The sequence below is a fragment of the Lactuca serriola genome, chromosome 1, assembly GCF_051521515.1.
Source record: "Lactuca serriola cultivar US96UC23 chromosome 1, Lser_US96UC23_V15, whole genome shotgun sequence".
Classification (NCBI taxonomy): Eukaryota; Viridiplantae; Streptophyta; class Magnoliopsida; order Asterales; family Asteraceae; genus Lactuca; species Lactuca serriola.
Window position 1 is genome coordinate 78268370 of NC_136408.1, and position 72089 is coordinate 78340458.

Genomic DNA, 72089 nt, shown 5'->3' on the forward strand with positions numbered 1-72089 from the left:
ATATATATATATATATATATATATATAATGATCCATACAACTAGAATCTGAAAATATGGTCCTCACAACCAAATAGAATGACTCCAAAACAAACGAAAGATGATAGTGAGATAATGTTGTTTACTAGATCAGAAAAATGACCAATGTAAGGTCACACCTTATAATCTGATGAGTCAAACACTCTACACACTATCTGTCAGCGTCATCGTCTACAACATTGTCTGTGCCAACGTATCAAGTTCAAGTCTATCAGCATCAGCGAGTAGTATAGATATTCTATGTAATATTTTGTATATTAGGTACTGATATAGATAAGTATAGAATAGATAACAGATCCAATATCCTTGTGATGATGATCGGTTCTTAGTATATATTAGATGCAATCCTTTCAATCAAGGGAAATACTTGTATTGATTAGTATATAATCAACATTAGGGTAAACCCTAATGTTTATTTCGTCTTGGTGACCATCTTTGTGACAAACCATCTTCTTGGTGAAGACAAAACCCTTTCTTGGTGAATGACAATTTAGAGAACTTACTGTGTTATTTACTTTTTGTTCTTTCTTTTCTTATATTAGTTTACTTTCATTCTTTTCTACTTGAAGTGTATCCAATCGATATAAACCTTTAATTGGTATCAGATCGGTTTTTTGATACACTTAATTTATCATGTCGAATTCCAATAATCCCAAATCCTGTGGTCTTAACAAAATTCCTCCCTTCGTTGAACACAACATCGCCATGTGGAAAACTAAGTCCATAGTTGTTCTTGAAACCATGGACTATGCGATGCATAAAATTGTTGAGAAAGAGTGCTCCAGTTGGTCCTCTGAACTAAAAACCAAAGACCAACTATGAAGACAATGATAAGAGTAGGAAACTCTCTCCCTTATCATGTGTATCATTTTTTACAGAATTGTGACTCAGCCCAAGAGATGATGGAAAATCTGACAGTGGCTTATGAAGGCACTGTGGAAGTTCAGGATCCAACCATCAACAACCTCAATCGAAGATATGATCATTTATTTGTTCAACAAGGTGAGTCCTTAACCCAAATCTTTAGTAGGTTTAACTGTTTGGTTAAAGCTATGCGCAGGCCGAGAATCATCAAGCACTCCTCTCAGTTGGTTCTAAAGTTCTTGGATTCTTGTGGGAAAAGCTGGGAACATCATGATGATGTCCTTAAGAATGGTGAAAAAATCAATGACATGGATCTGAACTCCTTGTATGGTAATATACGAAATTACGAAGAGACCAAAGCTCTTCATAAAGAAATCATAAAGGGATCCAGCAAGGAAAATTATGTTTCTCTGGTGTCTCGAAAGGAAGCAATGAAGCACATCAATGACTTAGATATCTCAGATCAGGGTGAAGAGAGTGATGAAGATCTCACTTATGAACTTGTTGCCAGCGCTACTCTTATTGTCATATTTTATGAAGATAGCAGATCAAACGGGGTTCGAAGAGCTCAATTTAAAGGAAGCATTTCAGCAATGAGATCCACTTCAGAGAAGAGAAACTTAGGTAATTGCTTTAATTGAGGAAGCACTGACTTTTTTTTCTAGGGACTGCAAGGAGAAGACAGAAGCCCAAAGTCCAGAGAACTATGAAGTTTGTACAAGAAGTTGGTGACCCACATGAAGAAAGAAAACATCTCTCCGCCGAAAGCTTTCATTGAAAAACAATAGGATCGTAAAGTATGGGTGGAAGAAGAGGAGACATCTAAAGAAGAAGGGCTGATGGCTCTTATCAATGATTCTCCTAATGACATGTGTGATGCTAATACTTTTCATGCTGTCTAAGAATCAAGTATGAATCTAGAACATACTTGGTACTTAGACAGTGGGGTTTCTGTAACAGCCCGAAGTTCAGGTAAGCTTTATGACCCTTCTATTTTCAGAATTGGCAAGATGAGTCCCTTAAAGTTGTATGTTGGATTTGTGAGTACGCTGGGCGTAATGAAGCACTCACGCGCTTATTTTGGACGCGGACTCGCCCGGGTACGCTGGGCGTACCCAGGGTTACGCTGGGCGTAGGGTGCCCAGATGCAAACCCTAAATTCTGGCTTGTGCACTATAAAAGGAACGTTAAGTCCTTTACCCCAGCCACCATACCTCAGTGAGTGAACCCTAAGAGAGCAGAAAACCCGTTTTGAGCTTGTGTGTGTGTTCTTAAGCTTGAAGGAGCCTTTTTAAGGTGAAGAAGGACAAGAGGAAGCCATTGTTGGAGCTAGAAGTTGGAGAGCAAGAGTAGATCCGAGTTCTCTAGAGGTTGGAGCTCCTTTTTGAGGTAAAAAGCTCAAAAATTTCCTTGCATTTCATGAGTTTTGCTTTATGGACCCATTTTAGGGTTTTTGGTTCAAAGGTGGAGACTTTGTGTGTAAAGAGTCTCCATGAGCTTAGATCTGGCCTTTCCCAGTGTAATATGTGTTGAGGATTCATAAAAATCCAATCTTGGTCGTGGATATTAAGTCATGCATGAGTTAGGGTCTTAATGTGGAAAGAGGAAAGGTGTTTTGAGTGATAGATGATCTTTTCAGCCATGTAAGGCTTAAAGGTTTCGACTTTATGGAGTAAGGACCCTTAGGAAAGTCAGATCTGGAATATGAGTTCTTGTCTTAACCGTTTAAGACCAAAATACTCAATAGGGCTGAACTGGGATTTACGCTCGGCGTAATCCCAGTACGCGCAGCGTAGGGGTGGCGCACCCCGATTCTGTGAAGGCACCGGGTACGCCCGTCGTATATGTTTGGTACGCGCAGCGTAACCCGGAGGGTTGACTTTTGTTGACTTTTAGGGTTTGGTCAACTTTAGGGAATTTGAGCCATGAGATGGGTAAAATGGTCTTTTACCCTTCTAAGAATGATAGGAAAGGAAAGAGTCTAGCCTTAGGAAAATGTATTAATGAGAAGTGTTTGTTATGATTAGGCGGAGGCTAGATCCTATCTTGCAGAGTCCGAGATTTCCGAGTTACCGAGTTACCCGAGGTGATTCTTCTCACTATACTGTACCCGGAAAGGTACCTATGTGTGATCGGAAGGTCTTGTATGCTATGAGATGCATGTATTGTATGCTATGCGTTGCATGTTCTGTATGCGTTATGTATGTGATATGTATGCTATGTATGATATGGGTCGGAAGGCATTATGACATGGACCGGAAGGTCGATATGAGTAGGACCGGAAGGTCCACTGGGACTGGGACGGAATTCCCCTGAGACACATGGACCGGAAGGTCGTGTAGAGTATGGCCTGGAAAGGTGTATGTGTGTAAGTGGTATTTGGGGAACTCACTAAGCATTTATGCTTATAGTTGTTGTGTTATGTGTTTCAGGTACTAGCGAGGACCGTGGTAAGGCGCCGGCGTGACCCGTACACACAGAGAGAAGATTTGAATTGTGATTTTGGGATATGTTTTGAATTGATAACTATTGTGGAATACTTTTGAGAATGTTTTATATATGAAAATTTTGGTTGTTGAAAAATGAAAAATTTGTTTTGAAAATTTCATTGTTACAGGTTCTCTAGACACATGAATGGTCTTAAGTCCCTCTTAACAAATTTTGTGAAGAAAGAAGGTCCCAAGGTGGTTGTTGGAGACAACAATGAAGAAGTTGTCACATGAGTTGGAACCATTGAGTGCAAGGTATTCAACCTGAAGGAGGTGTTTTATGTCAAAGGCTAAAAAACAATCTGATCTCCATCATTCAAATTTGTGACACTGGTTATAAAGTTCTTTCTGATTGCCATGAGGGAAAGGTTTTCTATTCCGAAAATAAAATTGTGCATATTGCACTCAGAGACAACAACGTTTATATGGTTTGATTTTGCTTGTTTAGACATTGCTACTATAGTTTTACTTTATGCTTCGCTACTTTTAAACTGATGAACATAAGCTGCAATTTTTTTTATATTATTTGCTATAACTTTCCGCTTCAAAAGTTGTTTTTAACTTTTATTTTACCAAAGGAGTATACATTGTACATATACATCTTGCTACTAACATTGCTAATGTTCGTTCTTCTCTTTCCCTCTGTATGTGCAAGGACCTTCTGTATCCATCTCGACATTGATCTTAATTGTTTAAGATCAGCGTGTCACTCCTTAAATGCATCACCTTCCTTGTAAGAATAGTTAATGCTAACTCTACATCTTTTCTTCAGCACCAACTTCCCTCTGATGCTGATTGACATGCTACTTCATGTTGACGTCACCAGATAGTAAAGAACTGTGCCAAAAGGATGTTCTTCTGAACACATATCTATTTTGTCTTAAACAACCTATTTCTATTGCAATGGGATGAAGTGAAGTTAGGTGACATAACACATCTAATTTCCATTGACGCTGTCATGAATACACCATCCCCTCAGAGATCCAAAGGAGTCTTCAACAAGACAGTGGTCCCACCTTCTATTTCTTCATGGTTCACAATGAATGGAACCTTCGATTTTTTTCTTGGTGACTCTTATAACCCAAAGGTTACAAAGATTAGAACCTTCTAACTCGTTGGTTACATAGACTAGTTCATTTTCTTCTTTCATTCTTGGTGAACATGAAGCTTGGAATCAATCTGCAGAATCTCAAAGATTAAAGGAATTCCCTCTCTTTATTTACTATTAATTGTGTTTCTTGTTTGATATATTTGATCTTGTTTGCCTTCTTTTATAGACAGTGTTTTGAAGAGTAGAGATTTGATGGACCGAGTCTTTATCAGGCTTTTGAAAAAGCTGAATAAATATCGATGTTTAGAATATTTCCTTATTTGACTAACTCTTTTGTTGTATTCTTATATTATTAATTATTGTTTTTTGTACCATATTAAATGAATTGATGGTGAACTTTATAATTCTGGAGTTCAACTTAACTCTAAGATACATAAGTTTAAACCACTTCTTGTTGATTAGTTAACACTATTTATGATTCACGCTGATTCCACCTCAACGTAACTGAAACAATCCATTATTTCCTTCATTTATCCTCAATAAAACTTGACGATTCACTGTGATATATTGGACACTGATAAAAGTTTGATACTCCGTGTCGATGGTTAGTCTATGTACTGTAGGCTATCATACGCACCAATCCCTTCCTGCCCTTATATTCTTCTTTAAAGCTTTATGATTCAGCGTAATGTACCATACACTGATGAGAGCTTGACAAATCCATGCCGATGGTTAAGCTATGTACTGTAGGCTATCATACGCACCAATCCCTTCCTGCCCTTATATTCTTCTTTAAAGCTTTATGATTCAGCGTAATGTACCATACACTGATGAGAGCTTGACAAATCCATGCCGATGGTTAAGCTAAAACACCACAACTTATCACACACATCAAACCATTCTTTCCAAAATATCTTTTTTAGAATTTAATGATTCAACATATGATACCATATGCTGATGAGAATTCGAAAAATTTGTGTCGATGGGTATATCATTGTCCGTGATATATTACACACACCTACCCACTATTTCCTAACAATTTTCCTATTAAGAAGTTGATGATTCATTGTATTAGCCATACACTGATAAAACTTCGACAATCTTTGTCGATGGGTACATTTCATACCAGAATGTATTACACGTATAATACCATTCTTGCCATTTTCTTCTAATAAAAGTGATTAATGAGTCAGTGTATGAAACCACATGCCAATGAAATCTCACAATACTATGTCAGTAAATGGTAGTGTAAGCCCACACTATTAGGAGGCATCACAAACTTACTGGGTGACAATAATCAATTCACTCGCTGATCAATTCGCTGATTTTTATTAATGCTGATGATATGTCTCATTGATGTTACTTTCTTATCTTAACAGTAACTTTTTGGATACCGATTAAACGGTCCATCATTATCTTGGTATATGAGATTTTTACCGTGCATATCTCTTCAATCATGATTACATAAAATGGAATAAGTTTTTGGTATAAATTGGAAATTCTCTGTTTGAGGTCACTTTTACAAGCTATTCAAGCAATTGGCTCTCTCTCTCTCTCTCTCTCTCTCAAAATAGACTCTCTCAACCATCATCTTCCTCAACGCTTTCACCATATCAAAGCCTATGTATGATTTTGTTCCCAAAGCTAATGTTATCAAAGGTCCTCATGCCTCTGACTCTCAAATCATCATTCAATCGACAAATGTGGCGTTCTCTGATGAAATCTCAAAAGTAGTTCGTAAACTTAGGAATCGAAGAGTTCGTCAACTATGTCAAGACCTTTCATCTTTGATTTGCTTTCTATGATTTCCCAAACCCATTCTACCATAAACAAGTATGTGAGTTCTATTATTCATGATGTATTGATTCTGATGCTCGAACCATTACTGGAACCATTGGAGATGGTCGATATAGGGTTACTATTGATGTAGAATCCTTTCGAACTGTTCTTCATCTTCCTCGATTGGAAAATTGATCTGAAAATCCCTCAAAAGAAAGGTGAAAGTTTGTTCATGAAAAGTTAAGGTATAACTTTAAGATTAAGGGCATCATTCGTGATCCATACAAATTCACTCTTCGTCACTGTTTTTGTGTTGGATAGAAGTACTTGAAAAGGGTTATTGTAAAATGTATTGGAAACAAGACTAGGAGTTTGGATCAACTGAATCTCTTTGAGCAAAGGATTTTATTCTCTACTGTGTACAACAAAAAATTGAATTTTGCTCAACGTTTTCTTGATCAAGTGTATGTTCCCTATCCCCAGTTGATTTGACTGATCTTGTCCCATATGGTAGGCTATGTTGAAAGTTATGGTATTATCATTCCAATTCCTTCCCTCTCCTCAAAGATCATTTATATTGCTCCTACTGAAGATGAATTGCCTATTACTGTGAGGATGCAACAATGGATTGAAAAACCCTATGTTGTTGAATCCTCATACTTTGAAGAATAGAATGATGAGGATGATGAAGACACTGGTAATAAAAAAGAGGCTGATGATGAAGAAGACAATGATAAAGATGAAGAAGAATCAGTCGCTGATAAGGGAGAAGACTTTGCACATGGAATGAACTCTCCTCCAAGGATGAACAAGTACATTAGGTTTTCATCTACTACTTCATCCTCTTGCTCTGTTGATGATGATGTACAACATGGATCAACCCCTCCTTTTGTGGAAACTACTGAGCCAATGATTCAAGATGTAAATTATCCAAAACCAGCGTTTCTTCCTCCTCACTACTACTCCATTCCGAAGGCTTCAGGTAAAAATGTTGGTTCTACAAACGTGCAACCCCTCCCTTGAACTTCCAACCATCAACATCAATATTGACGTTACTAATCAAATGATATTGTGAACACATTTCAAGCACTACCATAATTCTAACAATTATATGAACAATAACAATTATATTTACAACTGATATACTACATGCCTCATTTATGCATACAACTAATAAAGAGGCAAGTGAATAGTCCAATGGATTACAATACAATTTGGAGACATTATGATTTGGATGATAGGTGAAAAGCCGTCTACAAAAACGCCATTAACGACCATAATACAACTCAGAACTACAACTAACCGAAGAGCCACCCTCAATCGAACGACACTTCGAAAAACCAAGGCATCTAAAAAGATGTTATTCCCAATAAGAGCTCCATTAGGTGCACATGGTGGCCTAGAAGCATGCTTCTTAAAGTAAAATAACAAAAGTCCTCTTAAGTTATATAAGATATAGATTAATGTAACGTCCCAAAATTTCAAATAAAGTTTTCATTTTTGAAATAGATTAAAAATCCAAAAACCATCCTTTGAATAAACAACATAACATCCATTTGTTTCAAAATCTGAAATCATAACGTCAAATCAGAGTCTAATCATGAAAACCATGGAAATGCCAAAAGAATAGTATAACATCGATGCAAATGTATAGTCATGTCATGCCCTTCCTTTTCACACTTGAACATCCTGAAAAAACATTTAACTTAATAATGTAAGCATAATGTTTAGTGAGTGTTTTAACTATACCACATATTCCACCATACATACAATACGTACAAAAGTAAGCTCATGATCTCATCATGTATACTAACTGTGGGCTCTAGTCGTCATACCATTATAGGCCCTCAATCGTCGAACAAACTGTAGGCTCTCATCCCTCATACAAAAAGCTCTCTTCCATCAAACAAACCATACCAAAGTTTCTGATAATATCAACGAATTATCTTACGAATACATAGTCGTACCTAGTCGACAATAAGATAGACATCCACTTGGGTTGGTTGCGGTCATGCGTCGCGACATTCACTTGGTCGCGTCGCGACTATTGACATGGTACACACTGCGTTTTTTTTATTAAACACGTCGTGAACTAGGGTCTTCCCAAAACTCTCTTTCTCATTTTCTTTAGATTATGAATTAATTAAACACATTCATAAAAACAGATGTTACAATTTGTAACCTTAATTAATATTGTTAAGTTAATTATAAAAGACCTCTTGTTTCCTATTATCCGTTTTAGGATTTAACTTGTTACAAATACATATATGAACAAAGAAAATTGTTAAAATAATTAATTTTATCAGGCAATATGTTTACCCATGTATCATATATTTTATAATAAAAAGTTTTGACTATTGGTCTCATTTTCTGGCAACGAACTAACGTGTTTGGACAGATTTGTCTTTTAAAAGACTATTGGTGCCATTACTTCTTTTTGCAGAAAACGAGACATTGGATAGAAAGAATTTTTTTTTTACTAACAATGTTTTTTATGATTAACATTTATAAAACTAATTATTTTACAGAATTTTAAGGTGTTAAACAAATGCGTAAACGAGTGAGAGAGAAATGAAAAAAAAATATTGTTTTCTTACTAAGATTTCGAGTATATCAAAACTGATTTGTTCAATATTTTTTGAGCTTCTATACAAGCTTTTACATTACAATTAGATACAATTTCAGTTACAAAGAATCTTCTTTCTTTAACTATAATTTAGACATGCATACAATGGATTGGTTTTTGCTTCATGGTCTTACTAGATTTGGGTATTATTTCAATAAACTCTAATATAAAAACTCAAAATAGTATGGCTTATATTTTCGGTTTTAAATATTGTAATTAATGACATTTGCTTAATGATAAAGTCAATGATGATAATTTAGTTATTAAATTTACTATGACTTTATCATCACATAAGTTTTTATAAAACCGGTATATTTACTCGTAAATTTACTTAAGGATTTTTTTATAAAACCATATGCACCAAGTTAAACTCATAGTTTTCAGCATAAAATAATTAACACATCTTTTTGTGCAAGTTAAAATGGTACAAAAATGAGTGACTATGCGTAAAACGTTTATTCAATCAATATATATATATATATATATATATATATATATATATATATATATATATATATATATATATATATATATATATATAGTTTAAAGAAATATATCTATAAAAATTGACGTTTAACAACTCTTAAGATATATATACATAAGCTTATACTCAAAGAGGGTTAATGATTTGATGTTGGTTGATCGTGATCAGGAAGGTTTCTTGATTTGTCGGCAGCCATATTAGCCATTAGCCAACGTCGAAGTTTGAAGGAGTTCATACTCATAGTGGTAGGTCTATACATTTAGAAAAATATACGTACTGTCGGCTTCCCACTAATACTCAATATCACCACCACCGGTCTCCAAAGGAGGCCTCTGACCCAAAAAAAAAAAAAACATTGAAAGTCATTGCTAACCAAATCTATCAATTTATTCATATCCTTCTTCCATCATTAAATTTAATATAAGGCATTTCAGACTTTTTTGTAGTTATTGATCTAATATGTATTTATCAAGTTAGGTAAGTCAAAGTATTGTAAATTCAAGGGTTGTTCACAGTTTGGTTAGTTGGTAAAAGGAATTTCCAAATCAATTAAACGACCAAAAATGGTTTGGGCCCGACGTCACAAAAAGCACTTTTTATATATTAGTTTGAACCTAAGCAGAAATATATATCCTTTTAGATATCAGTGTGGAGTGTGGCCGGTGTTGAAATTTAAGCTCGGAAAAAGGAGAACGGGTAGATAGGGAAAGGAGGACATGACCCCATGTGTTTAAAGAAAGAAGAGAGATAAAAATTTACGAGTAAATATACCAGAGCTTCTCTCTGACTTATTTTTCTTTCATCTTGTATATTTTACATCAATGTTTGTACCAAAATGTGAGAGATGCTAGGAAAAGCCATTTCCATGTCTTAAAGGAAAGATAAGATAAATTTTGAAGAGAGGGAAAAAACTTATGTGGTGTTGTTGGGATTTCACGGAAAAGGAAGAACCAAAAGATGGATACGTACCACCCTAACAATGTAAATCAATGTAGTTTGATTTAACATTTAAGTCAAAACTTTGCAAAAGAAAAGGTGTTCGGAATTAAAAATAATAGTAGTCCGCAATAGTTATTGTCAAAAAATTCTTAAACTTTAAGTGCATTTTTTTTTTCTAAACAATATAAGACATAAAATTGGGTAACCTGGTCGTCCCAGACAACAGGCAACATGGGCGTCTGTTGAGGGCTGATCCTCCCAAGGGCCCCAAAAAGTTTCAGCCGTATGAACTAGTAGCCATATAGAAATCAAATTTTCTCATTTTCAATCCCACATTCATTAGGTAAGTGTTCAAAGAGCCATTTTTGTCTCCCATATTGTACCTAAAAATATGTTTGGAATGACCCTGCATGCTAATGTTTTCATATCTAGGATTTTAACTTGTAAGATACATTAAACCCATGAAAGGGAATATCTTAATTCCAAATAGGATACCCAATTCTCTTGGCCATCCCATCCCAATATGTATGCAACAAATAGGATACCAAAAATTGTTTATATATATATATATATATATATATATATATATATATATATATATATATATATATATATATATATATATAAGTTCAAAAGAGCAACAAACTTTATTAAAGAGATACCATGTTATGCATAAATAGTACTCATAAGTCACAAGTAAACACATTTCACATAGGGAAAACATCATATAATTCAAAAATCAACTTAAAGCATCTCTAACATATAGTAACACATAAATCATCTAAAATAAGAAATCAATATAGGGACTTGTACTCCCGCTAAACTCACCTTATTGAAAAGTTATTCCTCATAACCTCCAAGGTATGTAAAAGACTTTAACACCACCTCTCATCTTCAAGAATGATTTAGAACTCAAGTATCACCAAAGAGCATCATAAGGTGTATCAAAATTCTATTAATTGATCCATTAAGTCAATTAATTAAAATCATATTAAGTAATCCATTAAGTCAATTATTAAGTTTTTAATACTAAATATGAAATTGTATTATTTTAAAGTATTTATTATGTTGATACATAAATGTAGGAGAAAATAAGGACTAATTTGGTGATCGGATGCAAAAGTTATGGCCATTACAAGTTTTGGTCTCGACAAGAAAATCCCCTGCGGGTTGCATGGGTATGAATCCATGACCATGTGAAATCAACAGAACCCACAAAGGGAACTGACTCATACCACACGAAGTATCATGCATGCTGCATTAAAGGTGATGTTTCATCTTTTTTTTTTTTTTTTTTTTTTTTTTTTTTTTTTTTTCCTTTTTTAGGCGATGTACTTTGTTTACCATGGCACCCAAACCATCCGACTGCCATTTTAATTCATTTTCAATGGTTAATACGCTTTAAGAACTTCATTACACATGATTTACCACTCTCGTTACATCCCTAACATCATTGGATTTCAGATTAAACTAGTGTTTTATGTTTAAGCATAAAACTTCATAAAAAGGGGTTTGTAGAGATCAATTTTAATGATGTTCATCAAAGACCAAAATGTTCAATCTATTTTCATTAAAAGTTAATATGGACTCATTAGAAATTTAGAACACTTAATCCTTACATGGACTTCATTCCAAGTAAGTGAATTCACTTGATTCCAATCATGGAATCACCTGTTACAATTCATAGTTTACAATTCTTCAATTTCTACTTATCCTCACTAGAACCACCTTGGCGTGAATCACCCTCATAGATTAACATGGAATTCATATTCTAGTGAATTCCATGATTAACATGAATTCCATGAGATTATAGTAATACATATTAGCTACATGAATTAAATTCTTATGCATCCACCTTCATATGTCAAATTCTACTTACCAAACACTATATTAACATGGTTTATGGTTTTTGCTTCCATTTTGAGATTTATCAATAATTTCACTATCAACTCTCAAGTTCATGATCATCCCTTGATTATAACACAAATTAAAAGCTATAAAAGTACTATAAAACTAGTTCATGAGGTTAGGACATGATTTCCTCTAAATCTACCATCAAAGGCAGTATTTCAACCAACTATTAAGCAAGTAGTAACCTCATGGTGGGGAATCCTTACCTTCCAAGTTCTTAGATGACCAAAAACCATCCAATACTTCTTGTACTTCATTTTATTCATTGTAATTCACCAAGAGTAGTTAATAAACTTTCCATTGCCATCCTTATGCTATCTAGATCGTGCTTATCTTCCTAAGGGAGGAAACCTTCTAGTTTCTATACTCCTTTCTGTTACAATATGGACCCTCAAGTTTCGTTTCTTTTAAATGGAACCAAATGAGTAGTATTTTTAATGGAACTTCTCATTCTCACACTTTTCCCCACAATATTCCCATTCATATCAATTTGGTCTTGATTAAACTAATTAGTCCTTCAATTTTGTTTACTTTATTATTTTGGTCCCCATCCTCAAAAGTGTACACCTAGACTGCCATTTTAACTTGGAAGCTAACTAGTACCTTGATATTTACTTAGATGGCCCCTTCTTATAAAATTCATGACTTGTAAGTCATGTTTGGTCAATAAGGCTTAAATCTCAACTTTTGTGAATTGGCAACTATGGTCCTTATTCATTAGTTTTCTCAATTTGGCTTTTTTGAAACCTCTAGTTTATTTCTATCATGATATGTATCATATATTTTATTTATAAATTTTTAATTTAAAAATATTATATGTATTTTATTTACTAAAAATTTTACTTTTCACCGAACTACAGATCCAGTCCCCTAGGGTTAAGATAACATGTCAAGTTGCCAACTTTACATCCATGCAAGGCATTAAAGGGATAAAAACGCTTAAACAAGCTTATCAAGGGTCTTAGAGCATGAAGGAGGGCCAAGACTTGATAACGTTGGCAACTTTCAGTCCACAAAGACCCTAAGATATCTAGATCCGAAGCCGAATCTTCATATCATGCTCAAATCCAAGAATAATCCCAAACTAGGCTATAATGGCCATAAACATTCATAGAAAAAGATATAAGCAATAAAAGGTCAAGGTTTCGACTTTATACCTCAATGTAGTTGCAACACTGGAGGAAATCTCGGATCTACTACCTTCTACTCAATCTCTCGTCTTCAAGTTTCTAGTTCCTTTTAAATGAGCACTAAAAGTCACTCTCTAATCTCACATACACACATAATGAGAAGAAGTTGGTGAACTAGGGTTTCTCTGGACGATGCGGCGATAAGGGAGGCTACTAATGAGGCTTAAGGCCTTTAAATAGGGCACAAGCCCTGAAAATTAGGGTTTTCCATTCCAACGTCTACTTGTCGAGTTGGGGCCTTCCAACTCGTCGAGTAGGCCCTTAAACCCGTGTCCAATACGATCCCTAAACGGTGAGTTGGAGCTCCCCAACTCGTCGAGTTCCAGTCTAAAACCTTAAAATTTGAGAAATAGATGATACTTGAAGCAAGCGTTACATAGTTATACCATGAGAGTTACATACATTATTTCCTCATTCTTAAGATGGCATGATCATATAAATCTTGTAAATAACATACAAGATACTTATCAAATGAATTATTTCCAATAAACTTTAATAAAATAAATTATTAAATAATATAACCCTTATTGTGATGTGTTACAATAATACTTTATATGAGAGGGAGATAGTGCAATTAGATCCAATGGAAAAAATAGAATGAGATAATCTTCTCTATCTAATTGAGAGAATATAATAATATCAAGACTTATATAATACTCTCTACCAAACATAGAGGATACAGTAAATTTATAAAGACACAAATAATATTGTAATATTGTAAGATAAAGCTCTATGTGTAATCCGGATGATTATTTGGATAAAAATATATTGTAAGATTACAATAAAATTATTTTACGTAGACATATAGATAAAACTGAGATAACTATAAGATTATGACAATATATGTGACGTCTCGAAAATCCAAGGTATTTTTTTTTTCATTTTTAAAACAATAAAGCATACAAACGAGTTGTTCTAAAACCGATCAAAGTGAATATATAATTTAAACATCATGTTAATATTATTAATTGCCAATGCGGAAAACTCTGGGCGATGCTGTTGTTGGGTTTTGTGCATTCTAACACTCCTATGGTGTACATGCAACGCTATATGCTTTTGATCTATGTTTTCTCTATTATACATGCATACATTCAAAATTCCAAAGCATCATCCTAAATGGAGTATCGATACTACAAAAGTCTAGTTAGATGACATACCTTTTGATGGAGCTTGAAGTCTTGAACCTTTAAGAGCTTAGTGCCCCAAGTGTTGCACCTAAAATGGAATTACACAACACCACCAACAATTGGAATAACTTGAGAAGAGGTTACTTGGTTCAATCTATGAGATCGATTTTACCCTCTTTATGTATACACTAGTTCTTATTTAATGAACCATGGGGTCCTTTATATAGTATGGCTCATTTAGGGTTACACCATGTAAACCCTAATGTGCATGACTTTCCATTTCCTTCATGACCATGGGTTTTTAACCTCCATGGAATATCCATGGGTTACCACATGGGTTAAGTCGAACATGAAGGACTATGGATCACAAGCCCACATATATAAGAATGAATGATTTACATAATCAATCCCCATATATTTAATTAGTCTGTTTTGATCACAAAATTAATTCCAAACTAATTCTTGATCAATACTAATTAAATAATATGATTTCATATTAATATATTAGAAATTATAATATATTAATATAAATCATAAATAATGTGACATCCCCAAATTTCTCGACCAAAAAAGAACGATTTGTTTATGCTTGATTTTAAAAATCAGAGTATCTTTTAAAGAAATACGCTGCGGAATTTGTTCCCAAAAACATGATAATTATATTATCAAATCATTTCCGAGGGAATGTATTTTATTCATTTCTAAAACTTTGGGATGTCATCGTCAATACAAAAACATAAGCATAAATAGAACTTACATTCATTTACACTAGTGATTTGACATCTCCTTTAATCTCTCAGTGTAACGTAGCTTCGTATCGACACCTGTGATAAAAATAACTTGAGTGGGTCAGGTTGGGAAACCTGGTGAGTACATAGGGTTTTCAACCCACAATAATAAAGTTATTGTGTTTTAACATTAAACAATTAACCAAATTACCCATCCCCATTGTCTTGATTATTTCTTAAGGATTTACCCTAAGAATCATTTATCACTCATTCCTAAGGATTCACCCTAAGGAATAGGCACAAAGTACATTGTCGCCAGGGTTTATACAATAGGCACTAAATCCATAGCTGTCAGGGTTTATACAACAGGTACTAAGTCCATAGTTGCCAAGGTACATACAACATGTGCTAAGTCCATAGCTCTCATTTATCGACAGTATTATTCACGGGAATCCACCTGCAATACATGTCAATGGGTTTTTAGAGTACATTTGATGAACATATAGTTCACAACACCTACAGGTTGCCAGCTTGCTAGTGTTCCACGGACTGTCTAGAATAGTCCATGGTTGTCGTCCATACTCTGCTGAATGATGACGACCAACGTTTGGGTAAGGGTTTCTATCATATTCCACCCCTTACCCTCATCTCATGATTTATATCACCGATCATCTCATTTATCCAACTCATCTTTCATCATATACCAAGTATTTCATCTACCCATGTTTTACCCAACATTTTTGTAGATATAAAATACATATACAGTTTAAATCATTTAAAACATGTATAAATCATTCATTCAAAATCCATCTCAAATAAACAAACAATATGTATTCACATAGCACATATTTTATATAAAATACTTAATATCTATGTGTAAGATGAAAATGACTATACACTCACCCGATAAGACGGTGATTGGATAGCACCTCGTCCCTTAAAACAATATTTTTCGATGAAACCGGGATGTTTTATCAAAAACCAAGCTTTGCGGGGGTAGAGTTTCGACTCAATTTTTTTTTCTCAGGGACTTCGGGGCTTAGGGACCTGCTTCGGGTGTTAGGGATGTTCCCTAGGCTTCAAAGTGGTTTAGAGTAGCTAGAGAGGGTATTGAGAGTGAAAGAGTATGAGAATTAACAACCATTTCTGGAGGGATTCTCTTTCTATTTATAGGAGGCTGATGCCTCGCATTACGCTAGGCGTAATCTTCATGTACGCGGGGCGTACTGCCTTGCGAGGTTCTACGCTTGGCGTACGATACGTGGCATTGGTTTTTTATCCGGGCCTCAGACGTGTCGATGGGGTGAGATACGTGACTCCGTCCGAAGAAAAAGGCCGACGTGGCTAACTTCTGACCTAATCCGAGTACGTGGGGCGTAAACTCGTACGTTGGGCGTACGACTTCGGATAAGCTTTGAATTTTATATTTAAAACTTCAACAATTCATATCTTTTGCATACGTGCTCCGTTTTTGACATTCTTTATATCCATGCATAGGTGAGATTATACTCTACAACTTTCGTTTAGACGCCGTTTGCTAATTTTGATTTTATTTTGAAATTTATATTATTAATAGGCCGGGACAGGAAAAATCCGTTAAACATTCATAACTTCTTCATCCGACGTCTTTTTTCATCTGTCTTTTTACCGTTGAACCACTATCAACTAGATCTTCGATTTTCGTTTAGGTTGTTTCGGCTAAAAATCACTCGATCTAAAGTTCGAGTTTTAGGCTACATACTACTAAGCTGAAACTTAAAAAAATCATAACTTCCTCATACAGAGTCATATTTGGGCGTTCTTTTTATGCACACTCTCGGTTTAATGAACACTAAGACTTTTGTTTAGATTGCTAAGACTAAAAAGCACTTTATCGTAAATTCATTTAATGTCATACAACGTCGCGTGGGTTCTGTCGCGAAACTTCGACAGGTGATAACTTCTTCGTTATAACTCGGATTTCGGTATTTTTTATATCTCCAGAATCCTTATTTCAACCACTACAACTTTCTTCATAGATATCGGGTTTATCTAACATTTATTTTTGACGCTTATTTTTTTATCCTTAACTTATTAAATCATAATAATTAAGCATAAATCACATAATAATCAAATAATACATCTTTATTACTTCAAAACAAATTACAAAGGTTGCCCTAGAATATTACAACATCATTAATGCCTAGCTTAGAAACACGAGCATTATAATTCTCTCCCCCTTAGGATGATTCTGTCCCCGGAATCACACATCAGCAAACAAATGCGGATAGCGACTCATCACGTCACTCTCCGTTGCCTAGGTGAGATTTGGCCCATTCGCATGTTTTCATCACACAAGCACTAAATCGACCATCTTGCGTCGCAACTTCTTAGTCTTACGGTCAACGATTGCCTCTGGTTCTTCGATTAACCTCTTGCTTTCATCCAACCTTAATTCAGAAATTGGAATTAGGTCGGGAACTTGTCCAGTGAACTTCCTTAAATAACACACGTGGAAAGTGTTATGAATACCATCTACTTCTTCTAGTAGTTCTAGCTTGTAAGCTTGGTTCCCAATCCTCTGAATAACTTTAAATGGTCCAATAAACCTTGGACTCAACTTTCCCCTTTTACCAAATCTTATAAGTCCCTTCCACGATAAGACTTTTAGTAAAACCGAATCTCCAATTTTGAATGTTATCGGTTGTCTTTTCTTGTCAGCATAACACTTTTGACGATCTTGAGCTGCTAAAATCCTTTTCCTAATCACTTTCAGCTTTTCAGCAGTCTGATGGACTATCTCAGGTCCCATAAACTGCTTTTCTCCAGCTTTAAGCTAACATGATGGCGTTCAACACTTCTGTCCATACAAAGCTTGATAAGGTGCCATCTTGATGCTCGAGTGGAAACTATTATTGTAGGAAAATTCTACCAAAGGTAAATGTTCATCCCAGTTACCTTGGAATTCCAGGGGCACTTCTATGAAGTATGCACTTTTAGTAAACCGATCAACGACCATCCAAATCATGTCGTGACCGCTCTTCATTTTGGGCAGTATAGTCACAAAATCCATGGTGATGTTTTCCCATTTACCTATGGGTACATGTAAAGGTTCTAAACTCCCATACAATTTATGATGTTGTGCCTTAACTCTCACACTTCTCACACACTCGGCCACATACTTTGCAACATCGAGCTTCATCGTCGGCCACCAGTAGTAGGGTTTCAAATCCCTATACATTTTTGTGTTGCCGGGATGAATCGAGTACATGGTCTTGTGAGCTTCTTCCACTAGAAGATCTCTTATCCCTCTCGCCTTAGGTACCCAAATCCTATCTTGGAATACCTTCAGTCCTTGACCGTTTATATCTAACACTAACGTTTTGTCCAAGCGTTTTTCCTTTCGGTCATTTTTTTCTCTAAAGCTTCAGTCAGAGCTTTCTTGATACTTTCTACAATCGTTGAGACAACTTTGATTCTTAATGCCCTTGGCTTTTTTTTTCTTTAAGGCTCACTTTTCTGCTTAAAGTGTAACGACGGAAATTTTCAAACAATTTTTTTTATTATTAAACACAATAAAAAGTCGTTTCATAATTCTCAAATCACATATGTCTCAATGTCAACAAATAAAACACCATCTCAGAATCATAAAAATAGCAATCTCCCGCCGGTGTGTACAATCATGCCGGTGCCTTGCCGCGATCCTCAAAGTTACCTGAAACACATAACACATAACACGGTAAGCATAAACTTAGTGAGTTCCCCAAAATACCACACACATCACATTAGCCACTCGAGGCTATAACTCAAAAATACCCTCTGGTCGATGTGTCTCAGTGGGACCCTTCGGTCCCACAACTCAGATGGACCCTCCGGTCCCTTAACTCAGCATCTCAAAATAATACACGAAAAGCATAACACAAATAAATAGCAGGATATCTCATTACATAGCTCATGCACATAAGACCCTCTGGTCATACATAAAAATTACCACTCAAGGTAAGTATAGTGAGAAGACTCACCTCGTAAGCTAATGAATGAAAATCTCGCACTCGGGATCTTGATCTCTACCCACCGGTCTAGCCTCTGCTTAACACATAATAATTATCGCAAATTAATATTTGCCCTCAAGAAGCTAGACTAAACCTTCTACAACTCACAGAAGGGTAAAAGGCCATTTTACCCCTCCAAAGCTTAATAGCCCTCAAACTTGACCAAACCCTAAAAGTCAAAAGCAAGGAGTACGTTGAGCGTTCCAACTCCCTATGCTGGGTGTACTCGGCTGCTATCCAGAATTGGGGTGCTCGGCCCTACATGGCACGTACTGGGGGTTATGCCCAGCTTACGCCCCAGTTTTGATCTTCTCATACTCATGGTCTTAATCAGTTAAGACATATGCTCATATCTTAGATCTGGACCTTCTAATGCCTCTTAATCCATAAAGTCTTCGACTTTAAGCCTTTGCATGGATGAAAAGTCTCCATCCTCCAAAAATACACATTCTTTTGTCCCAAGGGTCTCATAAATCATGCATGGAGTGATTTCACCAACCAAGATTGGATTTTTATGACATAACACTACTCATACACTCAAAAGGGGGTTGGTCCTAGACTCTGGAGTTCAAGATCTCATCAAGACTCCACCTTTTGGGACAAAACCCTAAAATGCTCAACACAACATACTCAAGAAAGGAAAGGCAAAGTCTGAAACTTTATACCTCAAAGAGAAGCTTCCCACCCAGATTTGCTCAGATCTAGAAGCTTGGACTCCAACTCTCCTTCTTCAAGGCCTTCTATTCTCTTTAAAACCACACAAACACCCTCTCAAAGCTCAAACATACACACACAAGCTCTAGATTGAAGATAAGGGCACTCTTAGGGTTTTCTCTCTGGAAATGGTGGCCAGAAATGAGGCCATCATGTTCCTTATATAGGGGACTCACCCCAAATTAGGGTTGCATTCTGGGCCTAGTATGCCCAGCGTACCCATGGGTACACCCAACGTACTAGGTGGTCTCCGCGTTTCATGCACGCTGACGAGTACGCTAAGCGTACCCTCAGGTACACCCCGCGTACTCGTTTTCACTCTTTTATAACTTAAGGCCAAAAATGAAAATAGCTAAAAAGATCAAGGTTCTCGAGGTATACCTGAACTCGGGATGTTACAATTCACCCCCACTAGGATCAAACTTCGCCCTCGAAGTCATGCTCCTCAAATAGCTCCAGATGCTGCTCCTGCATCTCGGACTCCAGTTCCTAAGTCGTCTCGGACCCCTTCTGATGTTGTCACTCAACCTAAACTAGGGGCACCTCTTTGTTCCTTAACACTTTTACCTTTCGGTCCATAATCGCAATAGGTCTCTCGATATAATTCAGGCTCGCATCCACATGAATATCCTCTAGTGGTACCACTGTCCTCTCGTCGGCCACACACTTCCTCAGCTGGGACACGTGGAAAGTGTCATGGATCTGGCTCAACTCCGCAGGTAGCTCTAAACGATATGCTACCTTACCCACTCTAGCGATCACCCTGAAAGAGCCAATGAATCGGGGCCCCAGCTTGCCACTCTTCCTGAACCGTATTACCCCTTTCCACGGGGACACCATCAGGAGAATGAAATCTCCAACCTGAAACTTGAGTTCGAACCGTCGCCTGTCTGCATAACTCTTCTGGTAACTCTGAGTCGTCAGTAACCTCAGTCTGGCCTGTTGAATCTGCTCAGTCATCTTGAGCACTATCTCAGTGCCACCCATCACTCGTTGTCCTACCTCTCCCAACAAATGGGGGTCCGATACCTCTTCCCATAAAGGACCTCAAAAGGAGGCATGTCGATATTGGAATGGTGGCTGTTGTTGTAAGAGAACTTAGCCAGGGGTAGGTATGTGTCCCAACTTCCACCGAAGTCCATAACACACGCTTGAAGCATGTCCTCGAGCGTCTGAATCGTCCGCTCACTCTGTCCGTCTGTCTGTGGGTGGTAGGCTGTGCTAAAATGCAATCGCGTTCCCAATTCCTCGTGGAACTTCTTCCAGAATTTGGAAGTAAAATGCACATCTCGATCGAGACACTATAGATGTCGGCACTCCATGCCGTGCCACCACTTCTCTCACATATATCTTTGCTATCCTCTCAGCAGAAGAGCTCTCACTAATAGCAAAAAAGTGAGTGCTCTTCGTCAACCGGTCCACAATCACCCAAATCGCGTCGACACCCCGCGCGGTCCTCGGCAACTTGGTGATAAAATCCATGGAAATCTGTTCCCATTTCCACTAGGGAACCTCTAGTGGCTGCAACTTTCCATGTGGACGTTGGTGCTCGGCCTTGACCCGACGACATGTCAAGCACCTCTCGACTACCCAAGCCACATCCATCTTCATACAGGGCCACCAATAGTCTCTTTTCAGGTCCAAATACATCTTAGTGGCCCCAAGTGGATTAAAAATCTCGATTTGTGTGCCTCCTCCATTAGTACACGTCATGCTCCGCCCGTAAAGGGCACCCAAACCCTTCCTTGAAAGGTCATAAGCCTTCAGTTTTCCGTCATGAACTCGGACACCTGCCCAATCACCCACTTCGTTTTGCGGTTCTCTGGTCCTACAGCCTCCGCCTGGGCCTCTCGAATGATATCTAAGACTGGATTCATCACTGTCATCCTCATACACACGTCTCGGATTAGAGCACTCTATGCTCTACGACTCAGGGGGTCGGCTACCACATTAGCCTTGCCCGGATGGCCCATGCCTGTAATAGATGCGTCGCCGAAAACCACAAAATCCTCGATCCCCTCCGCGAGGGCTAACACAGGGGCCTTACACAATCTCTGGCAAAGGTTCTCGAATGAGGTCTGCTGCTCGGGACCCCAAATAAACGCAACACCCTTCCGGGTCAAACTGGTGAGTGGGACAGCAATCTTGGAGAAATTCCTGATAAATCTCTGATTGTACCTGGCCAGTCCTAGAAAACTCCTGATTCCGATGGGGGATCTCGGCACCTCCCACCTCATGACTGCCTCAATCTTGGCTAGATCGATCAAAATACCATTCTGGTTAATGAGGTGTCCAAGGAATTGGACCTCTCGCAACCAGAAATCATATTTGGAGAACTTGGCATAGAGCCTCTCCGACCTCAGTAAACACAAAATTTCTCTCAGATGCTGCTCATGCTGCTCACTGGTCCTCATATATACTAAAATATCATCGATGAACAAAATCACCGAACAATCCAACATGGGTCTGCACACCCGGTTCATGAGGTCCATGAATGCGGCCGGTGCGTTGGTGAGCCCGGAAGGCATCACCACAAACTCGTAGTGCCCGTAACGTGTCCTGAAGGCCGTCTTCTGGACATCCTCCTTGCGGACTCTCATCTGATGATACCCAGACCTCAGATCGATCTTGGAAAACCAAGACACCCCCTGCAACTGATCAAAAAAATTGTCGATCCTTGGAAGTGGGTAACGGTTCTTGACCGTCAACTTGTTCAACTACCAATAATCAATGCACATCCGGTGTGAACCATCCTTTTTCTTGACAAAAAGGACCGGGGCTCCCCACGGCAAACTACTCGGCCTGATAAACCCCTTCCCCGGCAGCTCCTGGAGCTGGGAGGATAACTCCTGCATCTCTAGCGGCGCAAGGCGATAGAGTGCCTTGGATATAGGGGCCGCACCCGACACCAAATCAATCCGAAACTCTACCTGCCTCTCCGGAGGCACACCCGGTAACTCCTCGGGAAAAACATCTAGAAACTCGCACACTATCGGAACCTCGGAGAGAGAACTCAATCTCTCCGCAGAAGCCCGAGCATCTAACATATATGCTAGAAACCCCATACATCCCTGCAGCAAACTCTGCCTCGCCCTGGCAGCATAGCAGAATGCTGATCTAGATCTAGTGCCCTCGCCGTATACCGTAAGTAATCCCCCACTAGGGTGTCGTATAGTCACCAACTGGCGCTCACAGTCGATCACAGCTCCAAATCGACTCAAGCAATCCATTCCTACGATGACACATACATCCCTCATCGCGATCGGCACCAGATCTATCGGAAACTTAACTCTGAAAATATCAAGCACACATCCTCGGATCACATCAGTCACAAACACCGAATGCTCATCAGCTATGGAAACTCTCAGAGGTCGACTCAACGCCTCTCGACGGATACTGAGGTGACGACTAAAAGCTAAAGATACGAATGACCAACTCACGCCCGAGTCAAATAACACCAAGGCAGGCACAGAACACACAAGAAAAGTACCTATACATAATCAAAATATAAGTACCAAATAGCTCAAAAGAATAAAATAAGAATACGTACCGGCCACAACGTCAGGTGGTGCACGGATCTCCTCCGATGTGAGCTGAAAGGCTCTCCCACGAACCTTCGGTGTCTCGGCCTTTACTGGCCGGATCTCAGTAGCACGCACAAAAGTAGGTGCAGATCCCTGCGCTGGTCCCTACACTAGCTGGGGGCACTCGACCTTCCGGTGGCCGGTCTGGTTGCAATGAAAGCAAACCGAGAATCCCTTAGGGCAATACATCGCCATGTGCCCCTCCTTTCTGCATTTGTAATAGATCCCCGTATGACAAGAATCCTTGTGACTCTTGCCACACTTGCCACAAGTGTGGCCCTTCTGGCCCCTAACTCTGGAATCAGCAAGCTTGGCCCGTTTCGTCGCCGACTGCGACTGCACTGGTCTCCGATCCCTCCCCCGAGACTCCTCCTCATCCTCCCTAGTCTGTAACTCAAGCTCAATCTCCCTCCTCCTTGCTTTGGCCTGAAGCTCGGCCAATGTCCGGTATGACGAGCTCGCCACGAACTCTCGTATACCCTCCTCAGTATGCTCAAATATCGGCTCACACGTGCCTGCTCGGTGGACACGTGTTCAGGGCAAAACATCGCCCTCTCATTGAACATCCTGAGATCTCAGTTACTGACTCCGTCTTCTACTTGAGAGACATAAACTCCTGCGCCAAACGTTCCCTCTCCACTGGGGGAACATACTCGTCTCAAAACATCTGAACAAACCTCTCCCATGTCACTACAACATGATCTGCAGTGGTAAAGCCAGTTGTCACAAACTTCCACCAGTCGTTCACTCCCAAGTGAAGCTGGTTCAGTGCAAACCGAACTCTCAAATGGTCGGGACAGTAACACGTGTAAAAACACCCCTCGATATCAGAGATCCAACTCATCGCAACAATTGGATCCTGCGTCCCATCAAACTCCGGTGGCTTCGTGTTGCTGAACTCTTGGAACAACAACGAGTCACCTCCCTGTGGCCTAGCAGCGGTGACGGCTGTAGTGGCCGTGACAGCAGCAGCCTTAGTGATAGCAGCATATCGCTCGTCAAACGTCTGAATCAAGGTGGTATTGATAGACCCAAACATCTCCAGAATCTCTGATCGGATAACTGCAACCACCTCCTCGTGGATCATCCTCTGTATCTCCTCATCTCTACTCCCACTGCTCACATGGTTGTGGCGTGTCCCCACCATGACGTCTCTGAATCACAACACAATATTATCAGAGACTCGCTCGAGCATACTCACACTCGATCACCCACCCCTACTTGTTCCTTAGCATCCCTAGTATTCTTACTTGGGCCGCTCACTAATCCGGTGCTTCCAGTAGTACGGGCCCAATACTACCTTCCACACCGCATCATTGTTCACCCCAAGTCCTCCTCCTTGGATCCTAATTTACAAGTACTCTATTCCTTACAAGCTACTCTCACAGTAGTTCTCTCATTGGCTCACTCCTTCTAGGTACTCATACTCAAGCTAAACACTAATAGCAGAAATCCCAAGGCTAAGGCATCACAAATCTGGCCACCCTAGTCCTAACATATGAAACGCCTAACCTACTCTCTAGCATGCATTATATCACATAAAATATCTTATAACACAAAATGAGGGTATTTAGGGAAATCACCGCTCGGCTCCAGCTGAATGTACACACTGCTCTGGCTCGACATCTCTTAAACTCTTGCTCATTTTTAGAAAAATTTATCTTTTTTTGAATATCCTAATCAAAACCTCAGTTTGAGTCCAAACACACCCGAGGGTGCATCCAAATCCCTCAAACCAAGGCTCTGATACCCACTTGTAACGACAAAAATTTTCAAACAAAATTTTCATTTTTAAACACAATAAAAACTCATTTCATAATTCTCAAATCACATATGTCTCTATGTCAACAAATAAAACACAATCCCATAATCATAAAAATAACAATCTCTCGTTGGTGTGTATAATCATGCCGGTGCCTTGCCTCGATCCTTGGAGCTACCTGAAACACATAACACATAACACGGTAAGCATAAAGCTTAGTGAGTTCTTCAAAATACCACACACATCACATTAGCCACTCGAGGCTATAACTCAATAAGACTCTTTGGTCGATGTGTCTCAGTGGGACCCTCCGGCCCCACAACTCAGATGGACCCTCCAGTCCCTTAACTCAGCATCTTAAAATAATACACAAAAAGCATAACACAAATAAATAGCAGGATATCTCATTACACAGCTCATGCACATAAGACCCTCTGGTCACACATAAAAATTACCACTCAAGGTAAGTATAGTAAGAAGACTCACCTCGTAAGCTAATGAATGAAAATCTTGCACTCGGGATCTTGATCTCTACCCACCGGTCTAGCCTCCGCCTAACACATAATAATTATCCCTAATTAATATTGGCCCTCAAGAAGCTAGACTAAACCTTCTACAACTCACAGAAGGGTAAAATACCATTTTACCCCTCTAAAGCTTAATAGTCCTAAATCTTGACCAAACCCTAAAAGTCAACAAAAGTCAACAGCAGGGAGTACGCTGAGCGTTCCAACTCCCTACGATGGGTGTACTCGGCTGCTATCCAGAATCGGGGTGCTCGGCCCCTACGCGGCGCGTACTGGGGGTTATGTCTAGCGTACGACCCAATTATGATCTTCTCATTCTCATGGTCTTAATTAGTTAAGACATAAGCTCATATCTCAGATTTCTAATGCCTCTTAATCCATAAAGTCTTCGACCTTAAGCCTTTGCATGGCTAAAAATTCTGAAACTTTATACCTCAAAGAGAAGCTTCCCACCCAGATTTTCTCAGATCTAGAAGCTTGGACTCCAACTCTCCTTCTTCGAGGCCTTCTCTTCTCTTCAAAACCACACAAACACCCTCTCAAAGCACAAACATACACATACAAGCTCTAGAATGGAGATAAGGGCACTCTTAGGGTTTTCTCTCTAAAAATGGTGGCCATAAATGAAGCCATCATGTTCCTTATATAGGGGATTCGCCCCAAATTAGGGTTGCATTCTGGGCCTAGTACGCCCAACGTAATAGGTGGTCTCTGCGTTTCATGCATGCTGATGAGTACGCTAAGCGTACCCTCAGGTACGCCCCACGTACTCGTTTCCACTCTTTTATAACTTAAGGCCAAAAATGACAATAGCTCAAAAGATCAAGGTTCTCGAGGTATACCTGAACTCGGGATGTTAGATAAAGTGTCAACTACAACATTTGCTTTACCAGGGTGGTAAAGGATTTCACAATCGTAATCCTTAAGCAAATTTAGCCAGCGTCGTTGTCTCATATTGAATTCCCTCTGATTAAAGAGATACTGAAGACTATTATGATCAGTAAAAGTTTGCACTACCAACTCCACATCATGAGTGGGGTAGTTCTTTTCGCGTTCTTTTAATTGCCTCGATGCATATGCTATCACCTTATTTCTTTGGGTTAGAACACAAACCAACCCAACTTCAGATGCGTCACTACAGACTACGAAGTCTTCAACTCCATTTTCGGAAACACTAACAAGACACGACTTATATAATGACTCTATGCGTTATCTCTTCATCTTAGGTAATAGTCTTAACTATTATGTTTCCTTCGAATGAGTACCTACTTTTTGAATTCTTGCTTGCAGGCGGTGCTCGATCTTGCACCCACTCCCTAACCCATGTTGGACTTACAATTGTGACCTTCAAGTCACAATCTCGATCTTTATTGGAGACTCCTCCTTTTTTTTTTTAACAAACTTAAGATAAGTTCTTTCCTTCAATTACCATAGTAGACTGATGGGTCATTCTCTAATGACCTCTCATCGTATTATGTACTACTTACACTCAAGTCTTTTCGAGTCGAGTTTCTGAACGTAATATACCTTCCTTCCTGTTCCAATGTGATCACATTCTAGCATTTAGTACTTCTAGCTACAAGACACTTACTTTAATAATGATTAGGATACTTCAATCTTCCTGTTTGAGTGAGATACTACATCGGACTTGGTTCTCTGAACCATATGACTAACTCATCTTGGTCGGACTCGATTCGATATAACCTCTTGGGTCGGAATAACAATCATCTTTCTTAGTCATTACCGAAACGATGGTAACGGCAGATTAGAACAAGTCGGAATCAATTACTAGCTCCTTGGTAACCTCGTGACTTTCCCTGATCCAAGTACGAGTCATGTGCTTCCAGTAGTATAAGCCTCTACTACTATTCACACTTACTCATACTCGTCCCAAGTATTGCCTCGCGGTTCTCTAAGTCACCATACAAGGATTTCACATAGTCATTCAATACATCAGATAACAAAACCAGGGTTTATATTATTTCTTAAAATGATTACATAGAGGTACAAGTTTACCATATACTATGCCTCTAATAGGCTACACTACATGTTACTATTCACATTACTACTTCATGACTTGATCTTCGGGTATCAATTCTTTACTTCTTATTCCTAGCATTGTTATTTGCTTTGTTGAGGATCATGTGGATTTCCCTTGGCCTTGGTGGTGAATCTAGCCTTTCTGCCTCGTTTTTCTTTGGGCAGTGTCTAGCAATATGTCCTTCTTCCCTACATCCGTAACACACCCTCTTGGGAAATGTACACTCATCGGCATAATGCCCGATCTTTCCACACTTAAAAAAGTCACCTCCCTTCTAGAGTGCTTATTTTTTCACTCCCGCACCATTTTTCTTTACCTCCTATTTTTCCAGACTTTTAGAATATGTTGCTCTGTTGGACCTCGAAGACCCCTCAAATTTCCTCTTCTTGCCAACTTCAACCTTGTTGGTGGTCCTGTCGTTGATCATTTCTTCAATAGACTTAGCAACCCATATAGTTGCCTCAAGAGCAGATGCCTAACGTACTGGCACAGTAAGTTCGTCCTTACTTTATTGAAGTAAACATTTTGTCTCTTCCATCTGTTGATCCAACATCTTCTGCACCATAGCCTGTATCCCTGCAATCGTGATTGGCTTGAGTTGCGGGTTATCGTTTCCCAATCCACTTCGTGTGCTTGCCATTTCGATCTATACACAAAATTAGGAGAATTTAGATATCTATTTTTGACAGACATTTAAATCTTTGTTATCACTCCGAAACGTTTACATGTTAATTCTAATATCGTAGTCATACTCTTAGAATTCTGAACACATAAGGTTTCCAGATCGGGCCGACAACAGACCATAGATCCGAACAAATAATATCATATATGGCAACATATAGTGTTTAGCACATAAAAGCATTTTAGGCATCTTTCCTAAAATAAACTAGTGCTTGCGTCTAAAATATGGTAGACACTCATCTCACAATCATTGCTTAGCATTCTAAGTTTAAGTCTAGAAATCCTATAGATTTCCTAGTTCGCTTAAACTAATGCTCTGATACCAACTATGACATCCAAAAATTTCTCGGCCAGAAAAGACCGATTTGTTTATGCTTGATTTTAAAAATCAGAGTATCTTTTAAAGAAATACGTTGCAAAATTTGTTCCCAAAAACATGATAATTACATTATCAAATCATTTCCGAGGGAATGTATTTTATTCATTTTTAAAACTTTGGGATGTCATTGTCAATACAAAAACATAAGCATAAACAGAACTTACATTCATTTACACTAGTGATTTGACATCTCCTTTAATCTCTCAGTGTAACGTAGCTTCGTATCGACACCTGTGATAAAAATAACTTGAGTGGGTCAGGTTGGGAAACTTGGTGAGTACATAGGGTTTTCAACCCACCATAATAAAGTTATTGTGTTTTAACATTAAACAGTTAACCCAATTACCCATCCCCACTATCTTGATTATTTCGTAAGGATTTACCCTAATAATCATCTATCACTCATTCCTAAGGATTAATCCTAAGGAATAGGCATGAAGTACATCGTTGCCAGGGTTTATACTGATGGGTTTTATATAAACAATCCTATGTGTGCATGCAACCCTAGATTTGTATCTATGTTTTCACTATTAGATACACAACATTATGAACACATGAATGAAACCCTAATGTAGCTTGCTATTGTCGAAATTCATATATAAGGTTAGATCACATACCTCTTGTTGTTATATTGCAATAACAACTCAAATCTTCAAACCCTATGTCTTGAAAGCAAGCAGCACAAGTGTAGTGCCTCTAATGACTCACAAACACCACAAGCAATTGGAGAGGCTATAGAGAGAGAAGGGAGGAGGTGAAATCGGCCTTGGGAGCTCTTAGAAGCAAGTGGATGATTTATCAATGCCTAGGGGTCTTTATATAGGGTTTCGGTCCTTATCCTTATCTAGTTGCTTGCTCACCAAACAATCATAAGATAAGCCTTGATAACCCTTATCTCTTGGACCTTTGGATGATTTCAAGGATATCCTATCCCTTGAATTCGTCCATCCTACAACTTGGATAATCATTGCCCTATTATGCAACTATCACATAATTACAATTCAGCCCCTCTAGTTTAATTAATTACACTTGATCACAAAATTAATTCCTAATTAATTATTGACCAATATTAATTAAACAAATATGATTTCTCCTTTAATATATTATTCTTATAACATATTAATAAATCATAATAACCTCTTTCTCTATTTATTTCTCCAGTCAAGTTGCTTTGGTGAAGGCAACCCAAAAGGACCATGCACAACCGGGCCAAGTACTTACCAAATATGGTTATGGGCTTAGACACTAATCCAACATATACAATAGGCACTAAATCCATAGCTGCCAGGGTTTATGCAACAAACACTAAGTCCATAGCTGCCAGGGTTTATACAACATGTGCTAAGTCCATATCTCTCATTTATCGACAATATTATTCACGGGAATCCACCAGCAATACATCTCAATGGGTTTTTAGAGTACATCTGATGAACATATAGTTCACAACACCTATAGGTTGCGAGCCTGCTAGTGTTCCACGGACCGTCTAGAATAGTTCATGGTTGTCATCCATACTCTACTGAATGACGGGGGCCAACGTTTGGGTAAGGGCTTCTTTCATATTCCACCCCTCACCCTCATCTCATGATCTATATCACTAATCATCTCATTTAACCAACTAATCTTTCATCACATACCAATTATTTCATCTACCCATGTTTTACCAGACATTTTTGTAAATATAAAATACATATACAATTTAAATCATTTAAAACCTGTATAAATCATTCATTCAACATCCATCTCAAATAAAACAAACAATATACATTCACATAGCATGCATTTTATATAAAATACTTCATATTTATGTGTAAGACGAAAGTGACTATACACTCACCTGATAGGGCGGTGATTGGAGAACACATCGTCCCTTAAAACAATCTTTTTCGATGAAACCATGAGGTTTTCTAAAAACCAGGCTCTGCACAGGGAGAGTTTCGACTCGAATAAATTATTTTCTCAGGGACTTCGGGGCTTCGGGACTTGCTTCGGATGTTAGGGATGTTTCGTAGGCTTCGGGGTGGTTTAGAGTAGCTAGAGAGGGTATTGAGAGTGACAGAGTATGAGAATTAACAACCATTTCCGGAGGGCTTCACTTGCTATTTATAGGAGGTTGATGCCTCGCATTACGTTGGGCGTAATCTTCATGTACGCGGGGAGTACTGCCTTGCGAGGTTCTACATTGGGTGTAACTTCGGTACACTTGGCATACGAGACGTGGCATTCGTTCGTTATTTGGGCCTCATACATGTCCATGGGGTGAGATATGTGCCTCCGTCCAAAGAAAGCGGTCGACATGGCCAACTTCTGACCTAGTCCGAGTACGTGGGGCGTAAACTCGTACGCTGGGCGTACGGCTTTGGATAAGCTTCAAATTTTATATTTAAAACTTCAAAAATTCATATCTTTTGCATACAGGCTCTGTTTTTGATGTTCTTTATATCCACGCGTAGGTGAGATTATACTCTACAACTTTCGTTTAGACTCTGTCGGCTAGTTTTGAATTTATTTTTAAAGTTATATTTTTAACAGGCCGGGACAAGAAAAGTCCGTTAAAAATTCCTAACTTCTTCATCCAACATATGTTTTCGTCTGTATTTTTACCGTTCAACTACTATTAACAAGATCTTCAATTCTCGTTTAGGTTGTTTTGGTTAAAAATCACTCGATCTAAAGTTCGAGTTTCGAGCTGCATACTACTAAGCTGAAACTTAAAAAAATCATAACTTCCTCATACGAAGTCAGATTTGGGCGTTATTTTTATGCACACTCTCGGTTTAATGAATACTACGACTTTCGTTTAGATTGCTAAGACTAAAAAGCACTTTATCATTAATTCACTTTTTACGTCATACATCGTCGTGTCGGTTCTGTCGCAAAACTTCGACAAGTCATAACTTCTTCGTTATAACTCGGATTTCAGTATTCTTTATATCTCTGGAATCCTTATTTCAACCACTACAACTTTCTTCATAGATATCGGGTTTATCTAACATTTATTTTCGATGCTTATTTTTTTATCCTTAACTTATTAAATCATAATAGTTAAGCATAAATCAGATAATAATCAAATAATACATCTTTATTACTTCAAAACAAATTGCAAAGGTTGGCCTAGAATATTACATCATCATTAATGCCTAGCCAAGAAACACGGGCGTTACAAATAACGTTTTCTCATTTGTCTATCCAATTGTTCCGATACCATGCAACCCAGATAGAGCATGCTACTCTTGGGTCGAGTACATTCCAATAATAGTTATGGGCTTAGACATCTAATCCAACAGTGTCCCAGTTGGATAAGTCTAAAACTATTATTCAAGTATGACTCCAAGATCCCGACTAGAAATCGTAGCTCTTAAACCACTGTCAACCTCTAACCTAGTCAAATGACGTGTCCATTAGATAAGGGATCATATGTTCCTCCATTCTAGATATCATATGGACTAAGACATGGATTATAATCATTCTCTCTATCCATCTGTTGTTTCCTGATTTCCGATTTATGAAGACCGTCTAATTGAACAAATCAAATCTGTCCAGCCTTGGCCAAGCACTTAGGGGTGTCATCATTAAATCATCGAGGGGCCCATAGATATCATTTTTATCCCTCGAAGGGTAAAAGGAATGGATAAGCTTCGATTCAAATGCTTGCTTGTACTTAATCATCAAATCACACACAACCATATGTTTTACAACACCAAGTTACTGGTACGTTTACATATATCAATGTGAAACCGACTCACAAATACAACTCACACGTCTCCGTTTGAAGAATATAAGATATTATCGTCTCATGATCACTCATAATAAAATTAATGAAGTGATTCAAATGAGCATGGGTTGAATCCAATACTCGAATCTAATTCCAAGGGTACTCATGAACACTGCAGCGACTTTGTCCTAGACAAACTACAGACCCATTCATGACATTCTTGCCTCAATACCTACTTCTAAAGTATGATCGACTGTGGATGGTTTGAATAACCTAGTTATTCGAGAAATCAAAACATGCAAAGTGAAACACAAGAATAATACTAATCCTATATGGCCCCAAAACGTTTGAGTTATATCGATTACTCATTACTCATTATTCATTGTATAATGTTTTGAATAATCAGCTTAATACTTGAATTAAAACTATAGTCATTCCATGCTCCAAGCATGCACACTATGTTTGTCTAAACAATAGTTATGCCATGCTCCATGCATGCACACTATGTTTGTCTATGCTCCTTACTTTGGAAATAGATCAATTGAAAAACATTTCAATGATTCTCATTTCACAATTCCAAATTCTTATTGCAAGTGTAAGAATTCCAAATTCTTGTCACTGCTAGAAAGTGTCAGATTCTAAAACAACATGCAATGATTCTTTTGTAATGTCTAGTTACCAAAAGTCATAGAGACTCGACCAACGATATTACAAAATATTCCTTTGGAGATTGTTACAAGACAACTCCATGGATAAGAAAGTCTCAAATTAAAAGTACATTCCTTCGAACATCCTTCATGCATAAAAGTTTCTAGCTTTCTTATCTATTCTTCAATTCCCAATATGGAAACATTACGCATTCGCCATATGACAACTCATTATTAGTAGACTCCTGTCTATTCATAATATTGTCAATATGGTCCTTCCATTATTATACTTCCAACCGTTCTTAAGCGACCAATATTTGGCGAACCTTAGATTGTCCTTAACAGATGTTTAACCACTTTAGTCATATCCGGTTCTATTCCCTTTTTTTCCTCTTAATGCCCCATGCATTTGGAAATTTTGAACACAAGAATATGATAGCATATGCAATCGATCATATACCTGAATCATATGGGATACAATTCATAATGTCTAAAATAAAGACATGATACTCAATTAGTATTTTGCTATAATATTGCTATTTGCCATGTTCTCAAATTTAGATTATGAAAAGGGATGTCGTTATCATAACCAAAATTTTGAGAATGCAATTAACCTTTCCATATATAGAATTTCCTTATGTTGAACCATTCCAACATAACATTCATATATATTTTGACTAAAATAGATTAAAAACTCAATGTATGCTTTTAGATTTGAAATGAAATATGAATTCCTCTCCCTTAATTATAGCAAGACAACTTTTCAAACCCTGAAACTTTTGTTTTCTATAATTAACATTGCTGATTTGCAACATTTACCATAATAATTATATTCCCACTAGCATAATAATTATTATCTTACTAGTATAACACTTACGCTCCCACTAGTATTGACATGTACCCAGAAATCAACTGGACTTCTATAAATCAATACTTATTGACTTTCTTACCAAAGTTCAGATTTCTGATATGAGATGCTTTGATAAGACTTTATCTAGGCGTCTCAAACTTATACACCTTTCCTTAGATAGCTCACATGTGTGTCTAAACAATTCTAGAACTTACAACCATAAGTTTGCAATGTTTATACCTTTTCCATTTCTCACAATTCAGATTATGAAGAGGGATGCCGTAATCATAATCGAATTTGAGAATGAAAATATCACAATTGTTATCTCCTTAAAATCTACTTAGTGAAAGCGTTTCCTCACCATCATTTTCATGAATCAAAGAGAAACCTTATGACACATAGATTTTATGGTATATGTGTTCTTAATCATGTGAATTTGTCATAACCATAATCACAAGTCAAGGTTAGTGACAAATCCAAACTCATATGGACTGAACTTGTTCAATCTAAATTTCTTGCCACTTGGTAGCACAAGGGCCTACCATTGCTTCCTAGGTTTTTATGCAAACAATTAAGAACTCATAGAACTCTCATGCATAGTCAACTTTAATTAGAATGGGCACAGAAACAAGAATATGTCAACACTATAGGTTAAAAAACCTTAAGTCGTGTGCTAGTGATAAACAATAGGTTTATTCTTGATTAGTTCTTGAAACTTGTCAAGATCTTTAAGGCTCCCACTGACCTCTTGACATATAAGACTCTCTTGCCAAGAAAAATCATGTATTCAAGAGTTAGTGCGGATTCTTATCAAGACAAACACTTCATACAATTGGCCTTAGTTGGTCTTTGTTTTATCTAAAACATCACAACTTACCAATTTCAAATGTACAAGAGTAGAAAAGTTTTACTCTGCATTTGATAAGTGTTTTAGACCTTTCTTTATGTCACTCATGGTTACAATCTTGGAGTATGACTCTAAGACTTGATTTTGGAACGAGGTATGACTCATCTTATTGTTTTAACCATTTCAACAATTCATGATTTCTCTTCTTAGTCATAAGAATGCACTAAGATATCCTTAGAGGATCAATTGTGACATGGTTTTTCATAATCATTAAGATGATCATAAAACACGATATTAAAGTACTCTCCCATCTCTTCAGATTGGAGAAACTTTTATCTTTCTGCCTAATTTGATTCCTCTTATTCAACCTGCCATATATTGAAACCTCTCCAATGTTCAGAATAATGAAAGAGAATTTTCATCTTTGATAAATTAAGACTAATTCTTTGTTCACACACACACATACACACACACACACACATATATATATATATATATATATATATATATATATATATATATATTCAATGCATCCTGCCATATTATGAAACTACCACAAAAGAAAGAATCAAATTCATATTGCTAACATATACAAGCATCAATTTTCACAAATGCCATTGCAAGGAGTTATAATAAAAATAAAACAAAATTTTATTTATTTATAAAATGCAAAAAAAAAAACTTTTCCTTACAATGCAACTTCAAATGAAAACTATGCTATTACATATTTCCTGGCAATCTATCATAACTCCTAAGCAGCAACTCAAAAATCCGATCTTCGAACCATGCGATTGAAATTCATCTTCACGATCAGATTCAGCATACTCTTCCTTTAAGTTTCCTTCCCTTTGCATGATCCTACAAAACATCAAAATGCAACCTTGTCACATCATGTATTTAGAATCAACAGTTAGGAACTTAATAGAGTTAGATAGTAGACTTACCTGAAGTTGAACCATACAATCTGATTAAACTTTTCAGGTAGTCAAGGCAGCTTCGCTTCCATTGTCCCTTTCCTTGGCAGCAGAAACACATAGGCTCACATGGTGAACAGTCTCAGAATTGGCCTTTCTCTTCTGATAAAAGCTTTTGACCATGGCCAATTCCTTTCCTCTAGGAGAAGGAATCTTTTCTGGGATGTCCATGTCAGCTTGGGATGTTAATCTTCCGGTCAGATTTGCTTGACCATTGCACCAAAGCATGGTTGATTCAACAGCAATTAGCAAATAGGTGAGATCAATTAGGGACATGTCCTGATCTGTCACATAGTAGTCTTTAAAGAACTCACTATATGACTAAGGAAGTGACTGAAGAACCCAGTTAATAGCCAATTTCCTTGGGAAGACGACACCCAACATCGTCAGCCTATCAACATGCAACTTCATGTCCAAGACATGAGTACATACATGCCTTCCATCTTTGTGTTTACTATTCAATATAGATTGAGTGATCCTAAACTTTTCAATTCTTCGAGCTTGTGGGTCAGGGAGAATAATTGGAGGAGGTGGAGGAAGTGAAGTATGATTTTCACTTCCAGGATCCAATCGTGGAACATCATCTTCGGAATGAAAGCTAGTTCTAGAAGATTTAGGAAGACCATAGTTGTCTGAGGCAGACATCTACAAGGGAGAATTTCAAGTTAGTTGATTTAGTCCTTAATATAACACCCAAATGAAATATTAAGGCTAGGACCCAACACAATATTTTAGAATTTGGAAGAGGGATGCCGTAATCCAAACTACAAAATATTTGAAGGTAGGTAAATGACTATTTACCAATTTCCACCACGAAAAATGTCACAACAAGCCTTTTTGGCTAGGAAATTTCATCCTCAAGTAAGCAAGGACTATTGTGAGACTTGTGCTAACACATCTAAGTGTACAATATGAGTTCCCAAGGAGCCATGTGGTGTTAGAATGCAAATCTCTCCAAGTATATCGAATCTATCCCAAATCTCTCCAAGCATGAGAAATCTCTCCCAAATCTCTCCAAGTATGCGAAATCTCTCCAAGTATATTGAATCTCTCCCAAATCTCTCTAAGTATGAGAAATCTCTCCTAAATCTCTCCACGTATGTGAAATCTCTCTTAGTATATCAGATCTCTCCCAAATCTCTCCATGTATGTGAAATCTCTCCAAGTATATCGAATCTCTCCCAAATCTCTCTATATATCTCAAATCTCTTTCAAATCTCTCTAACTACCTTCCTTAGTCAAAAACAGCTCAAAACCGGAAGAGGATACCCCAAAAGGACCCTCTTGGTCCGGAACCCTCTTGGTCTTGAACCTCTTGCTCCTGAACCCTCTTGGTCCGGAAACCCTCTTGCTCCTGAACCCACTTGGCCGCATACCTTCTAAAGAGCTAAGAAGGTTCTAACGTCGGAATTCATCATGCTTCGGAACTCCTCACTGCTTTGGAAGGTTGACTCCAGAAGGAGTAAGCTCCAGAATGACTTCGCTTAAGCCTGAATTCGGAATTACCTAGTCCATCTCTCACCTCGGTCCGGACCGGCCAATTTCGCACCTGACTCCGGAACTTAAGAACTTCCTTCGGAACTCGTCCAGCGCCTCCGGAACCTCCCCGCCAACCACTTCGGAACCTCGCAGACCCTCCCCTCCCCTCCCCTCCGGAATTTGATTTACAGCTTCAGAAATCACCCTATGACTCCGGAAATCACCCTATGACTCCGGAATTCACCTCTTGGCTCCGGATTTTGGAATATTTCAGACTTTTTCTCCATTTTGGGGTATTTCGAGGTCGGGAATCCCACCAAACTCGTGTTTTCTTAACTGAGACCCCTAAAACCTCTATTTTATGCCAAATTTAATTATTTAAATCATATTTACATAAAATAAAAGTTTAGGATTTAGGAAGATCCTATCTTAAATCAAGATAAGGACAAGGAGGTTTGACCTTGTGATTTGATGTAATCTCCCATTTCCCCATGCAAATCACAGTATTCAATGCTTTACCCACCAAATAACAATGCATGGACCATCAGATCCCCATGCACCAAAGATTCCCTCCCTTTTCTTATACTCTTAAGCACGATAGTGGAAGGAAACCGGGCTTTTCACATTTCCTCTCACTTTTCTCCTATTCTCTCACCTACTCCTCCCAAGAGCAAAAATCAAGGATCTTGCTGAAAACAAGATTTTCAACGTCTTCCTGGAAAATTTAAAGTAAGTTCTCCACTTATCTGATATTTTTCTAGATGAATCCCTATTATTTTATTCATAATAATATGTGATAATCACCTTTAGGATAACTTTCTCCCAAGGAAGTTCCTCATCTCAACCAAAGATTGGGCTTGAAATCTTCACTCATTAACTCCAAATAACTCATCCACTAACTCAAGGTAAGCTTCATACCCCCACTTTTTCTAAGCTTTTATTATTTTTGGGGGGAGAATACAAGTCAGAGCCTTGTGTAAATCATGATCTAATTATGCATGTCATCTTACATGTGCTTAAGTATGAAATTCCTTAATCTTAGTCCAAAAACTCGAAATTTTGGTTAAGTCTCAAGAGTTTGGATTACATTTCACAAAACATGTTTAGAAACAAGAACTAGTATACACCAAGTAAAAATAAGGAATTGCTCCAAGCTTCACTTAAACAAGTTGTTAGATAAAATATTTTGAGAAGTGATTAAAATATGGAAATAATAATATTTTGAAATCACTGTTGGTCAAACATAAATATAAAGGTGATCTTGGCGTATTATTTCATGCTCATGAATTTTACCATATCAACTGACTAGTTGAGTTTATTTATAAATATTTTAATATAAATAGTTTTATCAAGAACAATATACGCAAATAGAGTTTTCATGACAAAATCATCTGCATGTCATAAATTGTTGTCGTAAAACCTTTAGGAACATAAGTAATTTTCTATATGTCATAGAACAGAAAATGTGTGTCATAACCGGTAGTCATAAATTTTCACAAATTATGACTTGACACTTTTCTTCTGTCTAATATGGGTCTGAGCCGACAATTCATAGTAAGGAAAAACTATATTTGCCAATTCCGATAATGTAGGGTCATTTTGACAAGAGTTCAAAATGGCTTATTTTTTTTTTTCAATAAACGAAATGGAACGAACATGAATTACCCAAATAACAAGTACAAATAATGATATGGAACGAGAACGATATTTCTATTCAATAAGCACTAATATCATTGTTTATCTAACAAATAATGAATCCCGAACGATTGCTCGAAAGGTTGTAAATATTCTATTTAGAAAAATGTCAAAAGTACCTAAATATAAAAATATTAGTGTACGTCTAAAGTCCTGTAAGGAGTTATAGCCAGAGTCTCCTGGAGGGAGAGCTGGAATTTGTCTATTGATCTATACAGGGTTGACAACTAGAGGGCGCCTGAGAAATGCAAAAACAGGCGTCCGTCAGGATTAGTATGGTTATAACGACTCATTAGAATATATTATTTTAACTAGAAATTTATGTAAGGAAAACCTCATAAATAAATTTTGGCTCATTCTGTTGACTATCCTACGCATGGTAGTGATGGTTCGCATTTGTTGTGTTGACTGTCCTTGTTCATTGCGTAGAAGGTCCACAATCGCCATGATTGATTTCTTTCACCTAACAAGTATTAGAGTCTTACTACTGCTATTTTTACAAATCAGAAAACGTAGGACTTTATGGAGAACGTTTGTATACAATTTTGAAAACGATAAACTAACACAGTTGGAAATAGAACTTACGAATATTTTTTAACAGAAAATATAGGATTTTCTGAAGAAAATGATTTTACACGATTTCGGTAACGATGAACTAGAACGCACACACTCAATTATACCCGATAAGAAAAACAAGTTTTATAACTTTATTTTCTATTTGAAAATGGGAGATTTTCTAGAAACGGTTGGCTAATACTAGTCAAAAGAACTATTCTCGAACACAGCCCACCTTTACAAATTTCACTACTTTTCAAAATCACCCCATTTAACGATGAAAAAAAGTAACGACATGCACACATATATCTATCATTTTCAAAGCAAGGCTTCAAACGATTTAATAGAAAATATTGGATTTTATGAAAGTACAATAAGAACGATTCTAAACAAGTGTAAACGATTTTGTACAAAATGCTTATGAACTCCCCAACTTTTTAGTTGAGGCTTTTCAAAACGACTTGTATTCTCAGGGATCTAGTAAGCATGAAACAAGGGACATGGATGCATGACTATTTAGCTATAGTTTGAAGTATGCTACTTATGTATATTTTGTGTAACTCGAAGAACAAATACAATATGTAAACAATGTAAGTTTGTTATCTCAATGTATGATGTTTGGATTGCTCTGTTTCATTTATATTCAATTGTTATGATACTGGACAATGAAGTCACCCGCCTCCGGACGTTTTCGTCCTCGGGTCCGAGGGTGTGACATATTTGTATCAGAGCATTGTTTATAGTGAACTGGTATATCTAGCCATACGAGATATACAACTATAAATACAATGGGACTAAAACAAACTCTGCCTAAAAGTATACTTTAAGAAGATAAGTATTTATAAAAGTATACATATTTACTAACCTAGTATCATAGCGAGAAGAAACCAAAAGTAACTAAAGGTTGAACACTACAGTCAAACCTGGGCAGTTATGTAATCATATATGGGATAAATATAGCTTGATCAACTATATTTATTTGAGATATGACCAACATGTGCTTGGGGTGATGGTGGTGTTGCAACAAACCTAAAATCTACCAACTATGCGTACACGAATTTTTTTAAATTGAACATCAAGTTTAAAATACTATAGGAGTATTTTAGGGTACTATAAGCCCCTCCCACACCTAAACTATCCCCGTATATCTCGTGCCGCGACTCTTGCACCAACGCTGTAGTTGAAATTCCCCACCAAGACTTCTACTACCCTGTCACTATGATTTGCGGATGGGGCAAGGAGAGACCGAAAGAAGTCCAAGAGGAATACCCAGAGGTGGACCCTAAGGAATACCAAGGGATGAATTGTGAAAGGAAGGATTTCGACTATGGGTCAAACAAGGATGAAAGTGTCGAGGGAACTCTTAGCTAGCTTATTCCTATTGTCAAAGCACCCTTTCACGTTTCTTTTCCCAGATGCATGAACACCCCATATAGGTACTCCTGGAATGAACATACCTAGAAACAGAACGATACCCACGCAAAAACAAGTTGAGTAATTGACTCCTACTCGGTTCAGGACGCGTCTCCACAAAAGACAATCCACAATTGACGTGCACCGAACTACGATAGCCAACGTTCGGACCACAAGTAACCCAAAGTGACTCCCGATTTCCAACCCTCTGTCATGGAGTAATGGAGACCATAAAAAACCCGATATATGGGAATGTAAATCGGATCCCCCACGAGTAACAAGAACGCCATTCCAAATGCCTTACGAAACCCTCAAGTAGGACCCGAAAACTATGCAAACCATGTACACTCCTTAAAAGAGGAAATGGTCATTTGGAGACCACAACTCATAGCAATCAAGGCTAGGACAACCTTAGCAGTGTAATGAACACAAAAAGGGCACCCTTAGGTTCATAATGCCCTTAATCGCAACCAGTAGTAATAAACCAAGAGGAGTACACCCTCCAAGAATCCATACAACCAAAATCCGTTAACCATATTGCTAGCTATGTGCTATTTTGACAGACTTTACGTCATACAATACATGTTTCCACTCTCCCACCATAACTGTATCATGGGGATGTAGGTTGACCCGATTAACACCAGTACGTTAAGATTATACGAGTAAACTCACTTGAAACTAACTACGAGTAATCACAAGCTCACCTTTCGGGTGCAACAGAGTTATGTCTCCTCATGAAGATAACCAGTACCTCGACCATGCACTGGTCCTACGAATAGACTCCGCCACTTTCCAAGCCACTGTAACTGCGGCCGTGGCAGCCGTCATGGCATACTTCGATGCCAACGACACAAACGAAGTTGGAAGCAGTGTCAGTAATTTCAACCATAAAAACAACCAAGGAAACCAACGAAGGACAACTCACAAATGCACTCAAAAACCTAAACCTAAGAACAAGAAACGAAAGTTCAGGAACGAAAAAGGAGGTAGTTCGACTTAGAGGCTTACTAAAAGGAAACAAGCGGGAGCAATCCCTAACCCTATTAACCCTACTCCTCCCACACCGAGACAATCATACCTTGGGAACAATCCACCCTGCAACAAGTGCAAATACCATCATCGGAGAACCTGCCAGACATTTCGTTGCAAAAGGTGCAATAAGATGGGGCACACCTCCCACTACTGTAGGTCTCCGACCCCATGTGTCGCCCCAACCCTCAACCCAGAAGTAATTCCAGTTTGTCACAAGTGCGGTGCAATAGGACATTTCAAGAGAAATTGTCCAACAAAGATGACTGACGAGGGAGTTGACAACTAGATAGGAAGAGACGACAAGAAACCCTACCGAGATTTTTGGTATGTTTCGAACGATAAACTTTATGTAACGATTTTTCACAAAAAGGTCTTGGAAATTGAAAACATAATCAAAAACTATTTCCCCAATTGAGCAAATCCGTAAATCACAGAGAAGCTAGAGAATCCTTACGAATGGACCATGATGGTTCCATATGAACGTTAGTATCATATATAGTTAGGATTCCATAAACTAAGAGCGTGCGATCCCGCATCGTTTTCCTATCCCTGGCATGGATGTTGATTAGGACAGAACCCCACAGTCAGTTACCTTATAAAAATCCTAAGTTTGTGCGGTTAGATCACATCCATCTATAGTAGAAAAACCTAGCGAAATTTGGATTCCAAATTCCCTTGCTTTATAGCAGTGCCCTTGTGACATCAGAACACCTAACAAGCAGAAACAAAATAGACCCAATGGTAACAACGAAAACGAAACTAGAAAAGATAAGAACATGAACATAGAACACCCTGTGATTCCTAGCAACCAATACTCCTCAAATCGACGTAACAACAAGGAGTCCAATGTCATCAGTTGACACAGATAGGCTTGATTCTCACCTTACAAACCCCGAGCACTAGCAATAGACTTTTGTTCTACTCAGCCGAATAACTAAACGCTTCTAGCTGGTAACGACAAATCCCTAGCAACCAGACACCTAAGTTCTGGTGTATGAAATACCACGCCCCTCCCTAGCCCAATGAAGATAAAAAACCAAGAAGCAAAGGGCATCAAGGGAATCCGAATGGCTTCCAACCTTCCTCCAAAGGTTCCTAAAATCCCTTTGGAAGCCTCAACCATGTGCTAAGCAGAGATAAAATCACTCCGACTCCTGGAACCACGCCAATAACCAAACACCCGATACCACTTAGCACGGTCACAAGAAAAAATAGTGTCTGATCATAAGATCGACATGTTTTGTAAAGGAAACATCAGACCCAGTCCCTAACCATAGGAAGCACATGTCTAATTCATACGGGAGAAATACAAAATTCCCATAAGCACAATTGACTACGAGAAGGCCAAACAAACCCATCCTCAAGGATCGATACTCCCTACCCCGAATCGGAGACATGTTCAACCAACAACAAGGGACTGGCAAAGGCCGACCTACCGTTAGTTCGGAAAACTATAGGAAGAAAACTCCCAAGATGATCTAAGACTCATAAGTTCAACTACATCACAGACAAACTCAACCTTGGTGACCATAGTACCAACTCCTAAGGCCCAGAAGACTCTACTTCTAGGACACCAAGATCTCGATCCCTAGAAGACCATTCAAAAGGCCTCGCCAAGGAAGGGTCCGATAACCCATAGCCTCCGATGGACCTAAGAACCTAGTTTCGGACATCTTACCTTCCATGTGTTCGACACTCATAAGTGTCAGACCACCAAAACTCTAGAAATCCCACCTGTCAAGGTCAAGGTAAACAAGAATCCGCACCCCGAAGAGAAACACGTGTAAGGGACATTGAAAAAGTTGGGATACCCACCAGCCTCTAATCATGTACTCATATAGCAACAACTACCACTTGAGCATAGAAGTTGTATCCTTTGAGGCCCTGCATGGCCGGTAGTGCAGATCACCCTCTGTCGGGCTGAGGTGAGAGACACCCAACTGACAAGAGGACAAACACTCAATAGCGCACTCTCAAGACCCAAGATTATTTGAGAAACCACAAATAGGATAGTGAAAACCCGAACACGACCCCAAACATCGTATAAGTCGACAATAGAACTATACATATAGCCAGTGAAAGCCTCGGAATCCCAGGTAAGGGATCAGGGAATTATTAAAGATATTACCTCAGGGAAGGATAAAACGATTTGAAAGGAAAGGTAAACTAAATCCCTGACGTACGAGACCATTCGAGATCCTCGCACGGATCGTTCCGGAAACCTACAAACTCCAACTACCCTCTTAGCTTAGTGACGTACATTATGTGTTCCATGTGTCGAACCTAGGAAGTCTGTGTCAGACAAAACCCTCCCAGTCCCACTAGACAAGATTAAGTGAACTAGAACCTCCTGATAGTTGATCAGTCTATCGAAACTATGGATAGAAAAGTTAGGCACACAAAACAAAGTCGCATCCCAATGGTGAAGGTTCAAAGGAACGCTTGGTGTGAGCCGGTATTCACTTGGGAACACAAAGACCAAATAACTCAAAAGTACCCTCAACTATTTTCGCATTCATAACCCTATCTTTCAAAAGAATTTCGGGACGAAAGTCCCTCTAACAGGGGGATGGTGTCACAACTAGCCTTTTGGCTAGGAAATTTCATCCTTAAGTAAGGAAGGACTATTGTGAGACTTGTGCTAACACACCTAAGTGTACAATATGAGTTCCTAAGGAGCCATGTGGTGTTAGAATGCAAATCTCTCCAAGTATATCGAATCTCTCCCAAATCTCTCCAAGTATGAGAAATCTCTGCGAAATCTCTCCAGGTATGCGAAATCTCTCCAAGTATATTGAATCTCTCCCAAATCTCTCCAAGTATGAGAAATCTCTATTGGGTCAAAAATATGGTTTATACTTTACTTTTCTAGGCAAATGTATTTTTCTGTAATATTTTTGGAGTTTACGGTCAGTGGGTGTTTACGACCGTAAATAGGTTTACGGCCGTAAACCCATTTACGGCCCATGTTCCCCTTGTATATATACAGGTGTTAGGGGTGAGGAGTAGAGATTGATGAACATGAAGAGAGTTTACGGCCAGAGAGGAAGGGAGGAACTAGTGTGTGTTAGTGTGTGTGAATCTTGTGTAAGGAACTTAATTCATATCATCAATATATTCAAGATTCAACATATTCTTCTTGTTCTTCTCCTTCTCTTCTATTTGATCTAAAATCATCCGTTTGACTGGGATTCTGCACCATCAAACGGATCTGATTGATACATTGGCTAATTAAGGACTTACAATCGGTATCAGAGCTTGGTTGTATCAGTCAATTTTGTTAGATTTGGAGCATTATTCGATCTTATTTTCGAAAGATTTTTTTGCGTTTTTGGATAGATCTCTGAAAAATAAGGGGCGTTTGTTCTTCGTGTTTTTCATAAAAAAAGGTTTTTGATCGAGTTTTGGAGCTTCAAAGTCGAAAAATCGGTGTTTTTGGTCGAAACCTGGGAGGGTGTGGCGGAGTTTGCGGCCGGCAGCTAGGGTTTCGGAGTTCACGGCCCGAAGTTTGCTGCCTGAGGTTCACGGTCCGAGCTTGCGGCCTCGGATTTTACGGCCGGTCCAAGTTTGCGGTCAGCAGCGTGTCCGAAGTTACCGGCCAGAAGGAGTCCTCGCAAGCAGCAGCAGCGCTTCGCATAAAAATAAGATACGAAAGTGAGGGTGCCGGGAATCGAACCCGGGACCTCAAGTTCATAACCTCCGCGCCTTACCCAACTCAACTAGCCGATTCCTTGTTTCTTTCCTTCGAAACTTAAACTATAACCCGTTATTCTCGATTTCAACTTTCAAAATTTGACACTTTTAACCCAAAATTCAATTCCTTTTAATTTTAAATTCCTTTTTCATCCAAAATTAAAAAAATTAAAATAATAATAATAAATAAATAAAAATAGATTAAATTAAAATTAATAAATAAAATTATATTTTAATTTTTGACTTTTATTTTTTTAACTTTTGACCTTAAATTTTGACTTTGACTTCCAAGTTTGACCTTTGACTTTAAACTTTGACTTTTTCGTTTAACTTTTAAATTTTCAAATTTAGCTTTTCGGTTTGACTTTTAAGTTTCACTTTTCAAGTTTGACTTTTGAGTTTAACTTTTTAAATTTGACTTTTAAGGTTGACTTTTGAGGTTTATAATCAAAGAGTTTGACTTTTAAGTTTGATTTTGGCTTCTAGCTGTGCTTTTTAATTGATTTTAAGGTCTACGAGGGAGTTGAAAACATGAAAGAGAGTCGTCATAATATGTTAAGACAAAATTTCAACATTTTTTATTATATCCTTGGAGAAACCCTCGAAACTCAGTTGCAGCGATTTACTACACTTACTACTAAGATGAATATAGCTGAGATCTTCTTGTCTAAGTTTGAGATAAACAAAAAGCTACTGAATTCACTTCCAAAATCGTGGGATATGAACGTGGCTATCATCAAGAAGACAAAAGATCTCAATGATCTTAGTCTTGCTGATGTAGTTGAAGAACTTGATGCTTTGAAGTGTAGAAAAACAATGAGTTCTAAAAACATTCCGGTCACTAAAGTTACATGTACTCCAGCTTGTGAAACATCGATTAAATTTCTTCGGGAACAAATTGATTTATTAAAAAGTGAAGTTGAGGACCTGAGATATGAAGGATATCAACTCAGGAAAGGACAGAAACCCCTGAAGGCTGAATTAGAAGCAAAAACCAAAGACTTTAGGAAGCTTCAGGAAGAGTATAGCAACAAGTGTGAAAATTATGACTATATTAAGAGACAACTTGCTGCTTTAACTAAAGAACTTGACACTTTGAAAATTAAGTGTGGAAAAATAGATGTTAGTTTTAAAAATTATACTGCGTCAAGTCAGACAGTCGAGTCCTTATTTGAAACCCAATTAAAATTCAAAGATAATCAAAACAAGGGTCTAGGGTATGATAGTGTTCCTCCACCTTTTAATTATAACTACACATCCATCCCTATGACACATAAAGAAATCGACAGGGAGGCACATCTTCAGTATGGCAAACCATCTGGATTTGTGTCAGGAAGTATTCAGGTTGAAGATTCTAATGTTTCTACTTCATGTGCAGGTAAATTAGCAGACGATGAGAACAAGGAGAGCACTACTGAACAAACCAATGACTCCTTGAACTCATAATTTGTTGCTTCGAATTTTGTTACTCCTAACAAACCTACCGTTGAGAAATATAGGCCACTAATTCCAGCGCAACAGAGTGCTTGTTGCAACTGTGCTTGTGGGAACAACAAGAAACGAGGCAATGATACGCCACCAGGGGCAGGAAGAGACAACTCCCGAGTGAAGAAAAAGACATGCTTTCACCGTGGAACACCTAGACACATTGCCAGAAATTGTCCTAATCGCGCATACGTTCCCTACTATGCACAAGGCTGGCAAAACGCGCCAAGAGGGAGATTTTTCAAAAGAAACCCCTTAAGGTCACGTTCAGAAAATGCCGACTGGAATGCCATGAAAGCCAAGAATTTAACTCCCAAGGCCAAGCATCCAACTCCCAAGAACAAGAAGGGAATGCTGGCTCAGAAGTCTAGTTCAAGAGATGCTCCTATAAAGCCAAGACCGGTTAGGTCAAAGTCATCTCGGCAGCCGGCTTCAAGTTCCAAATCAAGTGCTGAGGCACCCACCGGATAGAACAAAAAAATTGGTTAAACCCGAATATAGATGGGTACCAAAGGTGAAAACTCCCAAATCTTCTAATGATTCTAATATTTCATTGTCTTCTGTTTGTAATAAACAGGATATGTCATGGGAGAGAGTACCTTACAATGATGATAAAGGTCGACCTAGTTTCAAAATGGACTGGGTTCCAAAGACCAAATAATCCCGCTCTGTGTTGGAGCAGCTATGGAGGCATATCATCAGACTTCGGTTTTTTGGTAGTGGCTGCTCCTGGCATATGATTGGGGACATCTCTCAACTGTACAACATTCAGACCTTTGTTGAGAGTATGTGTCCTTTTGCGGGAAAGGAAGAGATCACAAATGGGGTTAGTGCTTAATGATATGAAGAATTTTCGGATCTGTTCTGAGATTATGCTTGCTGTTGTCAGACCTTCTGAATGCAGATTCAATCAGTGAATTATGGTTTGCGTTTTCTTCTATATACTCCTGAGTTTTTCTTAAGTTGATTCGCTTTAAAGACTAATTTTTGTTTTAGGATAGTTTAAATTTGCGCATTTACTTTTGTTTCTCTCTTATACACAAATTTAGGGGGAGAAATAAAAACAAAACAAATATTAGAAAATTTTTATTTAAAAAAAATCCAAAAACATTAGAAAATCAGAAATATGGTGTTAATGGAATGTGCTTGCAGGAGATGTTTTGGGAAGTGATATAATCATGTGATAATAGACAATCTGAATCTGAATTGTCTAGGCTCTGTGTTCGATGCGCTGGTAGACACGAAAGATTTAAAATGGACTTGACTAGGCATAGATGAACTTAAGGAATCTAGAGACTTGAAAAATCTTAACCTAGTTAGATCCGTTTAGCCTGACATCACGACGCTCAGATAGGTTAAGCAGGGAGATATACATGGAAATCTATCGGTCACACTAAATAACCCGTATCTAGAACTATGGATTCACTTTTCCTCGATGTGCGGATTCGGTCCTTAATTCCGGTTGGATGGGATGACTGGGGAATTCCGATAAATAAGTCTGTAGAAGGTTATTTTCTTTCTTTATGTCTGTTAGTCATAAGTTGCATCCTCTGTGTGATCGAGAGATCCGACCTGGACTGTAACATATGCAATTCTATCTCTCTGCATCTTCTCTCTATGCAATTCTTTCTATCTGTTAGCCATATACTGTCTCCTTTGCGTGACTCATAATCAGACCTGGTACACAGTATATGCACCATTCTCTTCTCAATCCCTCTAAAAACTTCAGTTAGTCATATGTTTCATCCTTTGTGTGATTGGAAGAGATCCGACCTGGATGTATAGCATATGCATTCTAAATCTATCTTCTCTCTTAATAATTGTCTGCTCACCCGGTGTAAGGAGTATTTCGAAAGTCCTTGATGGTTGGAGCATATCAGGAAGCGGGAAACACGTTCTAGTACAATTAAAATTGAACACATACAGATTATCTGTAGATCTCACTGCTCAATTTAGGTGGACAACAATATCTTTGGTCGTCGTCAGCTGAATGGTCCTTAAGGAATATTATCTAGGAACCTAGTGTTGGGGTGCAAAGTTATTCATTCATGACTTTGTAAATGTTTGACTTTTGTAAAACCCACTTGCATGTGGTGCTTTAGCCTTTAGACCCATTTGTTTGTTAGAGTGAGAGAGAGACATGTAAACACCTCTATAAATAATGGGTTCATACCACTTGTAGAGGTGTGCTTGAGAGATGCAAAAGTGAGTGTGTAAGTGTGTGTTAATTATGTAGTCTAGATCTAGATCTTTTTTGTAAACACCATATACATTTAATATATCTCTTAAACACCCAAATCACCATGTTCAATTGTGCAAGCTTTAATTCCGCACGCCAAACCATGTTCTTTGTCTCTACAATTGGTATCAGAGCGGGTCTTCAAGATCAAGGTGATTTTTGAAGAACGATTCTCGGTTTGGCAACTTTTGTCGCAATTTGAGCAATTTTGGTGAGTCTCTCTTTATGATCTCTCTTTGTCTCTACAATTGGTATCAGTTTGTTTGATTCAATTATAAATTTGAACTTGTTGTTTTGAATCAAAATTGAGTTCAAAAAGTATCTTGTATTTGATTCGAATTTAAGATTTTTTTACGGTTCATCGTATTTGATTTAGCCCAATCACGTAAACACTTCTATATTCAATTCAGATTAAGCCCAAGTTCAATTTGAGTACTATTCATCTGAGCCCAAATTCAGACATTTTGATATCTGATTAGTCGATCCAATAATCAAAATTGAATATCATTTATTCTTTATCACATGCTTCAATGACTTGTACTTTCCAGTGTTCTTGAATGTTCATACGAACATGATTTCGTCTTGTCCTTCTTAGCATTCGTTGCTTATAAAATTTGTCTTGTGAATCAGTTTCACTTGGGTTGTACCAATATAAAGTCGGTTATGATCAAGCTATTGATAATCGATTCAATTGTAAAGTCAATCTCAAAGTCAGCATTTGTGTTCGTGATAAATTGAACATGAATCGGTTTGGAATTTGCTTATTATAGCCAATTGATTTTGAAATCGATTTGGGTTGTTGATGGTCGAATTGTCAAGTATGATGGATTTCGATTGTGGAATCGAATGGGAGTTGATTTGTATCGAGTCGGTCAAAGCAGAATCGAAAGTTTGATATTCGAATTTTTTTTTTGGAGTCGATTTGATGAACTGATGAAGGCTTGATAAAAGAATCGATGAGCAAAGAAGCAGATGGGTCGAATCATTTAGTGATATATCGATGAATGAACAGATGATGTTTTCGAAGGTTTTTGGTAATTGGGTTTGAAAAAATTCGATTTTGATAAGAAGGATTTAATAATGAGTGTTTTGGATGAACAAGCGAATGATTTGGGATTGTTGATAGCTTCGATTTTGAAGAAATCGCTGATATACGAAGGCTTGATGTGCGAATGGTTCCACAGTGATCGATGATTTGGGAAGGGAAGACTTGTAAAACGAGATTTGTGATTTTGAATTTGGGATCAAGCATCGATGTTAAAAACGAAGCCCTGCTAGTCGATAAAAACGAAGCCCTGTTTAATTGTTGATGTGCAAATGATCGATTGTTGATTTTGGTTGTTAACCAGTCAAGAATCGATGCCGACTGGGATATCTTGGAATCTGATTTCGAAGATTTTTGTTCTTGGGTCGATGTGCGAAAGCTTTTGATTTTGTTTGTTGATGGAATGATTGGAATCAATGGTTTTATGAGTGATTAGATTTCAATTTCGCATTTGGCATGACAATATTGAGATTGATTTGTGCGAGTTCTGGGTAGTTCGCATCTATGCATTGTGTTTGATGTGTGCTGATTTTTTTTTGGGATCGCATTTGAAATCGCATCTGCAATGTTTGTTCACTTCGCATCTGGGTCTCAATTTTGAGTTCGCATATGAGATCAAAGACGAGTTCGCGTATTTATTTAGTTGGTTATATTGGGTGAAAGATGCGAAGGGTATGTGGATTAAAATGCGAAGGTGATTAATGCGAAGCGTGTTATATGAATTGAAAAAGAAGAAGTCGAATTTACGAAACTGGCCCTTAAAGTTTTGTTTGTTTGACAAGAGATTTCGTAAGAAAAAGCCTACACTTCGCATGTTTGGAGAACAAAAGGGAAGAAGATTCGAAAACGGCCCCTGAACCTTTGAATATTTTACACTTCGCAAATTAACTCAAATTTCGCATGTTTGACACTTTTCACCCAAATTCGAATATTTTCTGAAATTTCGAATGTTTGAGACAATTCTTCGCATGTTTGGTGCAAAATGACAGAATTTTTGAAAATAGTCCCTGAGGCTTCGAATGTTTGGCGGTTCATACCCAAATTTGAAAAAGGACTGTTTTTGCTGTAAATTGAAGAAAATGCATTTCAAGCCCCTGCAGTTTGTGCAAATTGACGCTTTCTACCTAGATTTGAAAAAGGGGGAGAGTTTTGCATATTTTGCTGTTTTTGGTGCAACGGGTCACTGCAGAATTTTGAAATTGACAATTTCTACCCACTTTTGAGAAATTTTGTCAAAGGCGATCCGTGAACGAAGCTAAAAATTCAATATTTTTTGGATTTTCCGGATTGAAGCACAATGTTTATGCCACATGTTAAGGGGGAGTTTTGATACGAAAAATTCCGAATAGAGCACGATCTTTTTCCTTTGGAGTTTTATAATCAAATTTCGATTATAAAAAGGGGGAGAAGTTTAATATGGAAATTCGAACTTGAATTTTTCATATTACGCGGATTTGACGATCGAAGTGATCTTGAAGTTTTGAAGATTACGAGATGATGCAATTAGAAGTTCGGAAGTGATGTATTCGAAATGGGTTTGGAATTATTGAAGATTTTTGGGGTGTGTTTTTATGCACAACTTTTGGGTGATTATTTGGAGTTTGGAATACTCTTGATCATTCGTTGCTGCTCGGATTGTATGGTCTCACATCCTAGAGCCCAAATTGAAGAATCATGGAAGAATTAAAGATTGAACTTTGTTTCGACATGTGTCACCTTTGAGGCTCGAACCACGTAGTGCTTGATTTTGGAAGATTTGAAGTGGGTCATTCATTCCTAACTTTGAGGGGGAGAATGTTGGGGTGCAAAGTTATTCATTCATGACTTTGTAAATGTTTGACTTTTGTAAAACCCACTTGCATGTGGTGCTTTAGCCTTTAGACCCATTTGTTTGTTAGAGTGAGAGAGAGAGACATGTAAACACCTCTATAAATAGTGGGTTCATACCACTTGTAGAGGTGTGTTTGAGAGATGTAAAAGTGAGTGTGTAAGTGTGTGTTAATTATGTAGTCTAGATCTAGATCTTTTTTGTAAACACCATATACATTCAATATATCTCTTAAACACCCAAATCACCATGTTCAATTGTGCAAGCTTTAATTCCGCATGCCAAACCATGTTCTTTGTCACTACACTAAGGATCACATTGTCTTTTCACTTATAGTATGTCCTAATTTTGTCACAATCTCTTGTGTTTAAGTGGACCACAATACCGGCGATTGACCAGATCTATTCATGAAGGGAGAGGTACTGATAAACGGATAAAGGCTGTCTAAAAACTTTGATCCCAAATCACTCCTAAAGTTAGCTATTATTTTTGTTTTTGTTAAGTTTGCTCATAGTGTTCTTCTAATTTAAATAAAAGGGGGAGAATTAAAATAAAAAAACAAACAAAAATCAAAAAAATCAAAATAAAAAATAGTGTTATTTCTGTTTTACTTTTTGTTCTAAGTTTTCTTTTAGTTTTGTTTTGTCTTGAAAAGTGATTTCAGGTGAAGATGAAACTCATGGAGTTTGTGTTGAAGATTTCTAAGCCAAAGCCACGTCCGTGAGCATCGAAGAATTCTCATTCGAAGGAGCAAGACATGAAGATTATTCTTTCAACATTCAATCCTTCAACTTTAGAAGCAAGGTGAAGTAGAAATTGAAGATTATGTGACGGATTGCATTGAAGCCTCCTCAATCAGTCTGCTGCTATCGTTGTACCTGTTGAAGTGATCCAGAAGATTTGTTTTCTCTGATGTTCTCTCTGAAGATTCTCAAGCTGAAAGCTCTATCTTTCAAGAATCAGTACATCAAGCCTCCTCACCCGTCGTGCGTTCAAAGCTAAATTCTAAAGAAAAGCCCAACCGCTCAAGATGAAGTCATTTACTGAAGATTCATCAAGTTCATCTTGAAGCTGTGAAGTCATCGAAGATAAACGCTGAAGCCAATCTCCAACTGAAGATTAACAAGAAAAACCAGCTATTTTTTAGGGGGAGCTTGTTGGGTCATTTAAGAAAAGAAAGTTATAAACCAAGGGGGAGATTGTTGGGTCAAAAATATGGTTTAGACTTTACTTTTCTAGGCAAATGTATTTTTTCTGTAATATTTTTGGAGTTTACGGTCAGTGGGTGTTTACGGCCGTAAACATGTTTACGGTCATAAACCCATTTACGACTCATGTTCTCTGGCCCATATTCCCCTTGTAAATATATATATAGGTGTTAGGGGTGAGGAGTACATATTGATGAACACGAAGAGAGTTTATGGATAGAGAGGAAGAGAGGAACTAGTGTGTGTTAGTGTGTGAATCTTGTGTAAGGAACTTAATTCATATCATCAATATATTCAAGATTCAATATATTCTTCTTCTCCTTCTCTTCTATTTGATCTGACATCATCCGTTTGATTGGGATTCCGCACCATCAAATAGATTTGATTGATACACAGGCTAATTAGGGACTTACAATCTCTCCCAAATCTCTCCACGTATGTGAAATCTCTCCAAATATATCGAATCTCTCCCAAATCTCTTCACGTATGTGAAATCTCTCCAAGTATATCGAATCTCTCCTAAATCTCTCCAAGTATGTGAAATCTCTCCAAAATCTCTCCACGTCTCTCAAATCTCTCTAACTACCTTCCTCAATCGAAAACAACTCAAAACCGGAAGAGCAAAACCCAAAAGGACCCTTTTTGTCTGGAACCCTCTTGGTCCTAAACCTCTTGCTCCTGAACCCTTTTGGTCCGGAAACCCTCTTGCTCCTGATTCCTCTTGGCCAGATACCTTCTATAGAGCTAAGAAGGTTCTCACGTCGAAATTCAGCATGCTTTGGAACTCCTCACTGCTCTGGAAGGTTGACTCTGGAAGGAGTAAGCTCCGGATTGACTTCACTTAAGCATGACTTCGGAATTACCTAGTCTATCTCGCACCTCGGTCCGGACCGGCCTATTCCGCACCTGACTTCGGAACTTGAGAACTTCCTTCGGAACTCGTCCAGCGCCTCTAGAACCTCCCTGCCAACCACTTCAGAACCTCGCAGACCTTCCCCTCCCCTCCGAAATTTGATTTAGAGCTTCGGAAATCACCATATGACTCCGAAATTCACCTCTTGGCTCCGGATTTTGGACTATTTCAGACTTTTTCTCCATTTTGGGGTATTTTGAGGTCGGGAATCCCACCAAACTCGTGTTTTTCTAAACTGAGACCCCTAAAACCTTTATTTTATGCCAAATTTAATTATTTAAATCATATTTACATAAAATAAAAGTTTAGGATTTAGGAAGATCCTATCCTAAATCAAGATAAGGACAAGGAGGTTTGACCTTGTGATTTGATGTAATCTTCGATTTCCCCATGTAAATCACAGTATTCAATGCTTTACCCACCAAATAACAATGCATGGACCATCAGATCCCCATGCACCAAAGATTCCCTTCCTTTTCTTATACTGTTAAGCACGATAGTAGAAGGAAACCGGGCTTTTCACATTTCCTCTCACTTTTCTCCTATTCTCTCACGTACTCCTCCCAAGAGCAAAAATCAAGGATCTTGCTGAAAGCAAGATTTGTCAATGTCTTCCTGGAAATTTTAAAGTAAGTTATCCACTTATCTGATATTTTTCTAGATGAATCCCTACTATTTTATTCATAATAATATGTGATAATCACCTTTAGGATTACTTTCTCCTAAGGAAGTTCCTCATCTCAGCCAAAGATTGGGCTTGAAATCTTCACTCATTCACTCCAAATAACTCATCCATTAACTCAAGGTAAGCTTCATACCCCCACTTTTTCTAAGCTTTTATTGTTTTTGTGGGAAGAATACAAGTCAGAGCCTTGTGTAAATCATGATCTAATTATGCATGCCATCTTGCATGTGCTTAAGTATGAAATTCCTTACTCTTAGTCTAAAAACTCGAGATTTTGGTTAAGTCTCAAGAGTTTGGATTATATTTCACAAAACATGTTTAGAAACAAGAACTAGTAAATACTAAGTATAAGTCATGAATTTTTACAACAGCTATAAGGAATTGCTCCAAGCTTCACTTAAACAAGTTGTTAGATAAAATATTTTGAAAAGTGATTAAAATATGGAAATAATAATATTTGAAATCACTGTTGGTCAAACATAAATATAATGGTTATCTTGGCATAGTATTTCATGCTCATGACTTTTACCAGATCAACTGACTAGTTGAGTTTATATGTAAATATTTTAATATAAATAGTTTTATCAAGAACAATATACTAAAATAGAGTTTTCATGACAAAAATATTTGCATGTCATAAACTGTTGTCGTAAAACGTTTAGGAACATATGTAATGTTCTATATGTCATAGAATAGAAAACGTGTCATAACCGGCAGTCATAAATTTTCACAATTATAACTTTAGACTTTTCTTCTGTCTAATATGGGTCTGATCCGACAATTCATAGTAAGGAAAGATTATATTTGCCAATTCTGATAATGTAGGGTCATTTTGACAAGAGTTCAAAATGGGTTATTTTTTCAATAAACGAAATGGAACGAACATGAAGTACCCAAAGAACAAGTACAAATAAAGATATGGAACGAGAACGGTATTTCTATTCAATGAGAACTAATATCAATATTTATCTAACAACTAATGAATCCCGAACATTTGCTCGAAAGGTTGTTAATATTCTAGTCAGACAAATCTCAAAAGTACCTAAATATAAAAATATTAGTGTACGTCTAAAGTCTTGTAAGGAGTTATAGACAGAGTCTCCTGGAGGGAGAGCTGGAATTTGTGTATAGATCTATACGGGGTTGACACTCCGCACATTCGTTGTTTGCTACCGTTAGACCGGCCAGTCTATGGTGACAAGTGTCGTTATCAAACCGAGGGCGCCAGAGAAACGCCAAAACAGGCTTCCGTCGTGATTAGTATGGTTTTAACGACTCACTAGAATATGTTATTTTAACTAGAAATTTATGTAAGGAAAACCTAATAAATAAATTTTGGCTCATTGTGTTGACTGTCCTACGTATGGTAGTGATGGTCCGCATTTGCTGTGTTGACTGTCCTTGTTCATTGCGTAGAAGGTCCACAATCGCCATGATTGTTTTCTTTCACCTAACAATTATTAGAGTCTTACTATTTCTATTTTTACAAATCAGAAAAACGTAGGACTTTATGGAGAACGTTTGTATACACTTTTGAAAATGATAAACTAACACACGCACATATGCAAGTTTACACAGTTGGAAATAGAACTTACGAATATTTTATAACAGAAAATATAGGATTTTCTAAAGAAAACGATTTTACACGATTTCGGTAATGATGAACTAGAACGCACACACACTCAATTATACCCGATAAAAAAAAAGATTTATAACTTTATTTTCTATTTGAAAATGGGAGATTTTCTGGAAACGGTTGGCTAACACTGTTAAATCAATATTTTTCCTTTTGCACAATTTTACAACTCCTTATTTTAGTAACCATCACATACGGGGAAACTGTTGGAAATATTTTGATGTGATTGTCACTTGAAATAAGTTGAGTATTGATTTACATTTTCTAATAAACATTATCAGAATGTTTTAGGTTGGAAAGATCCTGAAGATTCAACACGTGTTTGAAGAATCAGATGTTGGACACTTGAAGTTGAACATGGAGCAGTTGATGTACACATGGAGCACCTGCTATTGACATGAATCACTTGCTGAAAGCAATTTGGATCATCATGATCTCAGATGACACATCTAGATCATATGTAGAGCATCAAGACGTTGATGAATCATTTGGAATATTGATGGCTCATCAGAAACATTGTTGACTCGTTCACAACTCTATGGCTTAACAAGAGTTGATAGCTCAACATGAATACTTGGTGGCTCGACTCAAGTCAATGGATCAACATGATCACATTGATGGCTCCACAAGACTGCACATGACTCATCATGTACAATGAAGGCACGTCCAAATGCTCAAAGGAACATGAATTTCGTCCATGGTCCATCATGAACATGTGGTGGTACATCTTCAAGTTCAAGTCACAGTCCAACACTCAAAGTAACAACTCAACTTGGTCAATAACACTTCTGGAAGTTGATGACATCTATGAAGACAATTGAGCAACATGATGCTCATGTTGCTCATCACATTTTCAATGTTGATCAAGAAGGTTCAAGAATTATGAAGACTCATAACTTGGATGGAACCCTAAAAGAATACTAACAGAATTGGAATATTCTATCCATTCTCTGTTAAGCAGGGCAAAGGTGTCAACTGATGACTAAGTCTTGATGACGTGTCAACACCTGATTGGTCAAGCCATGTCATGGGCTTTTCCAAAGCCTATAAATAGGCCCATTGGGATCCATTATAAAGTGGCTCTTCCTTGCTCATTTCAGATCATTCTGCATAATTGTTGTTTAGATTAGTCTTCAGAGAACCATTTGAGTGTTTTAGCTTGTCTATCATTCAAACACTTGTAAGTGAATCTTGATAAATATGAGACACTTTTGAATCATTGATATTGAACATATAAAACATGTTTTTATCATTAACTTTGTGATTCACAACTCTTTATTTTACGCATTACTTGCCACTTGACGATTCTGAAACTCTGTTTCAGTACTTTCAACACTTCGACTACTCTAGTCTAGGTTTACTGAATTTTCTCAATTTCTTCAAACACTAGTCAAAAGAACTATTCTCAAAGACAGCCTGCCTTTACAAATTTCACTTCTTTTCAAAATCACTCCATTTAAGGATGAACAAAAGTAACGACATGCACACATATATCTATCATTTTCAAAGCAAGGCTTCAAACGATTTAATAGAAAATATCAGATTTTCTGAAAGTACAATTAGAACGATTCTAAAAAAAGTGTAAAAGGTTTTGTACAAAATGCTTATGAACTCACCAACTTTTCAGTTGAGGCTTTTCAAAACGACTTGTATTCTCAGGGATCTAGTAAGCAGGAAATAAGGGATGCAGATGCAAGAATATTAAGCTATAGTTTGAATTCTTCTACTTATGTATCTTTTGTGTAACTCGAAGAACAAATACAATATGTAAACAATGTAAATCCGATATCTCAATTTATGATGTTTGGATTGATCTGTTTCATTTATATTCAATTGTTATGATACTGCACAATGAAGTCACCCACCTCCGGATGTTTCCGCCGTCTGGTTCGGGGGTGTGACAAAAAACCAAAAAGAATTTTAGGTTTTAACTGAATTGAAACTCCTAGATCCTTTGAGATTCAATGAAGTAGTCAATGGCATGTGTGACAAAAAACGAAAAAGAATTTTAGGTTTTAACTGAATTGAAACTCTTAAATCCTTTGAGATTCAATGAAGTAGTCAATGGCATGTTTAAATCTCGATTGTACCCTTCAAGTTTGTGATTGAGATGTTGAGGATCACAAATAAGGCGTGAACAACCATGCAAATTAGCTTGGTACACCCACTGTTTCAACCACCTAATCAATGTGTCGATTAACCACACACGCTCCATTGATCTATGATTAACATTAAGCGACTCTTTGCCATGCACTATCAGTCCTGATTAGTGTGTTGGTTAACCACACACGCTCCACTAACAGCTTAACAAGGTGCAAAGTGCAATTTCATGGGTTACCACCATATTCACATTTTCCTAAGTAACTAAGATTGGGAATTTATAAGTGTTTAGTTATTTAGTATTTCTTATTATACTTCTAATGAAGGGAGAATTAGAGTCGTATCCTACCTGTTCGGCTAACGACCCTCCACCGGTCAAGGAATCGGTGGGTGAGAGTGGACACCCATTAAACCGTCATTTTATAGGCAGTAACTTTATACCCCTCTTATAGACGGACTTCGTGAATAAGGCATACTAAAGGTAAGAATGACTTTATTCTTATACATATATATATATATATATATATATATATATATATATATATATATATATTAATATTAAACCTATAATATTGTAATAGTATAAGGGTTGAATTTTAAACTATTTAAAATTCTAGGGTTTGGAACTAAATGTGTTAAAAGAAGACTATACATTTACAAATTCCAAAACTTGAGGGCAAGTTTTGAACAATTCAAAAAAAATTTGGAATCCATAACATATGAGTTTAATATAGCTTTAATAGAGAGATTCTTGAAAATCCATAACTTGAGGACAAGTTATGGAGGTCATAAAACAATTTATGGGAAAGAAACTCTTGAAGTTTATAACCTATGGATTTAATAACTCTTTAAAAAAAACTTTTCGTTTTCCATAACTTGAGGAAAAGTTATGGAATCCATTAAAGGCCATTTAAATAATCAAATAAACTAACAAACATGTCTAGAAAAAATTCACGATCTAGATTAAACTCATATGAACAAGACAATTCAAATCAAACAATTTTCATGTAATTAGCCTAACCATTAAACTAATACAAAACATGAAACTTTTGAAAATTATCTTTTGAATTGGATTAGCATGAGCATTACCACATCAAAAACAGGTTTATAAGTTCAAAAACAGCTTAGGGTAATGATCCTAGTCCAATTCCATCCAAAAACATCGAAAATCTGCACTCAGGGGCTCCAACTCGTCGAGTGCAAGAACAAACTTGGCGATTTGGATGAATTTGTACATGGACTCGGCGAGTCCATCAGTGGACCTGGTGAGTCCACTGTCCAGAACAACGGAAAATCAATTTTTACAACATTATCAAGCAAATAGCATCAAGCATAATTGAAAACAAGCATAGTCTCTGATACTACTGTTGGGTTTTAAGCATTCTAACACACCTATGGTCTACATGCAACCCTATATGCTTTGGATCTATGTTTTCTCTATTATAAATGCATACATTCAAAATTCCAAAGCGTCATCCTAACTAGCATACAATGGAGTATCTATACCACAAAAGTCTAGTTAGATGACATACCTTTTGATGGAGCTTGAAGTCTTGAACCTTTAAGAGCATAGAGCCCCAAGTGTTTCACCTCAAATGGAATCATACAACACCACCAACAATTGGAATAACATGAGAAGAGGTTACTTGGTTCACTCTATGAAATCGATTTTTCCCTCTTTGAGTATCCACTAGTGCTCATTTCATGAACCATAGGGTCCTTTATATAGTGTGGCTCATTTAGGGTTACACCATGTAAACCCTAATGTGTATGACTTTCCATTTCCTTCATGATCCATGGGTTTTAACCTCCATGGAATATCCATGGGTTACCACATGGGTTAAGTCCAGCATGAAGGACTATGGATCACAAGCCCACATATATAAGAATGGATGATTTACATAATCAATCCCCATATATTTAATTAGTCTCTTTTGATTACAAAATTAATTCCAAATTAATTCTTGATCAATACTAATTAAATAATATGATTTCATATTAATATATTAGAACTTATAATATATTAATATAAATCATAAATAACCTTTTCTCATTTTTCTATCCAATTATTCTGATGCCATGCAACCCAAATGGACCATGCTACTCTCGGTTCGAGTACATACCAATAATAGTTATGGGCTTAGACATCTAATCCAACAGTTGTGCAGTCACATCGGGCCCTTCCCTTTCGAACCGAAAGTACCTGAAACCATAAATATGAAACTGTAAGCATAAAGCTTAGTGAGTTCCACAAAATACCACATTCCAAAACATACAAGTGTCATGGGATACCCCCATGGTCTTTCATTGCAATGCCGAGGGCTAAATCCCAGTCTTACATACAAGTGTCATGGGCTACCCCCACGGTATTTCCTTGCAATACCAAGGGCCAAATCCCGGTTTTACATACAAGTGTCAGGAGCCAATTCCTGGTCTTTCATACAATTGTCAGGGGCCAGATCCTGGTCTTCCATGCAAGCATCATAGAGATAACTAGCATCCAACATAACAAGTAATAGGTCGGCATTGGTGCCTACGAACCATGGATATAGTAAGAAAACTCACCTCAAAGTCTGAAAGAATAGCTGCACTGACCAATGATCTAAAAGCTATCTCTACCAGTTACATATACAATTAACAAGAAGCCAAATCTCAAACTATAAATCAAATTACCAAAACTTCCTTTAGGTCAAACTTGGTCAGACCTAGTCAAAGTCTAAGTCAATGCTCAAGGTCCAAAAGTCAATATTTTTTCCCAGCGGAGTATGCCCTGCGTACCAAGAGAGTACGTACAACATACTCTGATGTTGACCTAAAGCGGGGCACTGACCGCGTACATGCAACGTACACCAGGTACGCCCAACGTACACGGCCAAATCCCAAAACTCCATTAAGAGCTTATTCCACTAAATTTTTACATCCAAAACTCAGATCCAAGCCCAGAATGATGTCCTAAGTCATAAATTTTCCAACTTTATGACTTTGCATGGCTATAAAGTACTTAATGTCCAAAACCCTTAGTTCTTAACCCAATAAGACATCACAAATCTTGCATGGAAGGGATAGAAGGGCCAATATCACATTTTTATGGTTCATAATAGCTTTATAATGGATAAAGTTTCCAACTTTATCCATTAGAATGGTCCCAACAAACAAGATCTAGTCTTTAAGTCTCAGATGGGACCCAAAAGTTCATCTTTTTCAACTTAATCCATTAAGTACAAGTCTCTAACCTTCAGATCTGAATCAAAATGATGTTTAGATGGATAAAGTTTCCAACTTTATCCATAAAAAGGTCACAAGATTTCAAGATCTAAAATTTATGCAGTAAAATGACCAAAAGCTCATAACATCCAAAACTAGCTAGATCTAACAAATGTATCATCAAGATTCAAACTTTATACCCCTAGAAGATAGATCAAGGTGAAAAAAGTCTAGATCTAAAAGCTCCGATGCAACCACTCAAAAACACCTTCTTTTAGCATACAAGGCTCAACTAGGGTTAGGGTTTCATGGAAGGCGTGTTGGAGGGGTGGAGGTTGAGAATGGAGTGGGTTTGGTGGAGTTAAGGAGCTTAAATAGGGCTCAAACCACGAAAATAAGGTTTGGGCACTGATCACGTATGTCCAACGTACTCCTGGTATGTCCAGTGTACTCAGGGTGCCTCAGTACACCCAACGTACTCAACTTCTTCGTTCTAACTCCGATTTTGACGTTCTTTATATCCACATAAATTTATTGAGGAGCACTACAATATAATCTAACTATCTTGGACTAAAAGCTTCACAAAAAAAAATATCCAAAATTCAATAAAGGCTCGAACTATCACTTTACGGTTATACCCTTGGGCTCCAAAGCACCAACCGAACTCTTGGATCACCTAATCTACATTACCCACATCCAAAGGGGTCTAAATCTCTATTTTCCCTAAGGCCCGAAGTTATATGATAACTTATCTTCGGGTCATGGCCCTGAATCACAGAATGATACCGAATAGGGTGTTACAATATAATAACATAAGGTTAAGTTAAATTTATAAAAACAATTATTTTTAGAAAAATCATTAGATTATGGTCGGTTTTCAATAAAAAAAACATACATATTTTATTTTCCAAATCCCATTAACGGATCAATGAATTCTTATTGACTACATACCAATCAATCATTGTCATATTTTACAAGATTTAAACAAACTAGACGATTTCTCACTCATTGCGTATGAATATATTTATATAGATAATTAACAACAAACATATTTTGCTAAAAATTTTAATTCTATGTCATTAACTATCAAATAAGCATTTTCTATTAGTATTGTAAAAAATAATTATTATTCTTATACCATATTATTTAATTATTATAAGATAACATAGGTTTATCACTTATATACATAAAATAAATACAATAAATGATATTTGTTGTGATAAATTTAATATCCTAATAATTTTTAGAAAAATATTTAAGTCATTGTTATTAGCTATGAAATAAACATTGTCAATTTATATTGTAAATCGTATTACTTGAATTCTTATAAGATAACATATGTTTAAATCTTTTATAAATAAAATAAAATAATATGAAAGATATTTTTGGCAATTAATTTCATATCTTAATAAATAAAAAATCATAATAAAAGTCATTTAGTTAAAACCTATTGAATTATCCAATATTCATAAATTCTACTGTATTAATTCGAGTACTTGCTAATAATAAGATATCAGGTAAAAACAATTTTTGTAAAGTTTTTGCATAATGTCGAACATTTTAATATTAATACAACTTATTAGTAAAATATTTAAAAATAAAAATATAATCAATTGATATCATGCATCTTGACATCATATCTCTTCATATGATTTATCCATCTTCAATATTTCTTTCGAAGCTTTTAATCTACCGTACCACCACTCATAATTCTCAAAACTTTACCAACATAATATACCAATAGGACATATATATATATATATATATATATATATATATATATATATATATATATATATATATATATATATATATATATATATCAATTGATATCATTAGTACCATTAACTATCATAAGATAGAAAAAATCTTGAGTGATTGTTATTAATTAAGTGCAAGTGAAGAGTTATGTAAGTTTCAAATGAATATGATGCAACGATATGATATATCTTGAAACATATTCATTTGGATGACCTCCTTTATATGATTTATAAAGATTTGTTCTTAAACTGTTTAAAAAATAAAAACGGTTTTTTTTATATAAAATGATTCAAAAAATATGAGTTTCATAGGCAATAACCATGCATAACATAGATGAATGTATTTCTTTTAAAGAAAGGGTCTTACTACCCTCATTATGTTTATTGATGCTCCGTACCAATAAACTTAAAACGTACAAAAAAAAATATGAAAAATCCTACATATATCAAATCCATCCATCCATTTCAAACAAACATGTATTAGCTCTTGCTTTATTCTATCATTCAACCAAATTTTAATATTATAAAGACAAAATTGCAAAAGTGGTTCTTATAATTACTTGAAAATTTTCAATTTGATCCAAAAAGTTTTGTACAACCACCACTGGTCCAAAACTTTGATTTTGTTACGAGTTTGGTCCAAAATATTTTGAAAATAAATAAAATGATGGATTTGCCCGTATTATTTTTTTCTATTTTTTTTATTTATTTTAACATTTTTCTAATTAAAAATAATACAAAAAAAAAACAAAATATAAACCTAACTCTAAATACCCCCACCACAATACAATACCATATATATATATATATATATATATATATATATATATATATATATATATATATATATATATATATTTTGTTTCACCGGAAACCACTACCATTGTCGGAAACCACCACTGTCATCGTTGGAAACCACAATCACCACCGCCACCATTTACATTGGAATCTAACGAAATCACCGTTGCTACATATCTATGTCATCCTTCATCTCCAACGTAGCTCACTGCCTTAGAATTGGAAAGACGAAGATGAAAAAAGGCGGTCGTGTGAGGGAGAATGAAGTCGAAATTGTTGTGATCGCCCTTCTCCTGCACGATTTGTCGTCAAATGACCACCAAATCCGTCACACTTTTTCTTCGGTTTCTTGTTTGAGCTTGAAAACCTTTCTTTGGAGTCGTCCTCACAACAAAACATAGCACCACTATCTTCCACGGCAAACCCTCGTTCCAGATCTAGAACAAAAACATCATTTTCGTTGAGTTACCTTGTTGTTGTCGAGTTACCAGACCACTCGGCTGAAGCAAAGGGAGCGGTGATGGTGCTCCGTCACCCTCTCTGTCGAAACCCTAAGTTGTCAGATCTTTCCAGTCTTCGTCTTTCCAGTGCGACGCCCTCTTCGTCGCAACCTTCAGTTGCCGGAATCTGATGGTGGTGGTATTTCATTTTTTTTAATTAGAAGAGATATACGTTTTATGAAGACAGAGAGTGGGATATATATATATATATATATATATATATATATATATATATATAGAGAGAGAGAGAGAGAGAGAGAGAAGGGGGTGGGAGGAGGTAGGGTGGGGTTAGGGAGATGGGTTTTGCTGACGTCGGATTCTTCCAGTTCTCTGACGAATTTCCTAGCCTTGATCTGGCAGTGAAGGTGACATAGATAAATGGGAAGTGGGTATATAGTGTTAAGAATAAGGGTTGATTAGGTTGGTTAGGGGTGGGATGGTATCCGTTTGTTTTTTTAATTAGAAATTTTTTTAAAAAATAGAAAAAATAGAAAAATAAAACACTGTGGGAAAATCCATCATTTTAAATATTTTCAAAATATTTTGGATCAAAATCGCAACAAAATCAAAGTTTTGGACTAGTGGTGCTAGTCTAAAACTTTTTGGACCAAAGTGGCAATTTTCAGATAACCACATGGACCATTTGTGTAATTTTGTCAATTTTAAATTAGACTTTATTTTTTAATAAATTCAAAATTTTGTTTCTCTATAAATAAATAAAGACAAATATTGATATATTTTCCTAATATTTATTTCTCCAAATAGAGAGCAATATTGATGGTGATAAATATGTGGATCATTGATTTTTCACTAAAAAAATCTTTTAAGGATAATGGGAAACTCTTACACATATACACTCCTCAAATATATAAGTACTAACACGAAGCTGATTAGGATTTCAGAGGAGATAATGTTGTTACTTTCAAAATATCTTTAAAGCGTTATATTCATATTATATATTCGATTTAAATTGGTCGATATGAACCCCGCATTTTTCACAACACATTTAAACCAAAATTTGGTTATCAAAATATGGTGCATAGAGAAAACTTGTCATGTTTAAATCTCTATAGTTAAAAGATAAGTTCGAAAACTATTGGGGTGTATGATTCATTTCAAATCCAGAGGAAATCGTAACAAGGTTCTACCAATATTTACAATCCAAAATAAAAGTTCTTATGTCCACTTATACGTTCAGGTTTATCTATTAGGTAAAAAATCTAACGAATGACTAGAAACCTCTACTAGATCCATGCTCTTGAGTATTCCATAAACATAATACGTGAGACCTGGATCATGTGAGAAACATAGGTTGTTATCACAAAGTATATAAAATCATTTCTTCAATCCATTTCAACCCATTTTCTAATACAACACAATATAATGCATAATGTACTAACATGTAATGAAAGGCATGTTTTTCAAGCACATATGGTTGAGGAGTTCATACCCATGTTCTGGTTAGGTCGGGTCCTCACTGTTCAAAAGATGATATATGTTCATAAAGACCATGAGATACCCCTATTCTTGGATACTGCATATCAATCAACAATGGTCATGGGGAGTTCATACCCATATTCATGGATACTCCATGTCCTCACCATTTTGAAGGAATATATAAATCCACAATCGACATAGGGAATTCATACCCCTATTCCTGGATACGCCAAGTTTTCACCATTTGGAATGAACATATTTATCCACAATGGTCCTGAGGAGTTTATATACTATTCTTGCATATACTAGGTCCTCGCTATTTGGAAAGAACTTATCAATCCACAATGGTCAAGGTGAGTTCATACCCCTATTCCTAGATACACCAGGTCCTCACCATTTGGAAAGAAAATATCAATCCATAATGGTAATGTGGAGTTCATACCCCTATTCATGGAGACAGCAGGTAATAAAAACGGTTTTTTTATATAAAATGATTCAAAAAATATGAGTTTCAGTGGGAATAACCATACATAACATAGATGAATGTATTTCTTTTAAAGAAAGGGTCTTACTACCCTCATTATGTTTATTGATGCTCCGTACCAATAAACATAAATCGTACAAAAAAGAATATGAAAAATCCTACATATATCAAATCCATCCATCCATTTCAAACAAACATGTATTAGCTCTTGCTTTTTTCTATTATTCAACAAAATTTTATATACTATAAAGACAAAATCGCAAAAGTGGTTCTTATGATTACTTGAAAAAATTTCAATTTGATCCAAAAAGTTTTGTACAAGCACCACTGGTCCAAAACTTTGATTTTGTTGCGAGTTTGGTCCAAAATATTTTGAAAATAAATAAAATGATGGATTTGTCTGTATTGGTTTTTTCTATTTTTTATTTATTTTAACATTTTTTAATTAAAAATAATACAAAAAAAACAAAATATAAACCTAACTCTAAATACCCCCACCACAATACAATATCATGTATATATATATATATATATATATATATATATATATATATATATGTACATATATATATATATATATATATATATATATATGTATATATTTTGTTTCACCGGAAACCACTATCATTGTTGGAAACCACCACTGTCATCGTCGGAAACCACAATCGCCACCGCCACGATTTACATTAGAATCCAACGAAATCACCGCTGCTACATATCTATGTCATCCTTCCTCTCCAACGTAGCTCACTACCTCAGAATTGGAAAGACGAAGATGAAAAAAGGCGGTCGTGTGAGGGAGAATGAAGTCCAAATTGTTGTGATCGTCCTTTTCCTGCTCGATTTGTCGTCAAATGACCACCAGATCCGTCACACATTTTCTTCGGTTTCTTGTTTGAGCTTGAAAACCTTTCTTCGGAGTTGTCCTCACAACAAAACATAACACCACTATCTTCCACAGCAAACCCTCGTTCCAGATCTAGAACAAAAACATCATTTTCGTTGAGTTACCTTGTTGTTGTCGAGTTACCAGACCACTCGGCTGAAGCAAAGGGAGCGGTGATGGTGCTCCATCACCCTCTCTGTCGAAAACCTAAGTTGTCAGATCTTTCCAGTCTTCGTCTTTCCAGCGCCGACACCCTCTTCGTTGCAACCTTTAGTTGCCGGAATCTGATGGTGGTGGTATTTCATTTTTTTAAATAGAAGAGATATAGGTTTTATGAAGACAGAGAGTGGGATATATGTATATATATATATATATATATATATATATAGAGAGAGAGAGAGAGGTGAGAGGAGGTTGGGTGGGGTTAGGGAGATGGGTTTTGCTGCCGTCGGATTGTTCCAGTTCTCTGACGAATTTCCCAGCCTTGATCTGGCAGTGAAGGTGACATAGATAAATGGGAAGTGGGTATATAGTGTTAAGAATAAGGGTTGATTAGGTTGGTTTGGGGTGGGATGGTATCCATTTGTTTTTTTAATTAGAAAATTGTTTAAAAAATAGAAAAAATAGAAAAATAAAACACTGTGGGAAAATCCATCATTTTAAATATTTTCAAAATATTTTGGATCAAACTCGCAACAAAATCAAAGTTTTGGACTAGTGGTGCTAGTCTAAAACTTTTTGGACCAAAGTGGCAATTTTCAGATAACCACATGGACCATTTGTGTAATTTTGTCAATTTTAAATTAGACTTTATTTTTTAATAAATTCAAAATTTTGTTTCTCTATAAATAAATAAAGACAAATATTGATATATTTTCCTAATATTTATTTCTCCAAATAGAGAGCAATATTGATGGTGATAAATATGTGGAGTCATTGATTTTTCACTAAAAAAATCTTTTAAGGATAAAGGGAAACTCTTACACATATACACCCCTCAAAAACATAAGTACTAACACGAAGCTGTTTAGGATTTCAGAAGAGATAACGTTGTTACTTTAAAAATATCTTTAAAGCGTTATATTCATACTATATATTCGATTTAAATTGGTCGATATGATCCCCAGATTTTTCACAACACATTTAAACCAAAATTTGGTTATCAAAATATGGTGCATAGAGAAAACTTGTCATGTTTAAATCTCTATAGTTAAAAGATAAGTTCGAAAACTATTGGGGTGTATGATTCATTTCAAATCCAGAGGAAATCGTAACAAGGTTTCTATCAATATTTACAATCCAAAATAAAAGTTCTTATGTCCACTTATACGTTCAGGTTTATCTATTTGGTAAAAAATCTAACGAATGACTAGAAACCTCTACTAGATCCATGCTCTTGAGTACATTCCATAAACATAATACGTGAGACCTGGATCATGTGAGAAACATAGGTTGTTATCACAAAGTATATAAAATCATTTCTTCAATCCATTTCAACCCATTTTCTAATACAACACAATATAATGCTAACATGTAATGAAAGGCATGTTTTTCAAGCACATATGGTTGAGGAGTTCATACCCATGTTCTGGTTAGGTCGGGTCCTCACTGTTCAAAAGATGATATATGTTCATAAAGACCATGAGATACCCCTATTCTTGGATACTGCATATCAATCAACAATGGTCATGGGGAGTTCATACCCATATTCATGGATACTCCATGTCCTCACCATTTTGAAGGAATATATAAATCCACAATCGACATAGGGAATTCATACCCCTATTCCTGGATACGCCAAGTTTTCACCATTTGGAATGAACATATTTATCCACAATGGTCCTGAGGAGTTTATATACTATTCTTGCATATACTAGGTCCTCGCTATTTGGAAAGAACTTATCAATCCACAATGGTCAAGGTGAGTTCATACCCCTATTCCTAGATACACCAGGTCCTCACCATTTGGAAAGAAAATATCAATCCATAATGGTAATGTGGAGTTCATACCCCTATTCATGGAGACAGCAGGTAATAAAAACGGTTTTTTTATATAAAATGATTCAAAAAATATGAGTTTCAGTGGGAATAACCATACATAACATAGATGAATGTATTTCTTTTAAAGAAAGGGTCTTACTACCCTCATTATGTTTATTGATGCTCCGTACCAATAAACATAAATCGTACAAAAAAGAATATGAAAAATCCTACATATATCAAATCCATCCATCCATTTCAAACAAACATGTATTAGCTCTTGCTTTTTTCTATTATTCAACAAAATTTTATATACTATAAAGACAAAATCGCAAAAGTGGTTCTTATGATTACTTGAAAAAATTTCAATTTGATCCAAAAAGTTTTGTACAAGCACCACTGGTCCAAAACTTTGATTTTGTTGCGAGTTTGGTCCAAAATATTTTGAAAATAAATAAAATGATGGATTTGTCTGTATTGGTTTTTTCTATTTTTTATTTATTTTAACATTTTTTAATTAAAAATAATACAAAAAAAACAAAATATAAACCTAACTCTAAATACCCCCACCACAATACAATATCATGTATATATATATATATATATATATATATATATATATATATATATATGTATATATATATATATATATGTATATATTTTGTTTCACCGGAAACCACTATCATTGTTGGAAACCACCACTGTCATCGTCGGAAACCACAATCGCCACCGCCACGATTTACATTAGAATCCAACGAAATCACCGCTGCTACATATCTATGTCATCCTTCCTCTCCAACGTAGCTCACTACCTCAGAATTGGAAAGACGAAGATGAAAAAAGGCGGTCGTGTGAGGGAGAATGAAGTCCAAATTGTTGTGATCGTCCTTTTCCTGCTCGATTTGTCGTCAAATGACCACCAGATCCGTCACACATTTTCTTCGGTTTCTTGTTTGAGCTTGAAAACCTTTCTTCGGAGTTGTCCTCACAACAAAACATAACACCACTATCTTCCACAGCAAACCCTCGTTCCAGATCTAGAACAAAAACATCATTTTCGTTGAGTTACCTTGTTGTTGTCGAGTTACCAGACCACTCGGCTGAAGCAAAGGGAGCGGTGATGGTGCTCCGTCACCCTCTCTGTCGAAAACCTAAGTTGTCAGATCTTTCCAGTCTTCGTCTTTCCAGCGCCGACACCCTCTTCGTTGCAACCTTTAGTTGCCGGAATCTGATGGTGGTGGTATTTCATTTTTTTAAATAGAAGAGATATAGGTTTTATGAAGACAGAGAGTGGGATATATGTATATATATATAGAGAGAGAGAGAGGTGAGAGGAGGTTGGGTGGGGTTAGGGAGATGGGTTTTGCTGCCGTCGGATTGTTCCAGTTCTCTGACGAATTTCCCAGCCTTGATCTGGCAGTGAAGGTGACATAGATAAATGGGAAGTGGGTATATAGTGTTAAGAATAAGGGTTGATTAGGTTGGTTTGGGGTGGGATGGTATCCATTTGTTTTTTTAATTAGAAAATTGTTTAAAAAATAGAAAAAATAGAAAAATAAAACACTGTGGGAAAATCCATCATTTTAAATATTTTCAAAATATTTTGGATCAAACTCGCAACAAAATCAAAGTTTTGGACTAGTGGTGCTAGTCTAAAACTTTTTGGACCAAAGTGGCAATTTTCAGATAACCACATGGACCATTTGTGTAATTTTGTCAATTTTAAATTAGACTTTATTTTTTAATAAATTCAAAATTTTGTTTCTCTATAAATAAATAAAGACAAATATTGATATATTTTCCTAATATTTATTTCTCCAAATAGAGAGCAATATTGATGGTGATAAATATGTGGAGTCATTGATTTTTCACTAAAAAAATCTTTTAAGGATAAAGGGAAACTCTTACACATATACACCCCTCAAAAACATAAGTACTAACACGAAGCTGTTTAGGATTTCAGAAGAGATAACGTTGTTACTTTAAAAATATCTTTAAAGCGTTATATTCATACTATATATTCGATTTAAATTGGTCGATATGATCCCCAGATTTT